Source organism: Humulus lupulus, chromosome 6 (assembly GCF_963169125.1).
Source record: "Humulus lupulus chromosome 6, drHumLupu1.1, whole genome shotgun sequence".
Lineage (NCBI taxonomy): Eukaryota > Viridiplantae > Streptophyta > Magnoliopsida > Rosales > Cannabaceae > Humulus > Humulus lupulus.
In genome coordinates this window covers 137,673,032-137,745,120 of record NC_084798.1, presented here as the reverse complement: position 1 = coordinate 137,745,120, position 72,089 = coordinate 137,673,032, and the positions used below count along the sequence as shown (strand labels likewise).

Here is a 72,089-nt window from a genome sequence, read left to right as displayed (position 1 = left end):
TTGCTGGATGAACGACCACAACCTCTGAAGCCACTCTCCTGACAAAGTACTTATGTACCACTTGGTCTCCTGGACCACCATGTACCCAGGGCCATTAGAGCCTACTATAAAATGAACTCTAACCCCACCTGAAGGAGGGTTGGAAAATTCATTGTAAGTAGAGGCTATTGAGAAATATACCAAGGCTTGCTATATCATTTATCTTTGTTTACTTTTCCTTAAAGTTTATTCACAGTTCTTATATAAACATCACCTGACTTACCTTTGAGTTTTCCGATCTAATTTCGTTGACGAGATTTCACCGTCAACTGCGGGTATTTATTCTTGATGGTCAATTTGTTCAACTCTCTGTAGACAATACACATCGTTAAGGATCCATTGTTCTTCTTGACGAACAACCCTGGAGCACACCACGACGAAAAACTCAGTCTAATAAATCCCAAATCCAGTAACTAGCTCCATTCTAGAGCCATTCTATAAGGTGTCCTAGATACTAGCTCCGCCCCCTTCGCCAACTCTATGAAGAAATTGATCTCTCGGTGTTGTGGCAACCCTGGAAAATCTTTTGGAAGCACATCAGGAAACTCACATACTTATCTAGTCTCATTTGGTCTACCTAAAACAATCCTAGAGGTATCCAAAATGTTCACTAGGAATCCTATGCAACTTTCTTGCATTAGATCTCTAGCCTTCAGTGCTGAGATCATAGGTACACGTGGTCCACTCACTATCCCCACAAATACAAAGGGTACCTCCCCTTCCGGTTCAAAGGTCATCATCCTGCGTTTGAAGTTAATCATCACCCTGTACTTTGATAACCAATCCATCCCAAGGATCATATCAAAGTCATGAATCGCTAACTAAATCAAATCCACAGATAACTCTTTACTGGATATCTCTAATGGTAATGATGTAACCCATCTCCTAGGGACTACCAGTTCCCCAGTCGGCAACAAAGTCCTGAATCCCCTAGCATACGAATCACTAGGTCTATGCAACTGATCTATCACCCTAGCACATACAAATGAATGAGTAGCCCCTAAGTCAATCAATGCAGTAAAAGAAAAATTAGCACTAGAAAACGGATTTGTCACGACCGAGGTACTATCCTCAGCCTCAGTCTGGGTCAAGGTAAATACTCAGATGACTAATGCTCCCACAAGTAAAGCAGGCCTTGATCTTGCACTCTCCCTGATGTCGTCGTTTGCACCGAGGATACATTGGGAAACTTCTCAAGCTGTCTCCCCCGCCCTGACGGCCACTGAAAGCACCATGTGCCCTCCTATCTGAGCCAGGACGAACAAAAGAATCTTGGGCCTTTCTCTTCTACTCACTGGGGCCACTACCCTGGCTAGATCCACATCGTCCTTCGAGCATCACGCCAAGCGGTGCCCTCTCTCTATATCAGCTCTATGGCTACCTCAGCAGTAAGGGCCTTCTCCACTACTTGTGTGCATAGGTGGTAGTTCCCGGATCCAAAGTTATCTTAACATCACTAACGATCATAACATTCAATCCACGCACAAACCGATCCTTCCGTGCCATGTCAGTAGGTACCAAGTCCAGCGCGCACTTTGCTAACTGGTCAAATGTCAACGCATATTTTGTGACTGTTATCTGATTCTGAGTCAGGTTAGTAAACTCATCAACCTCTGCATCTCGGACTGTAACACTGTAGTATTTCTGGGTTAAGATGTTCCTGAATTATTCCCAAGTCATAACCGCCACATTCCTCCTCTGTGACACAACATCCCACCAAATCTGGGCATCCTTTCTCAACATGTAGCTGGCCCAGGCTACTCTCTCATTCCCTTCCACCCGCAGTGGGTCTGGGGCACCCTCAAAGGTGGGAGGATGTTTCTTCCTGAACCTTTCATACAAAGATTCCCACCTATCTTCCGTAGCAGGTTGGGCTGGCACTAGTGCCACGGCCTGTGGAAGTTGTAACCTAATGCCCTAAGGAGGGGCCTGTTGCCTCAACTTTCGAAGCTCTTCCTCAGTTCGATGAAGTCTAGCTTCCATTTCAGCGAACATATGTTTCTAGTTTGGTGGGGCAGGTGGAGGGTCCTGACCCTAGCTGTCATCCTCGCCCCAATTTTCGTGGAGTCTTAATGATCATCGAGGCATTACTGAAATATTCCGAAAATACTGTTTAGAGGTTATAATACAACTCAAAAATATAATTATGGTCGACCTAGGCGACAAAGCAGTTCATTACAGTACATTTCCCAAAATAACCCTGCCCGTGGCAGCCAGTTAGGGTGAACATTTACCCGTCGCTCCACACTCTTTGTACTCATGGTTGGTCTACTTTTCCTTTGCCTTACATGAATTATAGAGGACCCGTGAGCTGAAGCCCAATCAGAAAACTCAACATATAGCATATCACATATCAATCCAACAATATACAGCAAAACAGTTGATAGACTAAAGATGTAACGACCCACGCTGACGTAGGTGCTTTAAAAGGCCCTGGGTTCGCGGTCTTCACTGAGCGGGTGGATACAACTTTATTGGAGGGTCTTGCCTTAACGGCCTACACTCAGTGTGCTCAAAGCTGATCCTGGCCCCTTTCCCTTCTCGGACTTTTCCATTTCTGGCCTTCGTCATTCATTCATAAACATACATAACATTCACAGACATTTACACGTATATTAAACATAAAAAATAGGGTCGTGCCCCAAAATACAAACAATAGGGCCATGCCCGGCTCTACAGGTACAACAGTTTTCTTACCTGTATCCCGAACTGTCTAAGTACCGCAATCCTAAGTATAGTTATCTAACTTGTGCCTCATTGAAAACCTAGTCACAATGAATTCATAACAACCATCCATCAATCCTTATTCCAATTAATAACTTCAGAATATTAATCTAGCCTCTGGGACCTTGAATCCTACCAAACCGAGTAGTATTATCCTTCCCGAGCCTTAACATTTGAGTTCCCAAGCTTAAAACCTCAATTTCCCCTTTCTTTCCATTTTGGGTTGCGGCATACCCTCTAGGGTAGCGTTGCGCCTATAGGTCAGAGAGCAGAACTCTGTCTATTGAAGGATACGGGCCACGACGCACCATGCTTGCACCGTGGCGCCTGGGCAACTCAGAGGCCTCTCTAGCCTCTTCGAACACATGGGTCGCGACGCCTCAAGTACAGGGTAGCGACCTAAGCCCCAAAACCCAGAAATTCCACCATAATTCTACGTTTTTTCCCAAGCCCAAACAACTAATTCACTCCCCAAACATCAATTAAACCCAGAATTGAGCCTAGATTTCCTATCCATACAACCTACAAACAATTCCTTATCCTCATCAAACACTCAATATCAAACCAAAACCCAACTCCCATGCAACTTCCAAACTCTCAGCATAATTAAACAAGAAAAAAACTCAAATTTAAACCCTTATGTCATAGATATCTTTAACCTTGAGCTAATCCTCAAGCTTAGCATGTCCAATCCTCCAATTCCTTAGCCTAGAGTCCCCAAGAATTCCTCAAATTCCAAGAGCCCAAGAGAGATAGAGGGAGTCATGAGAGAGAGAGAGCAAGATAGCTATGAACTCTATTTTTCTCTAAGTGGTTCTATAGTCTCAGCTACCCAATGTTTAAGTCTATCCCGTTGCCAAAAGTCCAAAATCCCTACAAGACGATCTTAAATCCTCTAGTGTCACCAAGGGCAATTCCGTAAATTCCCACATCCTACTAAACCCTCGAGTGTTCTTATAAATCCCAATTTAATCCCGACATTCCCAATTAATTGCTAAATTACTACCTGTTACCCGGTAATTCTCGAACACATACTATACTCACAAAATACCCCTAGGCTCCTCCATAGTCGAGTATTCTACTCCGTTGTGGCTATTTAACTATTCCTCACACATGATAAATATATCACCACACACTCATGGTATAAATCACAATACTCACATATATCACATTTATGCCCTCAACAGACCAAAATTACAAACATGCCCCTAATAACAAAATGGCGCCCACATGCATATTTAATTCACCTAAACATGCATTTTTAATAACATAATCATTTAATTCACATATTAACATAATTAAATCAGTTATCGCCCTCCCGACGCGCTAATCAAAGCCCTAAGCCCTATTAGCAAATTTGGGACGCTACACCAGGGACATACAAACTACCCCACCTAGGTGGGGAGTTAGTGCCCCACGCCTGGAATGCTGAGCACGTTCGCCAGTATTACCAATAATATAGGCAATGTATTTTCTATGTTTTATAATCATTTTGTAGCCTCCTGGCATAATTAATGGAAATCGTGTGTGCATAAGACGATAGATGAACTTCAGAGAAACTGCATGTATTTTAAATATCAATTTAATAATTTAACGTCCCGATCACTTGGGGGGCATAGTTGGGCCTCCTCACTGGAAAGCCATTGGCAAACTGTGGCCTATGAAGCTAAGCTTATCATCAGTGAAGCAAGACTAGTGTCAAGGCTGGCTTAACCAGGCTAAGAAACCAAGTAACCTATGGGCAGAGAACTTGAGATGTGTCTTGAGGACCAATAATCAGTTCCCAACTTCCACTAGATGAACGGATCCCCCAGTCATCCGAATCATCCTGGACATGCCCATGTTGTCTGCAAAAGAAAGAACTTGTTAGTAGTCGAATGGAAGGAAAGATAGAAAAATAATAAAGCATAAAATGAGGAACGTGTGCAATTGTGCAGAATCTCCTCAGGAGCCCCACCACTATAAGGTTCCCCTTAAAGAAGAACAGAGTGAGCAAACTCTCAGATTAGTCAACCCATCTCCTGCACAGTGTTGGTCTCATACTAGCAAAATGACTACGCATGCATGGATGTTTGTCTTTGGGTGGCGAAGGAAAACATTGATCAAATATTTGTAATCTTGGAATTCTTCCTCCTTCAATTGACACTCTGAGACTGGCCTACACTCGAGTATAGATGGGGAAACCCATGTGTGGTCGGGACTAACTCCCTCCCCTACATGCTTAACATGATAAAGGGTTACGAGGGATTTACCTTGAGCTATGGAAGATGACTCTATCCCTGCCTCGAGTTCTGCATGAATCTCCTCGTCCTCTTGGTCCTTAGTCATGGCCTGGATGGCGAGCATTATCTCCGCGCATCCTCAGGTTGTACTATAAAGAGTGCTTTCCCTTTTAAGTGTTTTGTATGAATATTGGCATCCTCCAATGATTTCTTTGGATTCGGTGAAGCTGTACAGGCTCACAGAGCTTATGCGCTGACCCTTCTGAACAAGCTCGTACTGGTGCAAACGAGCTTCCGTGAAAAGGAAGGCAAGGCTCATCTTCTCGTCTGGGACGACTTGCATCTCTTGGAACCTCGCGTGGTAGGCGTCCACATGAGGACTATGATGGAAATGACATGCAAAAGAACTCAACTCCTAAGGACCAGCAGAATGGGAGGACAACTTATCAAATATATTTCGAGGAGAAACTTACAAACCCTAACAAACTCCAGGAGTAGGGTGGGATTTGTTTGCGTGGGGAAGCAACTTGTCTAGAATAAGTAGTACTTGTAGTACCACGTGTGGCTCTCGTTTCTGTTTGGTTCCTTATAGGAAAAACTCGGGTACGTATACTTCAATCAAAGTATAATACCTATCGTGATTATCCCTCTTTGGGCAAGCTCAGAAGCTATAGACATAAGGGATCTCTGCCAGAGAAGGGGCGGGCCAGTTTTGCCTCATGTAAATAACACACAACCATGGTAACGTCGGATATCCATTCGGGGATAGTTGAAGGGGAGCTATGCGACAAACTTCAAGAAGTGGGCATTATACTAGTGGAGGGGTAATATGGCTTCCTTCTAGAGGTGTGAAGCACTCCAAGGTCGTGGATGCTCTCGTGCACCGTCTCGTTCTCCCATGACAGGCGTACCAGCATGTCTCTTATATCCATTCTGAAGTGGGAGATGATGTTTTTAAGAGCTCCCTGGTGCCTCAACTTGCTCGGGAGCTCCTTCGCCTCGAAGCCGTCAACGGAAAACTTTCTATCCTCATGCAGGGGACCCATGTTGGCCTCTTCCTCTGAGATGCTACCTCAGATTGGGCCCTGCGCCGCCAGAGGGTTGTCTTCCCTCACTACGAGGGCCTTGCTGTACTCCGCAGCCTTTTTCTTTCTCTTCGCGGGGAGTCATCCTGCTTCTCGAGCAATTTCCAAGGTTTCATGGTTGAAGTAGTAGGATCCTTGTGGATTGAGGTGATGAAGCTCTTCGGACATCTGAAACAAAACCTAGCAGTTAGCGCCTTGACTAGAAGGAAAAGAGAGATCCTAAAACTACTGCTCAGAGAATGGAGGAGAAAGAATGCTAAAGGATCTGGGTGTCCTCGAAACAAAAAAATTGGTGTCAAAGAACACCACCGGAGTTCATGAAGCTTGCCGAAATTTGGGCATTTCAAAATTCTAGTCTAATGCCTAGAAGCACGAAAAAACCCATAAAGCGTGGAACATAATATTTTTATCATTTTAAACGTCAAAGTGGGCGTAAAACAACTAGGTCAAAATAAAAAGCCTCGATATGGAGAGCCTATTGTTTTTGTGCCGTGTGTGAACCCGAAAGTGCTTCTTGTTTGTGAACCAGAAGAACAAGGATTCTGTCCAACCGTCTAAGTGTTCAAAGACACAAATGCCAGTGAGGGTTTTAGGTTGTGGGAGTAGTGAGCTTTGGGATGAGTTTGAGAGCTCTAATATTTTTCATATTTCGAATGACCAAAGTGAGTATGTAAAGAACGGTTCTTAGGTTTTATATGAAAATCTTGGGGTGGAAGCAAATCCATCGTGACCATTGATCACCTACTAGGTAGGCACTCGAGCGTGATCTAGCAGTCACGATTATCAAGGCACAAATCGTGATTATTAGCATGGGACAAGGTGGCCTTGGATATAGGGAAAAAGGATGTTTTCGGTACGAATTGGATGTCTTGGGAGTGGAACAGACTCTTCATTAATTACATTGATTGATGGGCCCAGCAATGGGGATTCAACACTTGGTTTTGCATTTCACCTGGATGCTAAAATGAGTACAAATGATCCAACCCATTAGTATGTAGTATATCATCCAACAACCTAGAAATTAATCATATTTAATTATAAAAGGTGTAACAACCCTCAGAACATACAAGACCAAAAAGATGCGGAAATCTAAACTTTTACTTTAAATCATTGTACCAAAAATCCATGTAAAAGGAAACTTTTAAAAAGGATGTGCGTGTACACTTCCATAGTGTTATGGAAAAAAAAATGTCATAAAAGAAATAACAAGCTCCCAACATTTTCATTTCAAAATGGTCTTCCATCAAAAACCTCCCCAGGTCATGCCACATGTACATATCCGCAAGCAGACTACGGCGCTCACTGTTCCACTTTGCTTTTGCACTTACCTACAACATGAAATAACTAGATAAGCAAAAACGCTTAGTAAGAATAACCTTGCACACAAGTATACTAAAATCGAATATCATGTTGACCTAAGGTAGATATCGCTACCGATAATTAGGGTATTGGATAAGTTCCAACCCTATCATTCAATTCTCAATAATAGCCTGAACAAAAAATCAAGCACATTGGTTGCGCCCAACAACCAATTTTCATACATATAAAAAAAACCTACATTTAGAAAATCTCAAACATTCAAGATATATAACCATATCCGAAATAAATACTCTAGTTGTTTCTAATGACCAAGTTCACACATATCTCAATAGCCTACACTCAGAAAATTCCCAGAACATTCAAGATATATAACCATATCCGAAATAAATACTCTGGTTATTTCTAACAACCAAGTTCACACATATCACAATATCCTGCTCTCAGAAAATTCTCTGAACATTCAAGATATATAACACATATCATAACTAACCAATAGATTAACAACAAGGGATACGAGCCTCAACCCTGTTCCAGCATTTATCTCCTAGCTCCAACACTGACTATATTACCATTGTCCTGGCTCCAACCCGGACTATATTTTTACCCTGTCTTGTCTCAAACTCGGACTATATTACGCTAGGTTTCTAGCTCAAACTTGAACCTACTTACCTTTTAGCGGCAGAATGCAAAAGCATTGCAAGAGTAGGCATTAAGAATACCCTGTTCCTAATGACCCAAACAAAACTAGTGTAATCTACTAAAACAAGCACAAACTAGTATATTCTTGTTGTACCTTACATGGAGTCCTTAGTTCCCAGTTGGATATTTAACACCACTATTCATTTTCCCTTTCTCGATTACTATAATTAATGCAGTGTCCTCAAATTAAACTATGGCATACTCTTATAGCAAATATTCTACGATAGCTACATGCGATAAAGTTCTCTTAGACACTCTATATTATAGCCTCTTATACACCTTACAATGTATAAGGCCGGATTTTGTTTCAATCTTTACAATATCATGAGAAAATCAGCCTTACCTCAACACACTCTTCGTGCTATGCATTTTGATATTCTTTAACTAAACTTTATAGTTTTTGATCATTTATCCAAATAACACTTTTTGACCATTTACAAATAATATCTTCCAACGTTACCCCTTTATCTTAAAGGTTCTATAAAACCAAATCTCCCATTTTTACAATTTTTATCCATAACCTAGGATTACTTTTTATGTTATTTTTTAAAAGAAGGGCAATTGGACCCTTAACTTATAAAATGGTAGTGGTGGTGCTAGTAATCGTGGAACAACCACTTGTTAACCATGTGGTGCTAGTGGTGGTGGTGGTTGTGATACATTAGAGGCTGCTCTTCAAACAGAAGAAGCAGATTCATGTGATGACTCACTGATATTGCTCTGTGTCGATCTAAATTGCTCCATCCATTGATTTAACTACTCCTCAGTTTGACGGTTCCTCTCATCAAATTGTCGAAGTTCCTTTTCTAGCCAATTAATGTGATTATCTTCTGAAGTGGAGACTTTGAGCTGAGTTTTTCTTTTAGGCTTTGGTGTCTTAAAAATTTTAGTAGGGGTGACACGTTTACGCATCCCCCTAACAAGTCCAGAATGTTCAAGGGTGCCCAAAGCCAAAGTTATGACATCTTTGGATCCCTCCACCTCAAAAGTTCCCTCTGCTACCTTTTGTTTGTAGTCAACCTATATACAAAATCAAATTAGTTAATAATTAATATGAACTTCCATTTAAAAATGTTAATTAGTAAAGAAGTAAAATTATACTCACAATCTTCTCCATAATTAATGCTACATCCTTAGTTAACTCTTCTTTTTTGTCCTTTCAGATCCTTATCCACATATCAGCTCTATCAAATTTTGTTAGATCGTGGCCTAATTTTGCTTAAAGTTGCTGCTCTAACTATTTGTAACCACCCTATTCTATGCGGTGATTGTATTTGTTTTGTGCCTACACACCTTGTTTCTTTTTTCTTAGCTCAACACACTTAGGAGATAATATCTTAGCAACGATTGCTTCCCAACCATCTTATTTGATCTAGTTTCTCCATGCATCTAGTGGATGGGCAAGAAGTTCAAGAGTTTTTTTCCTTATACTTTTCAACTTTATTTTTTGTTAGCTAACTCTTCCAATCTCTCCATCGGTCCCCAGCTTCATTGAAAACTTTTGCTTTAGATGTGGCATGTACATCGAATGACTCCTATATAAATAAACAAAATAATTAATCAATTAATAAACTTTATATGTTCACTCATACACAAGTTAATAAAATTTAAAAATTTACATTAATTTCCTTCCAAATTAGCTCTTTAGTTTCATTTGGGACCAACCAATAGTTATCGATATTCTATGGAACGTGGCAATGTTCCAACACTCCAATACGACTTGCCATCTTTGTTGCCCCCTTTCTAATGGATATCCCCAATCGATTATACCCAACCACTAATTTTCTACCTTCACTTATAGCCTTTATGACATTAGCACATACTGTTTTACCCCTATATATCTTCGAAATTTCAACTTCTTGTGGGATTTCACCCACCTCATCATTGTCATCGCCAAATGGGTTAACATCATTATCATATAAAGGGGGATCCATATTTGTGTACCTACATTTGATGAAAAATAAAAGTTAGCTCATGAAGTATTGCACTAGTCTCCCACCAAAAGTTAACAAAAAAAATACAAATTGCCTTGTTCTTAAAGTGTTTTCATGTAAAAACCACTTAATTTTTCAAGTAAAATTTAATTTTCAAACCATAAACCTTCAACATCCTCACGTAGACCAATGTTTTCATTCTCAATGGTAACATCAGGAAGTGGTGGATTAAGCACAAAAATTTCTTGTTCGAGTAAAACATCCATGTTGTGAGATTCTTTAAGGTGATAGTCTTTTGGTTGGCTTGTTAACACCACCGACCAGCAAGCTTCTAAAGGATCACTTACATAGAAAACTTTCTTGGCTTGGGACGCCATTATAATTCGGTCAGATTTGTGCCCTATTCAATTCAAGTCAACCATTGTAAATTTGAAGTTCTCTTGTTTAACCCTATTATCACTCTTCACCCAATCACATTAAAAAAGAGGAATTCAGACATTTATATAATCTAATCCCCGAATTTCTTTGATAACTCCATAGAATGCCATATCACATTCTATGGGAATTTTATCTTTGGAACTAGATATTTCAAAAGTTTTGGCGACAATACTAACACCATAATTTTGTGTCTTTCTACTATTATCACGATCCATTGTGTTGAATTGAGTATCATATATACAATAAGATTGATATTTAATGATATCCATTTTAATGATTCTGATACTGTATCAGGTGTTTTACTCAATTCAACTAGGACCTACAAACATAAATTAAAAAAAAATCTGATATATAAAATATAAAAATATCATTCTAACTTAAAACTAGGATCACGAAACACAAATCATAATTTTGTACCTAATTTTCTAACCAGGTGCTAAAATTTTGATAATGTTCATTCTGTAGCCATTTTTGATTCTTTGACTTAGTTGGATAGGAACTTTTGTTCCAATTGAAATGCTCCCTTGAAAAGAGTGTGATCCAAACTTTACTATTGTTTTCAAAGTTAAGTACTTATATCGTTAAATTGTTAAAAAAAATTAGAATTACATGTACTTACTAAATGTAGGGTTGAACATTGTTAATATTTTGTAAGACTAAGCGATGAGCTTCATCTTAATCAACTTGATTTATTTCTAAAACAACACCACCTCTTCCACCTTAACTAATTTCAATCTCAATTCGACATGCACATGCCCCAACACTTGAAACACCTAACAAGTAATCTGAACAAAACTCCATTGCTTCTTTAACAATATAAGATTGAATAATACAACCCTCAGGCCTGCTTCTATTTCTGACATTTCAAAATGGTACATCCATCTTAAATACATTGGTCCACACATTCTCACTTCTCTCGCAAAATGAACTGTTAGGTGAACCATAATATGAAAAAAAAAAAAGTGCAAAAATTGCTCCAACAAGTTTAAAGTGTATTTGATATCTGATTCAAGGTTGTCTAACTTAGAAACATCTACCACTTTAGAACAAAGAGATTTAAAAAACAAGAAAAATCTTGTGATTGCATTCCAAACCTTTTTGGGTAAGAAAGAATGAATAGAAATTGGTAGAATATATGTTAAAAGTGTATGATGATAGTGTGAATTAAACCCAATTAAATTCAAGTTCTTCATATCTACCAATGTTGAAATATTGGAGGAATAACCTTCCGGAACTTTCACTTTGCTCATTTCTCTTTTCTATTCAACGTATAACAAGCTGGTGGTAAATATGTTTGTTTCTCACCAACCTTTGGTGCTAAATTGGTACGCACACCCATATCTTTTAAAGCTAGTCGAGCTTTAATTCCACCCTTACTCCATCCACAAATATTCAACAATGTACTATTAAGGCTATTAGACACATTTTTCTCAATATGCATGACATCCAAGTTATGACGTACGACCAAATGCTCCCAGTATTGAAGCTCAAAGAATATATATTTCTTCTTCCAAAAAACCTTAGGATCAATGAGAAGCTCCTCACCATTTCCATGTCCTCTCTTTCTTTTAATTCTCTTTTTCTTCTTTCCTAGTTTGAATTATACTTTATTGAACTTTTCGATCAATTGTCTTCCAAATAATTGTGGTGGAGCCATTGCGAACTCTTATGAACCATTGAATAGTTTTCCCACGTTCCGAAGACATGACCACAGGGTAAGAACTTTTCGTGTCCCATGTAACAAATTTTTCAAGAGTGCTTTAAATATTGAGAACATGTGTTCTCTTCACAAATAGGATGTAACGCCCTGGATAACCAAGACTGTTACACTATGTGTTTACAATAGTGCAAGACTTGCTAACCAAGTCACTTAAATAACAATGTGAATCTAAAGACATAAAAGGTTAGTTTTAAAATATTTTGGTTATAAATGAATAATTGTCTTTAAAATAAATGTTTGGTTAAAGAATTCCAAATGTTATAAATAATCAAGGCCACTCTAATGGAAAAATACACATTTTAGGTTTTACGTCCCTATACAATCCCTCGACCGTGGCGGCCGAGCAGCTGACAATGTACACCTGGCCCCCAGAGCTCTCCAACCCATGGTCGATTGATCTTACCCTTGTCTTCACCTGCACCACGTAGCACCCGTGAGCCGAGGTCCAGCAAGAAAACTATAACATCATAGCCCAATCAAATCGATAACCAAATAGTTCACAAAGCATAACCAAATGATTTACAAGACATTAATCAATTATCCAGCAAGCCATAACATTCACTTAATCAAGAATAACAGTCGATAAACCAATGACCTAACATCCAGATATACAGCATATCATATAGATCAAGTTAACAACAAACACACATCATGCAATAACTAGGGTTGACCCCATTAGGCCACTCCTTCTATTTAATCCAATGTCTTTGGCTCACTTAGGCCAAGCCCAGTGTTCAACCCACTGATTCAGGTCCGCTTAGACCGAGCTCAGTTATTATTAAGTTTTCCTCGGCTACCATTGGCCGAGCTGTGTCCTGTGTGCCAATATTGATTTCGGCACTCTTATGTCATTTATTTCATGTTCACATGGCGTAATACCATCGTACAATAATGCATAGAAGTATAGGGAACCCTTAGTTCGATCATAGTTACACAATCGGGTGCAGTTTTCTTACCTTTAATTCCGAGTGCTTTGATTAAGAAAGACGACCTAGCGTACACCTAGTCACAACCATGATAAAGGATTCCATCAATGAAAGTGAATAAAGGTTTCCGGACAAAGTTATAGCCTTCGAAACATAGAATTGCACCAAACACGGTAGTGGAATCGATCCCAAGCACCCTAGGTTAGGTCCCCGCACCTAAAACCTCCTCAAAGCCAAAACTGCCCTTAAGAGCCGCAACCCTAAGCACTCTATGCCGAGGCCTACCTCCATCCAGAGGCCCAGCCACAGCAAATAGCAGACAAGGGTTGCAGCCCATCACTCCCCATGCCGTGACCCGCCCTTCATCTTCAGCTCCCACCTGTTCTAGAGGGTCGTGGAACACCAAGAACAGAGTCGGCCTGACCCCTTCGAACCCAGAAAACTCACCATTTCTAGCAATCAAAACTCAATCCAATCAACCCAAATCCATCCCAATGACATAAATTAATTATCACAAACACTCTAACATATTCCCAGCAGCAAAACCAAACAAAACCCTAACTTAGAAACTCGTTAAAATCTCACTTCAATCCTTGAAACCCAGAAGCTCATAAACCTCTTAGAACAAAAATAAATTCCCAGAATTCAGATGCTAAACTATAATTAAAAGGTTACCTATACTGATGAACAAGTCCACCAAGTAGCTGCTGAGCTAATTCCCAAGTCCTTTGCCTCAATTCAATCTTCAATATCTAGAACCCAAAAACACTTAGAACCCATCCAAAGCTACAAAATTTAGACAGATAAATCATAACTCAATGCTTACCTAAATTCCTATTTGAACCTCCAAATTGCTAATGAAATACTCCCCAAAATTCCAGCTCAAATCCTTGAGTTTCTAGCCCAAATTCCCTTGGTTTCCACAAGTTAGCTTGAGAGACTTCTTGAGAGAAAAGAGAGAGAGTAACTGGAGAGGGAGAGTCAGTTCAAGCAGAATTCTAAACATTTCCTACCTTTTGTCTTATCTAACTTAAGACTCTTAAGTTAATCCCAAGGCTCGGAGTACCAAAAACGTCCCTGAGGGCAAAATGGTAAATTCCCCAATATTCCCTCCTAAACTCTCTAACTTCAATTATATCTCCAATTATTTATTTTCATAACTCAATAACCCAAATAAATGTCTGTTACCCAAAATACCCCTTGACTCGCCTCGAGTCGGGTATCGAGTCCTGTTGTGATTTTCCCGCTTATTTGCTCCCTAGGATCGCCTCGTGTCTTATGCTGCAAATATATATCCACATAATAATGTGGTCTCAACAGTTTATCACAAATAATTACATTTATGCCATCAACGGGCCAAAATCACAATTATGCCCTTCCATGCAAAACAGGGCCCACATGCTTATCTAATACTCGTAAACATGCATTTCACGTATCCATATCACATAATCATACATTTTTCCAGTAATTCACATAACTACCAATTATGCCCTCGCGACACACTAATCAAGGCCCTTAAGCCTTATTAGTAATTTTAGTTCATTACAACTATCCCCTCCTTAGAACAATTTTGTCCTTAAAATTTACTCGAACACATCAGATAATAAACCTCGTACCTCTGACTATAACTCCATGGTCTAATGCCTTTACCTTTTACCCTTTAATAACACCCTTACGAGAGTAACAATCTTGTTCCACAAGATCTTTGTCTAATAACTATAATTTCGTTTACCCTTTCCTTGCATATTAAATCTGCTCAAACCCCATGGTCCGCTTACTTCCTCAACAGTAATTTTATTGTCTTATGACTGATGCCAGAAATACTCATAAGTCATCACCCCTGTAAGGGTGAGATCAGCTTATACGCTCCCGGCCGAAATCTTGGTACAACCTCAAAATTCCTCTCGAATCGGGAGTCAGAACTCCCCTTTCTTTTCTAGAATATTAGACTCTTCCTTGCCTGCACTACTTGGAGAGATACAAATCTCCCATTCTGGAACTTTGTATTCCAAAATTTACAACTTACGAACTCTTATGACCTTTCAGATGGAAAATTCTCTCGCCTTAAATATTCCAACAATCTCATTGGTTTTTCCCCGAACCAATATTGAACCGTGGTACCCACTGCCTTTAATTTCTTTACTTAGCACATTACTTCTTGCTTTCTATCTTACAATATCTTATACCATGCCACCTTAGTTGTAATCCAACATTCTTCACTGTGATTATTTCATCAAAGAATTATACTTTCCTTAATATCTCAAACATTTGCACATTGAATGCATAATCCCTTAGAATAACCGTTAAGTCTTCTGAATGCCATATCATCTGTAACCAACCAATAATTTGAGGTTCCAACCTTTTTCCCTTCGTTCTCTAATTTATTTCCAAAGCTTTGAAAACGAAAGGATTCCAACTCATCATTATCAATGCTCTGCCCCCATTACTAGTTCACATACATTAACTCAATTTGTTGAGTTATAACCTTCCATGTCCAATCACCTTCCTAATCATCTAATGTGATCCATTCCTATGACCCACCACTATACCATTTTACCTTCCAATATCCGAACATATTAAATTTTGTCACCCATTTAATCCTCCTGGTTACAATATACTTTAGGAGGTGGAATGATATCCATCTAGAACTCTCATCACCACGCCAAATTTCCATTGGACCACTCATCCGATCTATGCACCTTAACTCATATTACACTAATAGGGTTCTTCCCTGTCACCACAAGATCATCACTCTGGATTCCATTGTTTGAGGGATATGTATCCATTCATCACCACTCATAGATGCTATACCAATCTCAATCGTTACCTTGTCCGTCCCACTGTAATCTGTGACGTTCTTTTTAACTGACACACATCTCCCAAGTAAGAGGTATGCCTCCAATTAAATCTCCTCCTTGTATAGTCAAAGATTTGTAACATCAACCATCCATTACATTTCACTAAATCTTGGTCTCAGGGTTATCTTTCTCACAAATGATGAAATGCTCAAATTCCTTACACTATACATTCACCGTTAACTTAACGTTCCATGTATATCGGCCATGTTCCCATTCTTTCACCTCTCGCGAGGCTCAAACCATCCTCTCGTCAGTCTATGCCTAGGGGCGCCTCAACCTGTGATGTACCACTCACAGTTTAATGTCTTATAAAAAATTAGGTCCTTCATGTTACCCCTCTGTATTCATCCATTACATGCCAATTTCTATATCACAAAGTGCTAATCAATCCTCACTCTATCTTTTGAACATCTGATCCGAAATTATCCATTCTGTCCAACTTCAAGTGTTTCTATCATTCTAATCTCTAGTGTAGCTGCCCTTGAAGATACTTACATAGTAGATGACATATTTACCAGTCTCGTTGTGCTCCCTATCCTTCAGATGCTCTTCAGTAGCTTCTCTGTGGCTTTAGATCAAATCTCTTCATACTTGACCCCATCTCTTCTTGTAGCATTACCTTGGATTCCCCTAGCGATATCGAAACTGACCCTTTCAGGAGCCTTACCTGTGACCCTGCTTCTTTAGTATTAACATCACCGACATAGTAGTTGTTCGCATTCTGCTTCTAACTGGAGAGTAGTCCAACATATCACCAATGAACCTGAAGGTGACTTGTTCACACTGTTCCTATACTTTCTCCTTATAGAGCTTATCTCTGTTGTTGAAGCTTAAATCAATTAAAAATCTTTGTTAATAATTCATCACACACTACTTGGTGCAAGTAGTAATTCCTGAAATGTCTCTTTCCTTGATCCTTAGCTGGTAATAACCAGATCGAAGATCAATTCCTAAAGACATTGTCCAGTCTTGCAACTGGGAATTTAAACTATTCACCCTTAACAGAAGATATCAATGATTCCCACGATACGATGCTCCGTCTGATCCATCCCGAAGTCAAAAACTTCTTCAACTGGACCAGTAATTCTTTCTGACCAACTAGTACCATCCTTCATAATGTCCTTGATACCAAACCTATCCGTAGCTCTGTCTTGAAACGTACCCAATCACTCCTTGCATACCCATCTGAATTCCTACTGATCAGCTCAGGTTCCACTCAGTCCAATTAAAATACTCCAAGTGATATCCCCTACAATCCATGGTTGTCTCTTAAAAATTCACTCTCACTTGGCTCATGTCAAGGCTCCCATACGACAAGCTCTATTACTTTCACTATGAACCTCTTTATTACTTATGTTCCAATTCCTCTTTCAAAATTTTCTAATTCCTCCTCAACAAGCACTATCCTTGAGGCATATACTCCATGTCTAAACCTTTCTTGGGAAATACTCAACACCGAACTCTTCCAGCTTGTTATGTAACCAAAAAATGTGAACTATCCAGTCAACTGGTCATCTCCGCAGAACTAGCCTCGGTTGTGAATGTAGCAAGGCATTCCATTCTTCCATTCTCTAATCATGGGCAATCCATCCTAACATATCGAATCATTCCATGTAGAAGTCGTGCCCTCACCTAGTGTTTTTCTAGGTGGCGTCCCCTACCTCTGGTGCTTATTAAATAACCTCACTAGATCCCATCACTGTCATGAAGGATATCTTGTAAACCAGACCCCTTCCTGTCAAAACCAGAAGCCAAAGAACTATCTGGGGTTCCTCTACTTCGGTTTTCGAGAATCTGTCCTTACTAAATTCCACCAATGGGTCTACTATCATTTGCATCTCTTGCCCTACGACATTCACACTCCATACCTCATTCCATATATCTCAAGTAACATGGCCCTCCCTACTGCATAAATATAGATAAAGATCTCATACACTAGAGCGGCCCTGATTCTCTGGACCATCCCAGAGTTTAATCCTTAGATGGGTCATCATTTCCGGCTACATCCGCCTGTATCAACTTCCAAAATGAATTATCAAACTCGCAAAACTCATTGACATCACTTGTCGTTACCTTACCATTTTGAGCCAAGCTTATAAACTTATTAGTCTCCGAAGTTCAAACTACGTCTTTATGACCTCTTTTATCAAATCGCCATCTGAGTTCTTCCCAACCCATCATGCCAACATCTCGGTCTGAGTACCATTTCTAGGCATCCTTCTGCCACAAATACTTAGCGCAACCCCTCAGTCACGACCTCTCATCCTCACATAACCAAGGATGGAATTAGCTTTGCCCATTCACTGACTAATTCTTAGGCTAATTCGAACTTTTCTCAAAACAAGAGGATAACGCCTTTTAAGCCTTCCATATAGTACTCTTATCTGTCTGTATCCTCATATTAAACCAACACTTACAACCCCCACTGTCAAGATATACCCAGCAGCTATTTCCCCATAAAAGTTTGCTATTAACCTATCCAGTCTCTGCTATTAGACCCCACAGCTTACTCATATACTACCTAGCATCTGCTGCGACCTTCAGGGGAGATGGAGGTTTCCAACCCCAACTATCATCTGCAACCCCCCTCTATAACAACACCAAGTCCACTTAATCCGCCTTTACTGACTAAACCCCTCAACTCTTATGTTCATACTCCGAACCATTCCACGACCAGCTCCAAACAACCACAATAATCATGCACACATAAAGCATAATAAACACTAATCTACAATACTATTCATTTAGCTACCAAATTTTATTGCTACCATGTACGTTCACATTTTACCATGCTTTCCACATACCAATAAACAGATATAACATATAAGTTTGATTTAGACAGTTCACCACATACAATCAGTATGTAAACTATAATCCAAATATTCATTCACATGCAATTTCAATGCTGATCAGCACGCCTCAATCTCATAACACAATAGTCAAGGGCCAGGCCCTATCAGTATCTCATGCTCCCTATAATCATATAACTTAATACATTCATATTTCATTCAAGAACTTAAGCATATAATCTCATATATTAAATTACAAAATCCCGAGTCGAGCTTGTTTTTAGCGGGGAGTGTACATGTCAAGCCAATCTTCAGGAACCCTTAAACATAGACCGCTCTGATACCAAGTTATAACACCCTTGATAACCAAGACCATTACACTGTGTGTTTAAAATAGTGCGAGACTTGTTAACTAAGTCACTTAAATAAAAATGTTAATCTAAAGACATAAATAGGTTAGGTTTAAAAGATTTTGGTTATAAATGAATAATTTTCATTAAATTAAATGATTGGTACATGGGATCCCAAATCAGTGTTTAAATGACATATTTACAAGATATCCAAATGCTATAAATAATCAAGGCCACTCTAATGGAAAAATGCACCTCGCCCCCAGAGCTCTCCAACCCATGGTCGATTAATTTTACCCTTGCCTTCACCTGCACCTTGTAGCACCCGTGAGCCGAGGCCCAGCAAGAAAACTATAACATCATTGCAAGATCAATATCGATAACCAAATAGTTCGCAAAGCATAACCAAATGATTTACAAGACATTAATCAATTATGCAGCAAGCCATAACATTCACTTAATTAAGAATAAAAGTCGATAAACCAATGACCTAACATCCAGATATACATCATATCATATACATCAAGTTAACAACATACACACGTCATGCAATAACTAGGGGTTGACGCCCTTAGGCCACATCCTCTATTTAATCCATTGTCTTTGGCTCACTTAGGCCAAGTCCAGTGTTCAACCCACTTTCTCCAGTCCGCTTAAACCGAGCTCAGTGAATATTAAGCTGTCCTCGGCTACCACTGGCTTAGCCGTGTCTTGTGCGCCAATATTGATTCTAGCACTCTTAGGCCATTTATTTCATGTTCACATGGTGTAATACCATCGTACAATAATGCATACAAGTATAGGGAACCCTTAGTCCCAACATAGTTACACTACCGGGTGCAGTTTTCTTACCTTTAATTCGAGTGCTTTGATTCAGAAAGACGACCCTCGAGCACGAACCTGCCCTGAGCCCTAGTGTACACCTAGTCACAACCATGATAAAGGATTACATCAATAATAAGTGAATAACGGTTTCTGGACCAAGTTCTAGCCTTCGAAAAATCGAATTCCACCAAACACGGAGGTGGAATCGATCCCAAGCACCCTAGGTTCGGTCCCCGCACCTAAAACCTCCTCAAAGCCAAAAACTCCCTTAAGAATCGTGACCCTAAGCCCTCTATGCCATGGCCAGCCTCCTTCTAGAGGCCCAGCCTCACCAAACAGCAGACACGGGCCGCGACCCGCCCTTCATCTTCAGCTCCCACCTGTTCTAAAGGGCCGCAACACACCAAGAACAGAGTCGCGGCCAGACCCCTTCAAACCAAGAAAACTCACCATTTCTTGCAATCAAACCTCACTCAAATCAACCCAAGTCCATCCCAATGACATAAATTAATTATCACAAACACTCTAACATATTCCCAGCAACAAAACCAAACAAAAACCTAACTTAGAAACTCATCAAAATCCCACTTCAATCCTTGATTCCCAAAAGCTCATAAACCTCTTAGAACAGACAAAATTCCATGAATTCAGATGCTAAACTATAATTAAAAGCTTACCTTTACTAAAGAACAAGTCAACCAAGTAGCTGCTGAGCTAATTCCCAAGTCCTTAGCCTCAATTCAATCTTCAATATCAAGAACCCAAAAACACTTAGAACCCAGCCAAAGCTATAGAATTTAGACAGCTAAACCATAACTCAATGCTTACCTAAATTCCTGTTTGAACCTCCAAATTGCTACAGAAATACTCCCCAAAATTCCCTTGGTTTCCACGAGTTAGCTTGAGAGAATTCTTGAGAGAAAAGAGAGAGAGTAACTAGAGAGGGAGAGTCAGTTCAGGCAGAATTCTAAACATTTCCTACCTTTTGTCTTATCTAAGTTAAGTATCTTAAGTTAATCCCAAGGCTTGGGGTACCAAAAACGTCCTCGAGGGCAAAATGGTATATTCCCCAATATTCCCTCCTAAACTCTCTAACTCAATTATATCTCCAATTATTTATTTTCATAACTCAATAACCCAAATAAATGTCTATTACCCAATATACCCCTTGACTCAACCCGAGTCGGGTATCGGGTCCCGTTGTGACTTTCCCGCTAACTTGCTCCCTAGGATCGCCTCGTGCTGTATGCTGCAAATATATATCAACATAATAATGTGGTCTCAATAGTTTATCACAAATAATTAAATTTATGCCCTCAACAGGCCAAAATCACAATGTTGACCCTTGATTTGGCCAACGACACAGAGTCAAATGTACGACAATAGATAAAACGACAATTAAGAAAGATAATCCAATGGAAAAGAAGAAAACACCAAGGATTTATAGTGGTTCGGCCCCAAAGAATGGTAATGACCTACGTCCACTTAGTGCTATTATTAAGATCGAATCTCAAAGCAATGATCAAAGAACTAGGGTTCTTGAGTATCACAAACCTTGGAAGAAATACAATGAAACGATGGATAATTGCACTATAGCTCTCTCTCTCTCTTTATCTTAGCAAAAAGACTCAGCCATCAAAAGTCCCTTCCTTGAGCCATTTCATGTATATTTATAGGCTCAAGGAGGATTACATGGGACAATGGGCCATATCTTTCCTTAATAACTGCGTATCAAGATAATAATGAGGAAATATTCAATGAAATAATTAAAAGATTACAATTTTAGAAGGAAACAAATCAAATTATACGACAAGCCTGGTCGTATCTAAAAGTTAAGCTCTAACGAAGCGATGTGCCTCTGGTCGATTGTCGAACAGCACTTCCGCCATATGTCAGCCACGTGTGAAAAATCTCTGCCATGTCATCAGCATCCATTTTTTGGGTAAAAATTTGCCCCCAAGTTTATTTATTGCGACCAGTAATAATTAAACTTAGGAAACTGACCCATCAGATACCCCACGAAATCTGTCAGAGCCACCCGTGCTTTCTTGAAAAAAGTGATCAATCATGTCCAATCAAGTCTTTTCGGTCTCCCAATAACTTGTCTGACGGCTATTACACTTCCCCATGCTTTAATAAAGGTAATTCATGATTACTTCTTCCACCGTGTCGCAACCAGTATAAGTAATACGCCAAATCAACATATTTACTTTGTACTTTTCACTTGCCATCTCCTTTCCAAGAACCGCGAAGAACTTCTATCTTCAAAGGCCAGAAATCCCAGAAACTCACATCTGATCATTCAAAAGTTTTCGTGTTTAGACTACATGTTCAGACTCCTCTTTTCATCCAAGTAAGTTTTGCTAACCCATTTGACGTTTGGGACGCCATGCAAAACTGTTTTTTGTGCATATATTTATCTCTGAACCTTTGCATGTTCTTGACTAAACTGTTATGGGGATTTTGTGTATATCGATAGATGCTTGATAGGATAGTGAAGTAATGATTCGTTGGAGTTAGGAGCCAGTTTGGTAGTCGAGATTGTAGATTCAAGGCGTAAAATTGAAGTAAAAATTTGATTTTTAGGCTAGTTGAAAAACTAGGTTTTTCCCGCCCCTTCGGAGTCGAAAAAGTTTTTTTCCTGAAAAACTTTTTACTTCCACTTTTCAATCTGTTTTTCAAACTACTTGTATAAAACATAGTGTTTTTTTCTAGAATGCTGCTGGCCGTATAAAAGCTTAACTTTTATACGTGAGCAACGTTATTCTAACTCAACAGAGATTTTTAGGCTTTACCTTCTCATCTCCCCCTTTCTCTGTTCGCAACTTTTCATGCAAGATCCATGGGGAGGTGAGAGGCCTATTGACGACGACTTGGTTGCCCAATTGCTTGAAGATGAGGATCAACTATCGCTGTTGATACCAAAAATTCCTTTTTTTCAAACCCTACCCAATAGACCTCAGTTAAATCGTCAAGCCATGGGTAGAGTAAAATCCACTGCCCTGAAAAAGAAACCTTCCAACCCTTCAAATATCCCTGGTCCTCAGGCTGGAATTCCCTAAACCAGTGGTTGGGAAAGAAATATCCCTGACCCTAACATTCAAACTCATGCTCAGCCTCAAAACACCGTTCAACAATATGTTGAATGGTACGTCACCCTTGTCAGCCGGATAACAATCAAGATGATATCTAATTATATTAAAAAATATGGATTTCCTGGGGTGACGCTAGTCCAACCCACTCAAGACCAACGGGCAAACTTACCTGGAGGCGCTTTCAGGGCCTGGTCGAGGTACCACATCGAAGAAGGAGCGACCCCTGCCTCTTCATCCTTTTTTCCAGGGGGTGGCCAATTACCTCGGGGTCGCCCCTTTTCAAATAACTCCCAATGGATATAGAATGCTTTCTACACTCTATATCCTCTATAACCATAAGAAATTGCCCACCCCCATGCCATATGAGGTCAACTATCTGTTCGACCTAAAATCTAACCCCAATTAGGAAAACACGGGTGTGGACGCCAAAAATCCACCAAATAAAAACTCTTTAGTCCTGGGTTGGAACATAGGGACAAAGGTCACTTATTCATGCTATTGGGCTCGAGCCTGTAGGCCTTGTTGAATACAAGAGATCATCTCATGAGAAACAACACATTATGAGCCACAAGGCTTGGCCCTGCTAAGCTAAGGGGCCACATTGAATACTGCAAGAGGATAGGTGCACAAGGCCCTCACATAGTGAGGTCCGACGTGCCCGCGCAAGGCTGACATGCTCACGGGTAAAGATGCACTCATACGCATAAATGCTGCCAAAGACGCCCGGGACATACACCCGTGGATGCTCAATATTCCATGCTTATAAAAGACCCAAAGAACGCACTTAGACCCCCATACGCCTACACTCTCATTGGGTCCTCGGGCCATCAGGCATGCACCTCCTAGCAAGGCCATCAGGCATGGGCCACCAATGAGGCCCTCATGCGCGTGCCCGCAGCGAGGCCCTCCTACGCGCGCGCCCCCTAGCGATGCCCTCCATGGCCCCAAGGTGGCCTCGCCACTTAGGCTCAACGTGGCCTCGCCTATGGCCCCAAGGTGGCCTCACCCATGGCCCCAAGGTGGCCTCGCCACTTAGGCTCAAAGTGGCCTCGCCCATGGCCCCAAGGTGGCCTCGCCACTTAGGCTCAAAGTGGCTCGCATATGGCCCCAAGGTGGCCTCGCCACTTAGGCCCAGAGTGGCCTCGCCCATGGCCCCTAGGTGGCCTCGCCACTTAGGCTCAAAATGGCCTCGCCCATGGCCCCAAGGTGGCCTCGCAACTTAGGCTCAAAGTGGCCTCGCCTATGGCCCCAAGGTGGCCTCGCCACTTAGGCCCAAAGTGGCCTCGCCCATGGCCCCAAGGTGGCCTCGCCACTTAGGCTCAAAGTGGCCTCGCCTATGGCCCCAAGGTGGCCTCGCCACTTAGGTCGAAGGTGGCCTCGCCCATGGCCCCAAGGTGGCCTCGCCACTTAGGCTCAAAGTGGCCTCGCCCATGGCCCCAAGGTGGCCTCACCACTTAGGCTCAAAGTGGCCTCGCCCATGGCCCCAAGGTGGCCTCGCCACTTAGGCTCAAAGTTGCCTCGCCCATGGCCCCAAGGTGGCCTCGCCACTTAGGCCCAAGGTGGCCTCGCCCATGGCCCCAAGGTGGCCTCGCCACTTAGGCCCAACGTGGCCTCGCCCATGGCCCCAAGGTGGCCTCACCAAATAGGCCCCATGGTGGCGGCCTCGCACATAGCCTCATTGGGGTCACATCCGCAACACATTTGGCCCCGGGAACAGCCAAGAGAGTTGCGCCATCAATAGGCCTTCCGAGGGGGCCTCGCAAAGGATTGAGAGCTACGTCACCTAGTGGCCACATGAGTAGAGCCATGCACCAAGGGTCCCATTCCTTACACCTTGAGACCCCTATGCTTAGAGGCTCTAATACGAGTCGAATGGGACATACTTGTACGACCTAGTACTGAGTACGGACACCAGTACCAGTGGGGCTGCTGGGGTAAGAGTTATCGCCCGTACGTCTACGGCCAAGGGTCAGAGTCGACACCACTACCACCTGCGCCACTACGCCTGCCGCCACTCATCAGACATGGGTACAGACAAGTAATGGAGACATCCTCCTGACACCTGCTCCTGTACTGATGTACGACCACAACCTCTAAAGCCACTCCCCTGACATAGTACTTATGTACCATTTGGTCCCCTGGACCACCATGTATCTAAGGCCATTAGAGCCTACTATAAAATGGACTGGAACACCACCTGAAACGGGGTTGGAAAATTCATTGTATGCAGAGGCTATTAAGAAATATACATTTTTCACTCCATTGTTCATCTGTGTTCATCCTTTCATAAGTTAATTCTAAGTTCTTATCTAAACATCGCCGCATTTACCTTTAAGTTTTCTCACCTAATTTCGTTGACGAGATTTCACCGTCAACAACGGGGTTTTTCCACTTCTGTCACCAGGAAACAGGTGGCACTTTCCTGACTAACACCTCTTATATCTTGAACGTGGGGAAGTACTATTTGGAGTACTTCCTGACGACTGACATGGTCGCAAACAACTTGGCCTTCACACAAGGAGGTAAAGTCTTTATACCACTGGTCGTTTATTTTTTCTCAATTTTTGTTGCATTTCCCTTAGAAATTTAGTGCGTTTCAGGCCCATGGTTGCGACCATACCCTACTCCAGACATGGAGATCCAATTGGCTCTCCTGGCCAGCATGACCGACATAGTGAAAAGTGTCGAATAGCTAGTTATAGAGGCCAATCTGAGACTGGTTGGCCTTTTGGCCCCTCATCAGGATGTGAGGGAGTCAACAGCGGGGAGTGCCACTGGTGGAGAGGTTCCCAAGTAGCACCCAGACATGTCATAACCCTCTCCAAGGACGGAAACTGAAGTGACAATCAGGGAACCCTCCAGCACCCCGTGGGCTGCAGCTCCCCTCGCCCCAATGGGAAAGGGAGAAAAGAAAGCCACCGAACCTCTCATGCACCTCGACGAATCTTCGGATGAGAACGGTACTGATCTCTCGCTCCTAGATAGTTTGCCAATGCCCTGTCACTTATTTGACGAGGATGGAAATTTTAAGTACGCTCCCAATTTAGATTCAAACCTCTTCATGCTAGAGAGTGAGTGTAACACTAGTAGAGTATATAATATAGCGACCAGTAATGATAGCTCAGGTATTTCGCTTACAATTTTCTTTGTTTCTTTTCTTGACATAACATACTCAATCGTTTATACCATCTCATTGTTCGTGTATTTTCTTTTCTTACATACATGGAATCTGAGAATGTGTTCGACATATACAGTGCCCCCGAGGCTCCTGAAGCTCCCTCGAGCAAGAAGAAAACGAGCAAGCGGCATCCCGGGGAAAGCAGTAAAGCGCCTCAGGCCAAGAAATCTCGTACTGTTGTCCCTCCAGCAGACAGACCTTCAAAAAATGTAACACCTCCTTCGCCTCTCGAGCAGCAAACTCCCCCTGCTCCTGTCCAGTCGACACCGGCCCCAACCTACCAGACTCATCAAGCTGCTCCTACTGCCACAGGGGACGACATATTGAGTCACGCCTTAAGATCGGTCAAAGATAGGGTGGCCAAAATTTTGAAGCATGAACATTGCTGAGGGGCGATGGCTTCGACGGAGACGATGGACATCGACCAGATCTTAACCCGCGCATTAAATGAGTTTACTAGTGTGAGTTATCTTTCTCTATGGAGACAGCCCTTTTATACTCTACAATTAGTTTAACTTTTGCTCTAATCGCAGCCAATGCTGACCCTTACTACTGGCTGGCTTTGCTCAGGTGCTATCATCGAGGAGTCCAGGACTTTGGAGCAACGACATGTTGAAGAACTCAAAGTTGCCATAGCAAAATATGCTGAACAGCTCGAGGCAGCGCTTGAGGAGAAGAACAAACTGGCTGAGGAGTAAAGGGACAGGTAGACTGCTCTGGATAAGGCCATCGAACAAAGAGACAACTTCAAGGAGTCTAACCGCGCCAACTACTGCGAGGCTAAAAAGCTCGAGTAGGACTTGATTGCGAGCACATAGGAGACTGCAACATTGGAGGGTCGGATCGAGAAGCTTGAAAAAGCTAACACCAATAATTTGGAAAGGTACAAGAATGCCACGGTTATGTGTTTCTATGACTTTTGGAAACGCAACCAAGAGGCTGACTTCAGCTATCTTCCCGAGCGTGCAAGGCATGATGAGATAGCCCACTGCGCTGGTCGATTGGCGGAAGAAGAGAGAGCAAGGGTACCTGCCTCGCCCGAAATCTCCTTGGCCACTGTCGTGGATAAGGCGGACAATGAAGCTACAACTGTCGTCGACCAGGGCACCGCTCAAGATCCCCCAGCCTCATAGTCTGCTATTTTTCTTTCTCTTAAATTTTTCAAGTACACGGCCTACGGGTCATGATGTAAAGACACTTATTTTCTAGTTGAATATTTATTGCTGCACGGGCAGCTTTTGCTTTTAATTGAACAATTACATCCGAGTAGTAACTGCTCGTGGTCTAAAAAGGATACATTCTGATATTATAATATTTGCATCTTATTATAACATCTGTTCGCATGACCGAACTTAGCATAGTACTTTGGTTTGATTTATCAAAATTCAAAATTTTGAAAAATACTATAAGTACCCAAGCATGCTTTCAGTTATTTTGTTCATGTGTTTACATACCTGTCGATATGCTTTGCTTACTAGATTCCTTATGTGCCACCCAAGTGATCGAGGAGCTTTGAGTCCTTGGTCACTTGCCTTGACCAAAACCTGTTCGAACAATACTGCTCGGAGCAAAATAATTAAAATTGTAATACAGCAAAACAACACACGTAATGAGCAAATACTTGTATAAAATACAATAACTAGCAAGAATGTCTGGCTGCGCAAAGTGACACGGAGCCAAATGTACGACAAAAGATAAAACGACAATTAAGAAAGATAATCCAATGGAAAAGAAGAAAACACCAAGGATTTATAGTGGTTCGGCCCCAAAGAATGGTAATGACCTACGTCCACTTAGTGTTATTATTAAGATCGAATCTCAAAGCAGTGATCAAAGGACTAGGGTTCTTGAGTTTCACAAACCTTGGAAGAAATACAATGAAACGATGGATAATTGCACTATAGCTCTCTCTCTCTCTCTCTCTATCTTAGCAAAAAGACTCAGCCATCAAAAGTCCCTTCCATGAGCCATTTCATGTATATTTATAGGCTCTAGGAGGTTTACATGGGCCAACGGGCCATATCTTTCCTTAATAACCGCATATCAAGATAATAATGAGGAAATATTCAATGCAATAATTATAAGATTAAAATTTTAGAAGGAAACAAATCAAATTATACGACCAGCCTGGTTGTATCTAAAAGTTAAGCTCTGATGAAGCGATGTGCCTCTTGTCGATAGTCGAACATCACTTCAGCCACGTGTGAGAAATCTCTGCCACGTCATCAGCAGATGTTTTTTGGGTAAACACACAATTATGCCCTTACAAGCTAAACAGGGCCTGCATGCTTATCAAATACTCATAAACATGCATTTCACGTATCCATATAATCATAGGATCATGCATATCACATAATCATACATTTTACAATTTATTCACATAACTACCAATTATGCCCTCCCGGCACATTAATCAAGGCCCTTAAGCCTTATTAGTGATCTTTGGTCGTTACATAGGACATGCCTTATACCCTTGCACGCTAAACCCAGATAGATTTTCTAAGGTGGGAAAACCATTAACGGTCCCTAACAACGCAACTCTAGGTTTGAACTCTTCTTTCCTATATGCATCATAAGCATCAAGATCTACATACCATAGAGTGCTTAAATCATTAATAAGAGGAGCTAGATATACAAAAATCTCATTTATGGGTTGTTTAGGACCTGATATCGATAATATCAACATAGTAAACTTCATCTTCATACACAACCATGGTGGTAGATTGTATATGGCACGCATAACAGGTCAACAACTATATTTACTACTTAGGGAAGTATGTGGATTAATTCCATCAGCAGAAAGGCCTAGACGAATATTTCTAGGTTCGTTAACTCACACCATTTCCAATCGGTTCTCTTCCAAGCAGGCGAGTAAGTTGGATGTTTAATTTACCATCGTGTATTCTATCATAAGCATGCCATGTTAAGATTTTAGCATGATCAACACTTCGATAATGTTAAATCAAACGAGGTATAGGCGATAAGTACAATAAAACATTTGCAGGAACTCCTACCCTAACCTCATCAAAATTCTTTTACTTCTACCATCTTAACTCAGCATAAGTCGAACATGCATTTGCTTCAACAATATTTTTTGATACAGGATGCAATCGTTAGGACAAGCATGATTTTTTTCGTAATGCATGCCTAACGAACGCAATGTCTTCTTTGCCTCATAAAACGACAATGGATTTTCATTATTTTTGGATAATAACTCTCCTAGAAAATAAAGTATATCCGTAAAGATCTTATCACTCAACCCATGTTTAGCTTTTATTGTATACAACCTAAGTAGTGATGACAATTTAGTGAAATTATTACAACCAAGGTAAATGGGTTTCTCAGCATTCACTAAGATGATTTGAAATTTCATTGGATCAAAATTTGTTTAAAATTGTGCATCAGCTATCAATTTTGCAATGTCATCGCTCTCACCATCATTCACATAATCACAATTATTCTTCTTAGATGGAGATTCTCTACTAAATGTAATTTTTTTCTCCATGGAGAAACCACATCTTACAACTTTGATATTTTCCATATTTAAATAAGTGACCCTTTATCTCAGTAATTTTCATTCTTTGATTATTACCACAATTAATACAAGGGAAACAAATTTTACTAGGATCTTGAGCATTTCATACACAAAACACCAAAAAATTCTCAATTTTGTCCTTATATTTCACTGATAATCTAATCGCTGACATCCAATCTTTATCGATTGCCATTATCTTGTTTAAAAATGTAAACAAAAAAGAACAAGCAAAAACTATTTTTAGAATTATGTTCAATTAAATAATCTGCAAAAAATTTGACAGAGTTTCCTGTGTTAATACAACATATCCAATTTATAAAATGAACTAAATTCATAGGAATTAAACAAAAAAAATATTATAATACATAATTATCATGGATACATTTAAAACAGACAACACTTCCCTTATATTTGTAACCTAATCATCTGCCAATAATGTTGACCCTCGATTTAGTCAACAACACGGAGTCGCGAAAAATGATAAGAATTATAAAATTGATTGAAATAAACGACACGAGGATTTTATAGTGGTTCAACCCTAGAGATTAGTAATAACCTTCGTCCACTTAGTGTTTTTTATTGATGTAAAACCCCAAAACTTGCGATCAGAGAACAAGGGTGCACTGAGTTTCATAAGTTTTAAAGCTAGATACAAATACTACGTATAAATGCACTATTTCTCTCTAAATTCAAAATATTGCACGTGACATAAATGAAGCCTATGAGTCTTATTTATAGGTTCATGGATGTACATATGGCTCGTCCTTAAAATGCATTACAAGCATAACAAAATAATAACATAAATAATGATATTTACATTTAAAATAGTTAGATATCTCAGAAATATCTAACTTATAACCCTTTTTTAGCGTTTGTCTCAGTTCCACGAGTACCTCTAGTCGTATGCCTATGCACCCCTTCTTTTCCTACTGCTTAGCATATTCCTTACGCCTATCGAGCAACTTTAATTTCCTCTTAACACTCTGGTCCTCAGCTAACTAGACTTTCATTAATCATAACTACATGCCACTCATCTGCCTCTTAAACATGCCACATCATCATGGAAATATTTTGGGAAACATTTGCCCCCATGTTTATTTTAATGCGATCAACATTTAATAAACTTACTAAATCAGCTATCCTTCTGACCCGTCACATCATACTGTACTTATTTTCTCGAAAAGATAAGTAATCATGACCCTGTCATTTCCCCAGGCACAATTTGCCAGTTATTTCTATTTCCCATGCCAAAACACTCAAGTTTCATCATTAAGTGTCAGATACCCTTGATCGATATAAATTCCCTATTCTTTCTTCATTCCTCTTTTACACAACCATTCTCTCTCTTCAAGAACACTGAGAAGAAACCTCCAAAAACTTTAGACATTTTAGTGTTGTTATAAGGCATCTTCAAGCATATCTGAGCAAATTCATCATGATTTATTCAACAATCCTTACTCCAAGTAAGTTTTCGAACCCATCCTCCTAACTTTGAATTATTTTTCCTGCATTTTAGTTGTGATTTGTCTGTTTTTGTATCTATGTTTTGAATGCTCTTGAGGGTAATTGGTTTTGGGTAAAAGGCACTGGATTTTATGGGATAAAATAGGGATTTTAGGCAATTTATGGAACATAATGATGTTTAGGAAGGTTATTTAGGCATATTGTCAAAGATTGGGCGAAAAGTCGAAGTAAAAATTTGATTTTTGGTATTTCGAAAAAAACTGGTTTTTTTTCGCTCGTTTACGACGTCGAAAAGTTTTTCTCAAAAAACTTTTGACATTCACTTATTAATCCATTTTTCCAACCTACTGGCAGGTTTTTCGTGTTTTTATTCAAGATGCTGCTGGTCGGATAAAAACTTAACTTTGGTCGTAGATTCTCACTTCCCCTTTGTTCTTCTCAGATATTGAAGAATGATCCCTGGGGAGGTGAGAGACCAATAGACATCGATCTCCTTGCTCTAAAATTTGAGGATGAAGATCAGCATATTCCTACGACCAACCATCCTAGAGAAAAAGAAAACCAAACATGGGTTGTGTTAAACATACTACTAGAGAAAAAGAAAAACCATGGACTCACCTATGAGTCAGCCGACAACAAGCACAAAGGGTCCTTCAAGCGACCCTCAACCCCTAAAGGTTACACCACCAGAGATCCAACCTAAGGCTTGACCACACGAGGGTTTACAAGCATATGTACCCTGGTACATTGCCCCTTCAAGCGTCATATCGACCATGATGGTGGCAATGTATTCCAAGAAGTACGGGCCTCCTGGGATTACTCTATATAAGGCTACACCCGACAAGAGGGTAAACGTGTCCGGAGGCACCTTTAGTGTCTGGTCGAGGTATCACATAGAAGCGTGGAAAAACTCGCAGAAATGCGTGGTCCCCTACCTGGAACTTCACGTCCCTATGGTTGGGATCAGCGTAGTTTTTCTGCGTGGTCCCCTACCTGGAACTCGCAGAAATGCGTGGTCCCCTACTCTGTGAAGCGAACATTCGATCTTGGATCTTCTCAATAGCTTCATTAGTCTTCTGAACCATCTTCGATCCTAGATACTTCCTCTCCCCTATACCATCCCAATGAATGGGCGATATACACTTCCTTCCATATAACATCATTGATTGATAACTATTGTTGTATGAAAACTCAATCAACGTGAGGAACTTAGTCGAAAACCCCTCAAAGTCTAGCACACATGCTCTAAGCATGTCCTCCAATGTCTGAATTGTCCTCTCAGACTATTATTCTGTCTGTGGATGAAAGGTTGTACTGAACTTCAACTGAGTTCTCATAGCCTTCTACAAACAACCCCAAAACTTGGAGGTAAATATGGGATCCCAGTTCGATACTATAGATTTAGGAACCCCATGGAGCCGTACAATCTCCCTCACATACAACTCCACTTACTGATCCATACTATAGGTCATCCTCACTAGTAGAAAGTGAGCCGACTTGGTGCACCTGTCCACTATTGCCAACACCGAGTCATGTTGCCCCACCGTCCTTGGAAAACGTCCTATAAAATCTATTGTAATATCTTCCCACTTCTACTCGGGAATATCCAAAGGCTGTAACAACCATGATGGATGCTGGCTTTCAGTTATTACCTGCTGACAGGTTAAACACTTGGCTACGTACTCAACCACGTCCTTCTTTATTCAAGGCCACCAATACAAAGTCTGTAGATCCTGGTACATCATCGTGGTGCCTAGATGGAGTGAGTATGGTGTAGAATGGGATTCGTCAAGAATCTCTCGTCTCATACCCATATCAATAGGAACACAATTTCGTCCCTAATATCTAAGTAAACCCGTCTCTAAAATGGAATAATCCTTAGCCACTCCAGCTAGGAAATTTCCTCTAACCTCCTGCAACTGAGCATCACCCATCTGACCCTCTCTTATCCTCTTCAAGAGGATAGACTGTAAGGTAATATTGGCAAACTGACCCACAACCAATTCTATCCTCGCTCTAGTCATTTCCTCTACTAATTCCTTCGATATCCGCTTCGAGCTAAAAAATTGTCCCGGGACCCTCCAGCTCAAAGCATCTGCCACTACATTAGCTTTTCCAGGGTGTTAAAGGATGTCACAGTCATAATCCTTCACCAATTCTAGCCAACATCTCTGTCTCATATTTAGGTCTCTCTGGATGAAGAAATACTTTAAACTCTTATGATCGGTGCATATCTCGCACTTCTATCCGTACAAATAATGTCGCCATACTTTCAGGGCGAATACCACCCCTGCTAGCTCCAAATCATGGGTAGGGTACCGCTGCTCATAATCCTTCAGCTATCACGACGCATAAACAATAACCTTCTCATTCTGCACAACACAAATCGTAGTCCTAGTCTTGACGCAGAAATACACTACAAACTTGTCCCCTTCCGAAGGAAGACTCAACACCGGAGAAGTAATCAATCGTCGCTTCAACTCCTGGAAACTACCCTCACATTTTTCTGACCATGTGAACTTCAGATTCTTCCGTGTCAACTCATTCAATGGTATGGAAATCTTTGAAAACCCTTCCACGAATCGTCTGTAATATCTGACTAGTCCAAGGAAACTCCTAACCATCGAGGCATTCCTTGGCATCGGCTAATCCCTAACTGCTTCTACCTTGGCCGGATCCACCTTAATCCCATCTCCACTGAAATTATGTCCAAGGAATGTTAACAATGGTAACTAGAACTCACACTTCTTAAATTTAGCATAAAACCGATGCTCCCTCAATCTCTACAATACCCGTTGAAGATGTTGTTCATGCTTTGCCTCTAAGCAAGAGTATACTAGGATGTCGTCGATATAGACAATAACAAATTGATCTAAGAAATCCTTGAACACCCTGTTCATCAGATCCATAAATGATGTTGGGTCATTGGTCAATCCAAACGACATGACCAAGAACTCATAATGCTTGTACCTCATACGGAAGGCCGTCTAGTCCTTGCATAACGATAAATCCTCAGGAAACACATCCAAAAACTCGCATAACGGTCTAGTCTTTCCTGGCCACACCGGCATCACTCTAGTGGCATCCACCACACTGGCTATATAACCTATACAACCTCCTTGTAATAGGCCCCTAGCCCTCAAAGCCGATATCATAGGAATGCAGGGTCTGTGCGTACTACCCACAAAAACAAAGGGGTCATCACCCTCTTGCTCAAAATTCACTATCTTTTTCCGACAGTCTATGGTTGCCCCATGTCTGACTAGCCAATCCATCCCCAAAATCTTGTCGAAATCATCCATACCCTACTCAATTAAATCTACTGACAGTTCGCTACTTTCCACCATCATTGGCAGTGCTCTAATCAATCTCCCAGAAACTATCAGCTCCCCTGTAGGCAGTATAGTCCCAAACCTTCTAGCATAATACTCACTAGGCCTACACAGTCTATCAATCACTTTACTAGAAACAAATGAATGTGTAACACCAGAGTCAATCAGTACAGTATATGAAGAACTAGCACTAGAAAGTTGACTTGTCACTACCGAGGGACTAACCTTAGCCTTTGCCTATGTCAAGGCGAACACTTGAACGGGAGTCAAGCTGTCCGCCTTCCCTGGTTTCTCTTTCTTCAAAGTCCGGCAGTCTTTCTGGAGGTGTCCAACCACCCCGTACAAGTAACAGACCTTTGCCGAAATTTTCCCAGAAGGAACTTCAGGGGTCTTCCTCTTCTAATCGCTGAGGCCTCCGCCCATACCAGACCCTGTAATGGAGGCACTACCCTACAAACATCTCATCTCATAGCATTCTCCCTCCAAATCTTGTTCTATGCCTCCTTAGAAGTGAGGGCCTTTTCAACCACTTGGGCATAAGTTTTCTCCCCAGGTACTTATGTGATCCTCACATCTCGGGCTATCATAACATTAAGCCCTCTAACAAAATTGTCTTGCCTAGCTACATCTGTAGGCACTAGATCAGGTGCAGACTTCGCTTGCCTGTCAAATTTTAGGGCATACTAAGTAACTGTCATGCTACCCATCCCAACTATAGTATTTCTTGTTGAATAAGTCTCCAAACCCATCCCAACTCATGGTAGAAACATCCTGAATCTATGATGCTATCTCCCACCAAATGTGGGCATCATCTCAAAGTATATAGGTGGCACAGGCCACCCTGTCATTACCTTCCACCCTTATGAAATCTAGGATGGAGGTAATCGAACTCATCCACCGTTTAGCCTTAAGTGGATCTGGTCCTCCCTCAAAGGTTGGAGGATGTTGTTTCTTAAATCTTTCATAAAACGACTCCCATTTGTTCCCAATCATAGGCGACTGTACTACTGGTGCACAACCGGTGGCAAGTTAGGTGCAGCACTCCCAGGCGGAGCCTGCTGCCTTAGAAGACGAATCTCTTCTTCCTGACTCTGAAGTCTAGCTTACATATCAGCAAGCAACTGCCGTAAGTTCTCAGGAACTGGCAGAGGGTTCTGGCCCTGGTCAGCATCTCTAGCCTCAACCCCAATGTCAGCTAGTCTAATTGATCACCTTGGAGGCATAACTCTCAAAGTTTACCTACAATCAATGACTCATCTGGTTAGGAAATGATAAAAGATTTATAATCATCCCACAATCCAACGCTGAAAACCAACATCACACAGTCATAATGCAAACAGGCATTTAAACAATTATTCACATACAATAGCAATGTTGATAATCAGGCCTTATCATATTCACATAGCACTCAAGGGCCAGGCCCTGTCAGTATATCTTATGCTCCCTAATAAATGTGCAGATAAAGCATTTATATTACATTTAAGCACTATAACATATAATCACATATATCGTTACCAAAACCTGAGTGGAGCTTGTCTTCAGCAGTGAGTGCACATGCCCAGTCGGTCTTCAGGAACCTTTTAACCTAGATTGCTCTTATACAAAGTTGTAGCGCCCTGGATAACCAAGACCTTTACACTATGTTTTGAAAATAGTGCAAGACTTGCTAATCAAGTCGTTTGAACATAAACGTGTTTCTAGAGTCAGCTGACAGGTTAGGGTTAAAAGGTTTTGATTGTAAAATGGTTGATTTTCATTAAAACAAGATTTCGATACATGGGATCCAAAAAATAATGTTTACAAGGCGGTTACAACCCTCAAAAGTAAATAAACCTAGAGCCAGCCTAAATGGAAAAATACAAGTTTTGGCTCTAGTCCCTGTAAATCCCTCAGCCGTGGCGGTCGAGCAGCTGCTCTAGCTTTCCCTTGGCTTTACATGCACCATGTAGCACCCGTGAGCCAAGGATCAACAAGAAAACAAAATTCAACAAGCATGGATAAAAAAAGAATGCATAATAAACTTTAGATCAACCAGTTCAATCAACAACAGAGTACAAGTACTAAGCTAGGTAGGAATAACAATTCAATCAAACATATAATTCAAACTCAATACAATTAATTAAGGGTCAGTGCCCTTAGGACGAGTCTGTTAGGTATTTAGCTGATCCGACTCGCTTAGGCCATGTTGCGTTCAATACGATTAATATCAGCCCCGGCTCCATTAGGTCAGACCTTCATATCAAACATAACGATATACAGGTTGTGAAACACTCAATCAAAATCAATACGAGCTAACCTGCCTGTCTAGATATTTCCAATCATAAATACATTTATAACCTTGCATATATTCGCATACAAGGAGATCTCAGTCCCATTTTTGACTTAGGTGCGGTTTTCTTACCTTGAGTCCTGAGCGGAGGATGTGGAGTAATCCCGAGCACGATCCTTAATCCCGAGCCTTAATAGTAACCCTAGTCACGGGCAACAATGGATAACTATTCAAAAATACTCCAATTAAATGCTTTGGAATAAAATACTAGCCTTCAGGACCTCGAATTCTACTAATCTGGATAGTAGAATTCATCTTGAGAACTTAAGTTAAAGTCCTAGGTGGGCCGCGACTTGGCCCTAATGGTAACCATGCAACCCTAAGTCAGAGGCGTCAGCCACTCAAGGTTTGCCCCAAAATGTTGAAGCGAAGGGTTTGACGGATGGTGAAACGACCCAGATAGATGAGCATACGACTTATGAAATGAAAATTTCGTCAAGTTGGGCGGACATAGTGGAGGCAGGAGACTTTCAGACTTCGGCCCAAACCCATTGGCAACAATTCAAAATGGGTAATCTTTCATTTTCTGACTAGAAACTTGAATATGTTGAACCATTGATTAAATATGGTAAGAAGATTGCACTAGTCGATATTGATGAAGTGAAATGCCAATCGGCTAATTGGAGTTCTTCTGTCATATGTATGGTTCTTGGTGCTAATCCTCCAATGGCTGTTTTGGAAGGGTTTATCAAAAGGGTTTTGGGTCATCTAGGGATTTCTCAAATAGTTAGGATGACAATGGGTCTGACTATGGTCAAGTTTAATGATGATGCTACAAGAGACCATGTTTTGGAAACTGGTGTTCTTCATTTTGATAAGAAGCCAGTTATAATTCGGCCATGGACTACTGATGTAAGTGCAATTCGTATGATCCGTTCAGTGCCTCTTTGGATTAGGTTACTTGATTTAGGCCTTCAATATTGGGGTAGTAAATGCCTTAGTGCCCTTGTTAGTACGATAGGCAAACCGATAATGGTGGACAAATTTACATGAGAGCATACTAGAGTTCAATTTGCTAGGATCATGGTGGAGATGGAAATCACAGATAATCCTCCTAGGACAATACAATTTTTGAATGAACATGGTCAGTTAACAGAACAAGGGGTGGACTATGAATGGTTGCCACTTAAATGCAAAACTTGTGCGGGTTTTTGTCATTCTATGGTTGACTGCCGCAAGGAGATGAAATTTCAGGGGATCAAGAAGGATAATCCTTCTAGGAATCCTCCTGTGGTAGGGAGGAACAAGGATGAGAAAGCGTTTCTATAGAAAGAGGAATCGTCTTATGTGCGGATTGAAGTGCGTGATAGAGATAGATGCTTCCGTAAGTTTCCTTTTTTCAGGAAAGCAAAATTCTTTTAGTGTTCCAGGGGGATCGAATGTTAACTAACTGACGTATTGTAATATCAACCAGCGTTCAGCTGATTCTTAAATAAGGGAGTGTTTGAGAACAAAGGCCTCAGTTGACAGATTCTTAGGCTCAATCTCAGGTCTCCAAAGTTGCATTGTGTTTTTTTGCATTTGTGTTGGAGAACGTAAAGAGATTTAGTAGGTGAGAAGTATAACCATAAGTGCAATGGAACTTTCGCTGGGATTGGTTGTCAATGTATGTTATGCTATCTCTGCAGAAGTGACATTATGATGAATTAAAAAAGATCCTCCACTAGGATCAAAAGTAACGGCTACTTACTTTAGATCACTTTCATCCGCATCTCTTTCTTCGCTAAAGCCCTTCTCTTATGCCGGGTCTGGGTTTTTATAGGTCTATTCAGGATATAATTTTTTGCGATCCAATCGAAGGCAGTATACTTTTCTTGCAATTCGGGGTTGAAACCCTCATTATTGATCATCTTGGGAAGGATTGAGTGGAATTTACGGAACCATGGACCATTACCATCGCTCTTGGGGGTCTTCTTACCATCACCGCATAACCACCATCCATCACCAATAACATTCCACATCCCACTTCAAACTTTTCGATTCCTTGGGTAGCCAAGAATAGTAAACGGAGCACACCGCAGAAAGACTCGATCAGATTCGACTTTGCCAGATGGAGACCGGCTTGACCCTAAGGTGGAAAGCTCTTTGGGTGGTGGTTTTTCGATTCTCTCTTTCCTCTCTTGAAGATAACCACTTATTTACGCAATAATGATTGAGTAAATTTTTATGGGTAAGACGCCCGAGCAAGGAAGGGAGGAATATGGATGAGAAAGCAGTCTCTAATATGCCTAGGAATTTTACTGAGGATCCACCAGTTGCTGATGCCCAGAATGCTAGTGATAAGGCTTGGCAATTGCCAGAATCAATCCAACCCTTTTGTGGTTCTCTAAGAACAGATAGAGAGGGAGAAAGGATGTTTAGGTGAAGCTAGTTCTTCTCATGGATAACTATAATATTCTGAGCTGGAACTTAAGGTGGTTGAATGGTCCGAAAAAGCAGACTGTAGTGTTGGATATTTGTAGTAAGAATAAAGTGGGAGTTGGTGCTCTCTTGGAAACTAAAATGAGGGGGAATAAAGTCAAGGAGATGATGGTTAATAAATTTTTGAACTGGGATTATTATTCCAGCCTTGTTATTGAGGGTAGAATTTTGATCATATGGAGGAGGATTTTTGTCAAGGTTACAGTTCTTGATGAGACAAGTCAATATGTTCACTGTAATGTTAAAATGGCTGGTCAGAAATTTCCATTTAGTGCAACATTTGTTTATGGGCGTAATACTATGGAGGAAAGGAGGATTTTATGGCAAAGATTACCTAAGCTTTCAGCTGCTGCTTGGGTAATTTTGGGAGAATTTAATGCAATATTTACAGCCAAGGATAGGAATGGAGGGAAGCCTGTGTCTAAAGCTGAATTATTAGATTCTTCTCAATGGCTTGCTAGGACTCAAATGGATGCGCTTAAACAAACTGGCTCTTTCTTTACTTGGACTAATAACCAAGATGGGCGTGCTCGCATATACTCTAAGATAGATCATGTGTTTGCTAATGACGACTGGCTGGATTAGTTTCCTAATACAACAGCAATTTTCAACTAGGAAATGGTTTCTGATCACTACTCTTGTACAGTTTCTATTCAGGCCATGGAGAACTTTGGAGTTAAGTTGTTTCGTTTTTATATTTCTATGCAGATCATAAAGACTTTAAAGAGGTGGCACTTGATAGCTGGAGGAAGTCGATTCAGGGGACTGTATTAAAGGCCATTTATCTAAAGACAATGCGGCTAAAACACAAACTGAAAAGATTTAATAGGGATCATATAGGAGACATAGGAGTACAATTTCAGAAGGCTAAAGATGATTTTTAGGCTGCCATCTTCCATGCTCAGCAACATCCTAGTGATTTTACTCTCCAAGATACTGTCAAGGTTGCTGCAGATGCTTTTATAATTCAGGAGCAAATGTATGATAGCTTCTTGGCTCAAAGAAGTAAGATTAATTGGTTAGGGAAGGGAGATACGAACACTACTTATTTCCATGCTTGTCTAAAGAAACGCATGGAAGAGAATAGGATAGCCTCTTATGTTACTGATCAAGGTAGGGTGGTGGATAACTTTTTCGAAGTGGTCTCTCATTTTCTGAACCACTTGAGGAGTATTATGGGCAGGCCTAGTTCAGTTACTAAGAAGTTAAATATTCATTATGTAGAGATGGGTTCCAAACTCTCAGTTGACCAGCAGCTTCATCTGTTGAAGCCTTTTTCTCTCAGGGAAATTCGAGATGCCTTATTTAGTATTCTTATAATCAAATCCCTGGGTCCAGATGGGTTTGGTTCTGGTTTTTTCAAGGTGTTGTGGCTGGATATAGGCGATGAAATTTGTAGAGTTGTAGGGCAGTTTTTTGAAACAGGCAATATCCCTGAGGAGCTTCTTAATACCACATTGTCTCTGGTCCCCAAAATTGATAATCCTTCTCGGGCTGTGGATTATAGGCCTATTGCTTGTTGTTCTACTATTTACAAATGTATCTCTAAGCTTCTTTGCTCTCGATTAGCTAAGGTCCTTCCTGACTTAGTTCAATCAAATCAGGGAGCTTTTGTTCAAGGGAGATCAATAGCTCATAACATCTTGATTTTCCAAGATCTTATCAAGAATTATGGGAGATCATCTATCTCGCCTAGGTGTGCTATCCCTGATGATTTGCTTTTATTTTGTAAAGGATCTCTGGCTGCTGTTCAAGTGCTCAAGGGTACTTTAGAGGAATTCAATTCTTTAACTGGGCTTCAAATTAGTGCTAGTAAATCTCATGTATACTTTGGGGGAGTTTCTATTGCTGACAGACAGATATTGGCTACTGAGTTACAGCTTTCTAAAGGGTCTTTTCCCCTTAAATATCTTGGTGTTCCTATGAGACCAAGTAAATGGAAGCATGAAGATTGTGACATCATCATCCAAAAATTCAGAATGTGATTACATACTTGGGCTAGCAGGCACCTATCCTTTGCTGGTAGAATCCAACTCATTCATTATGTTCTATTTGGACTGCGGAACTACTGGATGAGTATGTTTATACTTCCTCAAAGTATTATTAAGGAGATTGTAAAGTTGTGTCGTGGTTTTCTTTGGGGAGTAAATGGTAATAGGAGCATGATACATGTGGCTTCTTGGTCGAAGGTCTGTATGCCGAAAGCTTATGGTGGCCTTGGGTTCAGAAATGGCTCAGTTTGGAACTGAGCCATCTTAGCTAAGTATATCTGGGCTATTACTGAGAAGCATGATGTGCTTTGGGTCAAGTGGATCAATTCAATATACTTGAAAGGTTCAGATTTCTGGTCTTATAGGCTTCCTCCTGATACTAGCTGGTATTGGAGGAAATTATGTAATCTAAGGGGACATTTTAGCTGTGATGAGGTGAAAGCTGCTGGTAATTTAGGAAAGTTTCATCCTTCAAAACTGTATAACAGTTCTCTCTGTCAACAACAGGTTGACTACCATAGAGTTGTTTGGTGCCGGTTGTCTATACCTAAGCACAGATTTTTGCTTTGGCAAACTGTAAACTCTCAGCTGCTAACCTGTGATAATTTGCTCAGGTTATGTTTGGCTCTTGACTCTCTTCTTTGTCCTGTTTGTGGTAACTCTGCTGAGAATCATGCCCATTTATTTTTCGATTGCTATCTTTCCAAGCAGATCTTGGTCATCATTTTTGACTGGTTGGGTTTTCAAGCTTGGTGTTCTGAGTTTACTAGTTGCCTAGTTTGGCTCTCTAGCAGGAAATCTGGAATTATCTTTGCTATCATCAACTCGATTTTGGGAGCTGTTGTTTATATTATTTGGAGGAATCGAAATAGATGTGTTTTTGATAGATATTCTTGGACAGCTGATTGTATTGCTTCTAAGATTAAGACTAAGATTCAATACAGAATTCTCATTGTAAAAAATAGGAAATTGTCTATACAAGAACAAAGATTTATAGATAGGATTACAATGTAATCTGGTTAGGGGCCTTCTTTGCTACCTTTGTGTGTACGTGTTGGAGGGGTTTATCCCCTGTTTTTGGTTTTGTGAGTGTTATTTGTATTGTGTACTGTATGGTTTGGCTGGTTGATTAATGAAGTATATTTTCTTCTTGATAAAAAAAAAATACACTCAAGTGTTTAAGATATTTAAGAGTTGTCTAAACTCTTCTAACCCTCCCCAAAACCGACCCCCTCTCTCACAATCACTCTCATCTTCCTTAAAAAATTCTCTCTCAAGTTTTCTCTCTATTTTCAACCATCAAGAACACTAAGAAAGCTTGGATACTTAAACTTTGGTCAAGGAAGAATTTCCCTAAGGTAAAGTTTCAAAAAACTTGACTTTTGTAAAGTTTTTAACCATAGATATTTCAACAGCTAACTATATATGTTCTTGGGGGAGTTGGTTAAGGTTTTGAAAGAGTTTTGAAGGATTCAAAGTTAGTAGAAACATCGAAACCTAAAGCAAGAACAACAAGAGGTAAAAAGTTTACTTTTTATGGTTGTTATTGTATGGTTTTTATTATTTTTATGCACTATTTTGTATATTTAATGCTTAAAGTTCCTTATTATTGATGTAATAATGCTATGGTAGTTGCTTTATAATTTTGATGATGCTTGTGTGTTGGTTTTTGAAAATAGGGACCAAAATCCCTAAGGGTTTTGTTGAAAACCCTAAAACAAAAATACAAGTTTAGAGCTGTGAATTCCAAGGGGTCAAGCATCCACTGTATATTTATTTTGTAAAATTAAATTATACTGTGATGTTGTTGAGATGGAGTACATAAAATTGAGCTTTTGAAACACTCAACAACATTTACCAATGAGTGAGTTATGCTAATTCAAAGTTTAGGTAAAAAACTGTTTTTTTTCTTCGTATTATTACATTCGGGACCACATTTGGACAGCAACTGTATAGATCAAATGAACCCAGCTTTTAATAAATTTTGGTGGACATATTCTTGGCATAACTTAGTATTCTACTGTAATGTTTGGTGACAAAATAATGAACTGTTTGAGAGTTATTAAGTGCCAAATTTTAGAAAAAATAAGGACTCTAAAATAAGGTCATTTTTATGTCAATGTTTGGAAAATATTTTCACCAATAATGCTCATTTTGACCTAAGATTTTACGAAGACCTAAAAGGCATACCAACCCTACTACAAAATTGACATGGCACGATGGTTTTAAACCGTCGGATGGACTCTCATACGTCAGTTCTAATAGCGTCATCCCATGCAATGTCATGTCATGTAAAGCATGAAACGACGGTTTAAATAAAAGTGTCATCTCTTGTCATACATGAGACGATGGTTCCTATTGTCTCTTGTGGTACATGAGACGACAGTTTTTGTGCAAGTGTCATCCATTGCAGTAAATGAGACGACAGTTCCTACTCAAGCGTCATCCTCCTACAGTACATGAGATGACAATTTATGTGCAAGCATCGTCCCCTGCAATACATAAGACGACAATTTTGTGGAAACCGACGTCCCATGTAGAATATGAGAATTTTTTTCATTTATCTATTTTCAATAACTATCACTACAAGAAAAAATGCTTTTAATAACACCAAAAATGTGTTATCAAAACTTACCATAACACTTTCTGATGTGTTAAGACCGACTATGTTATCGTAGGTCAAGGTACTTTACATAACACTTTATCATTGTTATACAGATGTGTTATTATACTGTCAACGATAACACATTTTTTGTGTTATTTTAATATATAGATAAGTGTTTAATTATGTTATTTATAGTCGATTATATAACACATTTCAATACTTATAAATTTGTGTTATACTACACTTTAGTATAACACTTTTTTTGTGTTATACTACACTTTAGTATAACACATTTTTTCTGTTATATTACACTTTAGTATAACACATTATTTGAGTTATATAATGAAATTTGCATAACACAATTCTTTGCCTAAAAAGTGTTATTGTAATAGATATTATAACACATTTTTCGTATTATTTTAATATTTAGATAAGTTTAAATTCTCATTATATATTCATTTATATAACACTAATTTATTCTATTATATTTTATTTTTTATTTATATAATTAAAATTAGCTTTCTAATATATACTGGCATCATCAAATGAACTTGATTTTCAAATAACAATAAGTAAAAACATTCAACATTATATTAACAATCCACAAATTAGTTTAAAACATTCAACATTGTCATCAACAACAAAATGTTCTTTAAGTATTCAAGTAGTCTTAAATATTCAACGTATTGAAAAATTATTACTTTCAGCACAAATATTCTAAAGCTGCCCAACACAAAGCCTTCAAAATTAAGTATCATTTTATATTTCGCTTGTCACATCTGCAAAATAAACAAAGAAATATTTTATTGTTATTATCTAGCATCACAAATTACTTCAAGAAAAATACTATGGAAATTATTTCCAAGAGAGGACACCACATACAAAATAATGAATTAACAACTACACCAAAGCAAACAAAGAAACCAAACACTAAATTATAAGACATTGGTAACAGTAACTCACTGCTACTGACCTTTATTCATCTCTTCTCATATTTTGCTACTGTTTGAGTTTGCGAGTTGGTGTGCTACTGACTCCCCTGACTTATCGCTCATCAATCTACTCATAACCAATTTGCAAGATAACAGTCACAACAGTCACATTTAAGGATTAATGGGTGACTTACGATTCAGGTTTTCGCACATCATAGAGTCTAACAGAACCATCAACAAAACCAGCAGCAAATTGACTGCCATGAACTTGAGAGGAAAACTACAAAGAGAACATGGAGAAGAAAAATAAACAAGTGAAACAATTTCAAGCACATACTAACACAAAATATATAAAAATATAAAACTAAGAACTCCCATTTAGCAAATCTAGTAATCCTGACATTCCAGCCAATCAGCGAAAATTCACACAACCACAAAAGACCAGAATAAAGACATGCCAAAGAAACCACAAATGTAACTCAATATAAAGGGCAGCACATTAAAAACAGAAAGCAACCTGTTCTAAATTTTAGAGCTCATTTGGACAATTGGAAATCTATCAAATTACTTTTGAATAAAGAAACAAAAAATCACTCCCACCCAAAGCTAAGTGAATACCAACAAAAGATCAATATCAACAACAAAAAACTTGGCAAACCTCATCCCAACTAGCACAGTTCCAGGAGCTGCAAAAATAGCTCATATATATAATAAAAAATAAGAGTTCAGGTTCGGTGTGATATTGATTGAAATAAGAAGCAGCTCCAACTTTTCTTACAGGTAATGTCTAGAAAATATGTATCAAGCAACCCATTGACTCAATGTACTTGAGAATAAAATATAAGAATAGGCTTGATACCAAATCCACCCAACACCAAATGCTATTGCAATAGTTAACCTTCATCTAAATAAATTGTTCATAAAAAATTCTCTTAAATTTGTTTTTTATTTTTAAAAAAAAAGTTATTAGCAAAATTACACACCAAGTTTTTGTTGTTTGACAATCTAATACCTAAAAAAGAAAATTGCAATAAAATTCTTGAGTTTGATAAGGTGTAGCAATTTAAGACCTTATGTGGTATTTATATTCAAAACCCATACCTCAGCTAAAGGAAGTATTATTTATGTTTAGATATATATACAAAATTAGATGAACTGCTAAAAAGAAAAAAATAATAACACAAGGGAATGTCCTTCATAAACTATCAACTCACTACCTTTTCTACAGATTTTAAGTTTAAAATAATAAGCATGTAACAAAATTAATGCAATCATTATAGCTGCACACAAGAACACAACAAAAGTATAACTGACCAATGCTGATATGTTGCAGTCTGGTGATGAAAGAACAGAATTAAAAAGTTGCTCCTTATCCAGATCCCAAATCATGATGCAAGGAATCTCACCAGAAGCATACTAGCAACAAGACATCAAATAAATTAGTTAAATGCCCATTACTGACTATAAACATTATGAGTGTCAGCCCTAAGATTACATTTCATTAAGAATCAAATTACCAGATATCCAGATTGTTGTTGCCAATCTACAACAGCATTCAAGCTTCGAATGCCCGGTTTATAACCCTGAATTGAAGAGAAATCAGTAACAAGTTTCTGCTTATCCTTCGATGCATAGTCTTTCCAAATGCGAATATTTCCATCACCTGGATCATGCATAGACAGAAAGTTAAACTCCAGGGAGCTGAACTGATAACAGCTATGTGCCCAAAAAGTATGAGAAAACTAGGCGGCAGTCTAGTATCTTACACGAAGCTGCAAGAAGTAAGCTGTCATCTAGCTCATTCACAAGGGAGAGCTTAGAAATTCCTTTATCTAGAAAATCATGATTATCAAAGCTGTTGAGAAGTGTAGCCTCGTCATAGTTTCATACCCTAAAAGAAAACCAAAGACGAAATGTTACATGACGTGTAAACTCAAATTAGGGTACCAAGAGAAATGATATTCCTAGTTCCTTCACTCTTGAAAAAAAAATTACTCAACATAAATAAAGATAAAAGAAAATCATGCACCAAAAGGAAGCACAATGTATTCAATAAAATTGACTTGATATAGCCAAAAGATTACTATTCCTCAAAACTAGAGGTCTAAGAATTCAGTGAAATGAATGCAGTCATACATGTAGACCAAATACTAGCTTAAATTCAACAAAAGATACTAAGGTAGAAATACTGCACGATTCACATACTAGAAAAATAAGTCGATAATTGGTTACTAACAGTGTCCCTGCCTCATCAGTGTTAACAAGAACAACACCATAACCCTGAAAGTAAATTCAACTGTTACTAATCTAGAAAGTGCATACCAGAAAAATGTGATAATAGAACAGTTAATATATTCACAAAATCTATCACCGATAAAACAGAATACTTTTACAGAAGAGGCCAATACAACATGCCAACTCATATATACATATATTGGAATAATACTTGAAAGAAAAAAAGTATTGGAGTATACTGTGGAATTAGTAATAGAAGAAATTGAAGAAACAACATGAAAGAAGAACTTCGAAAGATCATCAGAAAATCAACAAAAAATGCAGTACTTTATGTATATTTCATCGACCAATCAATAGAAATTAAAAATAAAATCACAAAGATCAATCCCAGCTTACTTTTGAGAAAAATTGACCCACTTTGGATAATTCCAATCACCTTTCTTCATTTCAATATCACTTCCTCCTGACTTCTTTGGTTCCTCAGCTTTGCACTTCAGGCAGCGGATATTTCTAGCAAAATTGGTGAAACTGCATCTGCAGCACATCAAAAGGGAATCAACCATGAGTTTAGGCAAAAACAAAAGTGAAAAAGGGACCTTAAGAAATAGAAAAATTGAAGAAACTGTGACTGTGGCACATCAAAAGGGCATCCATTCCAAGATTGAATTAAATATATACAAAAACTATAAATAGGATCATACTGTGTGAATTGTAAAACATGGGTAAAAAAAAAAGTTGAAAGAATGTATAAAAGGGGTAGTTTAACTCAGCTACAAATAGAATTAATCAAGGAAACAAAAAGAAATCATGAAACATAAAGAATAAAACTATTTGCAAACAACTAAAACCAAACAATTTTAGAAAGGGGACATACATTAAGAACTTGCACTCTTAACGGTGGACCAATTCAACATCAAATACTAACATACAGCACAAAAGTGAGCCCCAGTTGATTAAAAAAAACAAATCTTTTGTCTAAATCATTATCTTGATTACTCAATCAACTCATTAGTCATGGAACCCAATAGTGATCTAAGACCTCTTTCTGTTTTTCAGGCCCTTGAGTGGGGACATTGGGAAAATATATGGCCACCAGACTATGCCAGCAACTACAACCTTGTTACTAATATACAAACACTTCTGTTACCCCCAAAACACAGGTAAAAATCACATCTTTTTTCAGGGAAAATCAAAGCAAAATGTAATAGCTTTAGCTTATAAAAAAAGCTAAAGTAATAGAGTTTTCTGGACATTACAAGTGGGAATCCCCTTGCAAAGAGCCCAAGACCCACAACAGAAACCAGTGGCATAATTATAATAGGACTAAATACGCCATTTATGAAGAAATTTGTGCTTTTTTGGCTAGACTATACGCAGATGTAGACTAGTAGAAATTTTGCTCTAGTTCGAACCAAGTAAATTATGGTGTGTTGTTTCCTGTTATTTGGTTATTATTTGTTGTACTGTTATTTGTTTGATCAATTTTTTTGGTCTTTAAATTTGTATCTTGATTAAAGCTTCTATTTTGTGGTGTTCTTCCTGATATACTTGGCACAGCAAAAACTATCTATTTTTCAAGTTCCTCTACCAAAATTAGATACTATATGACCAAACCAAAACAACACTAAATATTGATAACCTTATATGAACAAGTCTATGCTCCTTTCTGCCTCAATTCAATATATGACATATCATATTTGACATACCACTGTCTTTTTACAGATTGAAACTTATATGTTTGAAGAAAAAATGAAAAAATAAATAAATAAAAAAACCCACTTTCTATATGTAGTATATGTTAAGTGTTGGTCAAATTCTCAAGGTCAACTTGTCTATTATTGGACATCATAACTGAATTTTGTAAATTCAGTTATGACAGTTGGTGCTCAGGCCTTGGAGGGGATTTCAGTCACTTACATCACATGTATATATATAAGGCTCCTATTCTATCATTTAATCCAATTCAGTTTTTACATACATTGTAATATTGAGAGTGAGTTTTAGAGAGCCTAGAGATATCTTGTACTACTGTTATGACAGAAGCTTCGACTCCATTGTTCAACAGATTGAAACTTAGAATCAATAAAGAGATTGCCAAGCCCTTGGGGCTGGTTTTGGCCGTGGAGTAGAGTGGTGTCTGGCCAACATAATAAAAGAGATAGTATTAAGGAACAGAATGAAACATCTCTGAATAATAAAAAAAAGATAAGTAAAAACTGCAAGCAATATTCATTTAGTTACCATATTAGGATTAATATGTACTCTCAGAAAATTATGTTTTCTATAAGATGGATGCATGTATTTATATGTTTATTCAACTAAGCCTCAATCAACGAAACTTAAACGAGTACTCTACCTGGACAAACCCATATAGGCCAGGAATGGACATAGCATTCGCACCAAGTACTTTTAATCCAAAGTCAACATGTGGCTGCAAAAAACATTAGAGACAATAATGAAAGAAGGAAATACATTTTTTTTTTAAGACAAGACCTAATAGAGTGCCACAAATATAAATAAGTAAACAAATAAATAAGAGTTCCATCAAATTATAGAACTCAAAACTGATTCTGTATATCCAACCTCTCCTCGAATGATTAGTTGTAGTGAGAAATAACTAGACTCATAATAGAAAGAGGCCATATGAATCACAATACTGATATGAAAATTTAACAAGAAGATTTTTATACTTCAAGAATTCAACAACTGAGCCCCAAAATTTAGTCAATGTATCATCAGAGACAGCTTAATAAAAATTTATATATTTATATATATTAAATCAAAACAGATATACATGCTTAATAACTGCAATTTAGCATCAAGATGACATGATTTTATGACAAATATAATTCAGAGACGTAAATATGACATGATTTTATAAATTCGATCAAGCACAGAACCATCTACACTGACAGTAACCATTTCCTGCCCAATGACAATTACATGAAGTTTTGAATAAGATGTACATTATCGAAAATAAGATTGCACAAGGGTCCAACAACTTTAAACCTCAGGCTGTGGACAGTCAGTTCTACTTCTGTGCACCATAGTCAGAATGTCTCGAGAATACCCATTTCCCTGGTACAAATGGAAAAAGAAAAAGCGTCAGAGCACTAAAAATCTTACAGAAAGATTAAATTATCTAGGACAGGCCTATGGCTACTAAAACTGTCAGTTAGTTTTCACTTAATTTAATCGGGTAAAATGGCATCCTTGTTAAATCAAAAACAAAATTCAGAGCTTTAGTCCCTTTGATAGATTTGTAACAGGAATAGTCCATGCATTATAGACTATTTGTTCCCTTTTTAAAAGTTTACCAAATTGGACTAGTACGCATTTTTTTTGTAATAAAACAGATGGAAAACTAACTGTACAACTTTCAAAATTCTGGTACGTATAAAGCAACTTAAGATACACAAAAATAGAACTTCAAAACATATTATTAATAACTATATTCTGACATGAGATGAATCATCAAAGCAGAAGAGTAAACATGAACTAAGTCTCCATGATCAAGAAAGGACTCGTGTAAGAAAAAGCAATATCAATAAGGGAATACACTTGGCAGCTGATATGAATAATTGTGATAAGTTCACATATATGATGATAAGTGTGCTAAATAAGTATAGGCCAACATAATCATTCAAAAGTGTGCTAAAGTAGTTGCTGAATTGGAGACCCTTTATGTATATATTGACATAGTTAAAAAATCAAGCAAAGCTAACATTTCAAGATATCGTTTAACTCACCAATGGAAATAGAGCCTCTACAAATATACCACTACACACTTAAACAGAGTGGAGAAGAGAAGATGTTTACCTCAATTGAAAGAAGAAAAGAGCAAAGAAATGGTTATATGTGTGAATCTATAAAAATGGTGATAATCTATATAGCCAGGACATAAAGTACAAATATAGTCACTCCAGTCTAAAAACTCACACCTCACGGCTGCATTCAACACCTCAAATATCAACCCTAATTGACCAACACCCAATCGTGCAAGGAAGACCCAAATTGAACAAGAGAGATGCTCCTGTTTTTATTCTTTATTTCACATGTATACACACATTATAATAAATCATATTAAAAATAATTAAACATAAGTGTATACAATGCAGAGCAAATTAATAAGGAAATTTACACACATATATATAACACATCCATGTATATAGATCAAGCATAATATTTGAAATAACAAACAGAATATCTTAAAAGAATATACCTTCTTATTCAGTTTCTAGAGATCTTTCTCCTTTTTTGAAAGTTTAAATCAAGCCCTAAATCAACTTTTTCCAACCATAATTGTAATGAAGTGAGACCGAAAAAAAAAACACAAATTAAGAGCACAGCAAAGAGACTAGAGCATAAAAATACCCCATAAATACAAAAATGGATATTAAAAAAAAAAGCTTATAGTAACTGAGAGAGGGACAAAAACCGGAGATACCCTGAGTGAGAGAAAGAGAAAGGTAACCAAGAAAAAAACACAAGAAAAAGATTACACATACCTGGGGATTCCGTGTGAAAGAGAAAGAGGCAGTGAGAGAAAGAGAGAAGCGGTGAGAAATAGGTAACGTTGAGTGAGAGGACGAGAGGGTTTGGGGATTAGGCTAGATAATTAAAGAGACTGTGGATCATACAACACGAATGGATCAATTATAATTTACACACTACTTAGTAACCAAAATGTTAAAGAGTTCATCTTGGTTACTTCAATTGGTAAATTTCTCAGATTTTCTAGATCAAGTATCATAAATGTAGCTCAATTTTGGAAACAAAACTAACATAAACGCTAAAATCAACAACTGAGCTGAGCAAAAGTACCATGAACTCACCTTAATGCATGAAGACTCATCTGAGCCTCCAATCGATGACGACCCTCCCAAGAATTTGACATCCGCTGCTCGAATCCAACATGAATGGTCCGGAGTCCCAACTTGGCGAGGATCGAATCGATCTCATTGCTAGATCCACCAGCCTCCACCACGATCTAAACAACTTCGTACGGCACCAGCATCAGCGAGTGCATCAGACCGGTCATGTGAAGGGCCTGGAACGTCCTAAAATAAATGGGAGTCACCATAATGACGGTTCTAGGGTTCTTGACTCCAAATTGACGCCTCTGTTCCCTCTGAACCGTGTCAATAACCGAGTCACCACAATGAGGTAGGGAGAGCTGGGAGTTTGAGGCTGTGGGGAAATTTATGAGAAATTTGGAGAATTTCCTCTCGGAAAGTTTGGAAATTTTTTTAGAGAGTCTCGGAGGTTCGGGAAAATTCGGGGTTTGGGTAGGGAGATTTCTGCTAGGTTTAGATAGATGTGAGGGAGAAAGAGAGAGTTAAGAGAGAGAATGAGATATGTAGATTTAGAAAATGAGAATAGTGAAATAATACAATATTTGGCACAATTATTTCATTTGCCGCCAAATGTATTTGTGCGCCATTTTTTTTATGTGCTGCCAAATTTTATGGGTTTAGGATAACACTTTTTTAAAAGAGTTATACTTAAATGTTGTGGAAAGGGTTATTTGGTGTAGTGTATATTCCTTCATAATTTCCTATGTAATTACAACATAGTTCAGACAGAATCAACAGGCAGACAAAATCAATAGAACTCAGTATGTTCCAAATCTAAAAATTAAAAAAACAAAATATGTAAGTGCTAACTCACTTGGAATATAGAACTCACTTGGAATAACTATGTAAGTGCTAACTAAATACTACAGTTAGTAAATTTTCTTAATTATGATATCAAAAGTTACTCTAGCTATGACTCATCCGCTCAAGAAACTCTAGCTATGATTTCAAAAGGTAACTCCAACAAGCCTCTTAGACCTTTACTCTATCTATGACCCATCCACTCAAGAAACTCTAGCTATGATTACCCCTTCAGATTCTACACCCCAAACAGGTATATAGGTCGATTCACTATTAGAATTTTCTCAGAAAAATCCACAAAATATGCCTAGAGTTGAGAATACCTTACTTCTAAATGAATTTGATTTCATTTATCTAGCCTAAACCGAATACTATTTCCCATTTACATTCAGACATAAACTAGACGGTATTGTATTCTCAAAGTAAAAAAAGAACTAACTAGAAAATCAAGACTCGAAAAATTCAAACCAGGTGAAGAAATACTTACAAATTATATGCTCGTTCAAGGAAGATATTGATACCTCCATAGGAAAGTTCTTTGAAAGCTTCTGAAAGTTGATGGAGGGTTTTTGAGAGATTCTGGAGAAGAAAAAGGGAATCTTTGGTTTTTGTAAAGGAAATTTTTTGAATGCAAAGGTGGTGAAGTTTTAGAACTGATTATCCTATTTATACGTAAACTGCGAAAAGTAGTCCGGGCCATCCGATTGGGTTAGATCAAGATCCGAAGGCCAAGATTAAATGAACCATATGGTGACAAAAAGGTGATAGGGCAGTTTTCTCAGTCCTCGAAACCTGAACGGATGCCAATTGCAGGAAGCCATGTGTCCAGTACTTGAGTAGTGGGCATGTACGATTTTATATGGCAGAAGTCTAAAAGCCCCTACTGTGCATGTCAGAGAGTGATGACATCGAGAACGAGCAGGAGCTCAGGTGGAAAATGTTGTACCCTAAAATTAGCATGAGTTCAATTACTCAGCTCGGGTCCAGCTGGCAGATGAATGTATGGAAAAATTGCCAAGTAAAATATCTTGCTAACAGTGATGTGAACACCTCGAGTTTGGGGGTTCGACAGCGCAATACATCCAATTTTTGGTTATCTGAGTTTACTACGAGCTAGGGTTCAGATAGTTGTTAAACACGAGCTCGGGTGAGAAATTCAGCTCATGAGAACCCTGGACAGACCGCCTACTTAATGATCCCAAGAGACTTGGAGACTCTTTATGCGCTCATTAATGCCCAAGCTGTATCACATATCTATCATTTATAATCAAAGATAACAGGAGTATGTTTATTCTATTATCAAATCATATCCCAATGTAAATGGGAATAATCTTTACTAGTTATATACCTTATTTATCCACGCGGTTACCGAAACCTGTGCATGGAATTTCCCTATAAATACTAGGAATGTTGGATCGGAAAAAGGGGGCCTATTTTTGTATTACCAAAACTCTGCTGGAATTGAGAGAGAAAAGTAATAATATTGACTCGTGGACTAGGAGGATTTTAACCACTAAACCACGTAAAAGTTGTGCGTCTTTGATAGGGTGTTTACTATTTCATTGCAGTTTATAATCTAGCACTAATCTACATGTTTAGTTTCTTAATACATTGTTGGTGAAAAACTGCATCAAGAGAACTCATTCAGCTCAATACACAACACGAAATAAGAACTAACAAGCCAATCGGCCATCTTAGAGGGACTAGTCTCGGGCTTTGACCAAATCAAGGCGTTCCCTTGACCTGGGTCGCGTAATCTATACTTCTTGGTTCTTTCAACTTTGATTTCAGGAAATTCTTCCTGACATGCCTAATCATTCCACACAAAAAATATGCCTTCACTCAATGTCCTCCAAGATGGCATCTCCCGCATCTGGCACATACTAAATAACTTCACCAGGCCTCACTGCCCCTCTGGCGGCTGTCCTGTAAACTATAACCCCTCCTGTCAAAACTAGGAGTAGTAGAACTATAAGGGGTCCTTCTTTTCTCGTTACTAGGCATCTTCTCCTACCTGATGTCGCAAATGGAAATTCCATTACATGAATTTCTTGCTCTACGACATTCTCAAACCAAAACTCATCTCTTGCATCTTCTATAACAGGGCCTCCCTACCACTCCCATACAATCAAGGATGGAGTTAATCGAGACCATCTACTGATCCGTTCTTGAGCAAACCCAAACATCCCTCGAAAACTGGAGGATAATGCTTCTAAAGTCTTCATACGATAACTCTTATCTGTTTCCATTTTCAGGTTGAACGAACACATGTGTCGTTACTGTCAACATATACAAAGCAGCGCTTCCCTGACGGAACCCACTATCACAACAATCCAATCTCCACATCCTGATCTAGTAGTCGTACTCACATACCAGCAAACATCTGCTGTGAATTCTAGGGGCAGATGGAGGGTTCTAACAGTCACTATCATCTGTAACCCCCATACTAACGATATGAGGTTCTTGAATAAATATGTTCTGAATTAGTCCGCAATCACTGACTTAACCTCTCAGCCCTTATATTCATATCTAGAAATATCCCACGGGTAGGTCTAAACAATCACAATACTTACACACATAACATACATATCAAAACACAAATCTATGCTGCTCATGCATCAATTATCAAATCCCATTACTACCAAATATACTCATACACATCATGCTCTCTATGCTAGCATCCAGACAGGGCACATAGATTCAATATAAACAATTAACCACAGAATCATGTCATTAAGTACCTAACCATGAGTGGAGCTTATCTTTAGCGGCGAGTGCACATGCCCAACCAGTCTTAAGGAACCCTTAAACCTAGACCGCTCTGACACCAAGTTGTAACGCCCTGGATGTAGTGTCCCAAATTTGCTAATAGGGCTTAGGGCCTTGATTAGCGTTCCTGGAGGGCAATAAGTGATTTATTATATTAATGTGTGAATCTGCTTCGTATGTGATTAGAAATGCATGTTTAGGTGAATTAAATATGCATGTGGGCCTCATTTGGTTATTAGGGGCATGTTTGTAATTTTAGCCCGTTGAGGGAATAAATGAAATATTTGTGATTATTGTGATCTTTACCACGTGTGAGTGGTGATATATTTGAGATGCACGATCTGAGATAGTCCTAGGGAGCAGTTTAGCTGGAAAGTCACAACGGGGTCGAATACCCGACTCGGGGCGAGTCGAGGGGTATTTCGAGCATCAGACATTTTACTGGGTTATCGGGTTATGAAAATAAATATTTGAAGATATATTCAAAGTTAGAACGTTAAGGAGGGAATATCGGGGAAATTTACCATTTTGCCATCGGGGACGTTTTTGGTACCCCGACCCTTGGAGGTAACTTAAGTGACCTAGGTTTAGTAAAACAAAACTTAGGAAACCCTCAAAAACTTAGGAACTGACCCTATCTTCCTTTCCTCTCTCTCTCTCTCTCTTTTCTCTAAACCTTACCAAGGGAAACATTGAAGATTAAGCAAGGAATTTGGGCTCTAAACTTGGGGATTAGCTCAATTTCAACTTGTGGAGTCAAGCATAGCATAAGGTAAGCTTTGAATTGTGATTTTAGTCTGTAGATTCTGTAATTAATGGCTAAGTATTTTTTTTTTCTTTCTTAAGTCCTTGAAGTTGAAGATTGAATTTGGGATTTGATTAAGTTTTAAGCTATCTTTTTGTCAGGTTTTGTTGATGGGATTATTCTAGGACTTCTGTGGTGATTAAATTGAGCTGTTAGATTGATTTTGGGGTAAATTGGCTTGGTTTTAGTTGTGAAAATGGAGGACTTTTCTAGGTTCCAAGGGTCGGGCCGCGTCATTGTTCCTGATGAGTCGTGGCCCTCTAAAACGTTTGGGAGGCCAGGAAGAGGGGCGAGTCGTTTTGCCCTATAGGTTGGGCTGCGGCGCGGATAGGCAGAAAAGGGAGGCTGAGCCTCTAGTTGGGGCGGGCCGCGGGGCATAGTGGGTTTTTAGACCTCGAGAAGGTTTTAAGCTCGAAAATCCAAAAGTTAAGGCTCGGGATGGATTTTATCACCCGGATTGATAGAATTCAAGGTCCCGGAGACTAGAATTATAACCCAAAGTTATTTAATGGATTAGAATTTGATGGATGGATGTTGTTGATATGTTGTCACTAGGTTTTTAGTGAGGCTCGGACTAGAGGATTGTGCTCAGGATATCGGTGCTTGGAAAGCTCGGGACACAGGTAAGAAAACGGTTGTACCCGTAGTGCAGGGGCATGGCCCTATGGTTTGTATTCCAGGGCACAACCCTATGTGATTGTCTTGCAGGGTGTAGCCCTATTAATTTTGTTTGTATTTCCTTAAGTATTTGTTAAGTTTATGCTATGTGTTGCATATCTGTAAATGTACGGCAAGGGCCGGGAACGGCGAAGGCCGAGAATGGCAAGGCTGAGTACGGCAAGGGGCCGGGAGCAATGTTAAGCACGTGGAGTGCAAGTTTCCAAGGTTCAACCCCTATTGGATACCTGAGATATCCTCACAGTGTAGACAGCAAACCCATGGCCTGGTAAAGCGCCTGGGACGACATGGTCGTTATGTGTTTGGCCTATTGGCAGTTTTGTTATATGCTGATTGATAGTTGTGCATATGTTTATTGCTGGTGTGGAGTTTTCTTGCTGGTCTTCCGCTCACAAGTTCTCTATGGTGCAGGTGAGGGCAAGGGAATGGTCGATGAACCATGAGTACGAAGAGCATGAAGCGGCCTGTACATGTTCGCCTGCCTGGTTGCCACGGCCAAGGGTATTTTAATTGGGAGATGTTGTGTATTAATCCTAATTTTGTTGTCTAGTTGACTTTAATTATATTTTGAGTTGTAAATATTTCTTAACAATATTTTGGGATCCCAAATTTATAACACTTTATAATTTCAATGAATGATTACGTTTTCAAATTATATGACTTTTTTTACAATTTAGCTACACTTTTAACCTAAAACCTCGATTAGCGAGTTAATTTCATGTTTTAAACTCACTTAGTAATCGCCCTAAGGAGGTAGGGCGTTACACTAGATAACCAAGACCATTACACTGTGTGTTTAAAATAGTGCTTAACCTACTCAGCAAGTCTTTTGAACTTAAATATGTAATTAAATACTAAGTCAAGGTCAAGTAATAAAAGATCTAGTCAACAAAATAATTGTTTTTCTTTAAAATATTAAGTTTATACATGGGATCCGAAAATCAGTTTTCAAACTTGAAAAAGGCAAATAGAATACAAATTTAGCCGTGCTAAGCTGCTAAACAGGGTTTAACACTAGTTCCTCCCAAGCTATCTCGATCGTGGCGATCGAGAAGGCTGCATAAGTATAAACTGCCTCTGAAGCTCTACAACTCATGGCTGGTCCATCAATCTTTTCCCTTACCTTCACCACGTAGCACCTGTGAGCCAAGGCTCGGCAAGAAAACTTAAACCAACATGCATAACTTGGGAGTATTATAAAAGAAGTATATATAAATCATTGGATTTAATTAACAACAGGATATAACTAACCAACCAGTTGTATTATTCAACTCAGTCAAATATGAAAAATGAACTCATCAAACGATAACAATGATTAAGTGTGAACCAAACTTCTGTTTATGGTATAATATCAAGGCCCGACGCCCTTAGGCCGACCCTGACACCTTTAGGTCAGCCTGTAAACATATACAATCACAAGTACACATTGCATAGCACATATGTTCATATTCATAATATATTCATATAAAGGGTTTAAGCCCCATTCACAACTCGAGTGTAGTTTTCTTACCTCAGGTCTCGAGCACCAAGCGTATGACAGCCCCGAGCACGATCCCTAATCCTGAGCCCTTGTGATAGTGGATAGAAAATAAGATCCTAAACCATTTAAAAGCTTTGGAATCAAACACTAGCCTCTGGGACCTCGAATTCTACTAAATCGGGTAGTAAAATCCTTCACGAGCCTTAACATTTGAGTTCCCGAGCTAAAAACCTTAACCTCCCTTATTTTCCATTTAAGGTCGCGGCATGCCCTTTAGAGCTGTGACCCACTACTTGGTCAGAGGGTAAGGCTCTCCTAGCTGGAGGACACGGGCCACGACATGCTCCCCCATGCCGCGACGCTTGGGCAAACCAGAGGCGTCTCCAACCTCTTCAAACAGGCGAGTCGCGACTCGGGCCTCCGAACCTAGAAATCCATACATTTCTTTTGTGGCTTTATTTAAGCCAAACCCATAAATCTTCAACCAATTCAGCCCCTATTCTCATAATTAAATCCAGAGTTCATATCACAGCAGCATAACCACCTAAATTTCTAACGAAAATCCTCCTAGGAACCTAGAATTAAGCCAAGAGCCCTTTGAAACATAATGAGCTTAAGAACATTTACACTAACAATAGAATCCACACAAAAATTAGGTTATGAAGCTTACATCTGGAGTGGTTTTGACCCTGAACTGATCCTCAAATAGTTTTTTCTCAAATTCCCATCTTAAATCCACAAATTACAGCCTCAATCCTAAGGTTTCACTTCAAACCCTTAATGACTTTGAGAGAGAGAGAGGTGAACGTGAGAGAGAGAAGGTTTAGAGGTATTCTGATATGTTCTAGTTATTTCCTAAGGTCTCTAAGCTTATCCCTCACCCAATAGAGCAAAATACCCTTAGTATTATCTCAGCCCTACATTGCCTATAAAGGCAAAAGGGTCATTAGCCCTGATTCCTGTTAATTCCTCGTGTCATCCAACCAATTCTCTATTAATTCTGACATGCCAAACTAATCACCAAATACTTTACTCATTCCTCAATAAAACTCACATATTATAACATTTATGCCCGCTACGGGCCAATATTACAAAAATGCCCTTATTGTAAAAAATGGGTACACATGCTTATCTAATACTCATAAACATGCATATAAATATATTTATATCATCATATATATCATGAATGCCATATAGTCACGCATTTTACTAACTAATCATGCATACATCCAATTATGCCCTCCCGACACTCTAATCAAGGCATTAAACATTATTAGCATTTTTGGGACATTACAACTATGATGTCAATAAATGACATCAATGATGATGTCAATCATCTCATGAGTCATTGGAGCCTCATCACCCACTACTGGAGGCATATCAACTTCACCGTGGTAGGTCCATGATAACTCTAGGATATAGAGTTATTTTTATGATCTTTGAGCTTGTTTTTAAGTTGAAAAAGAGTAATGGAAGTGTGTTTAATGTGATTTTGTTTAATTTTTATCCTTTTTGTTCTAGGTAGTGAGTCCATATTAAGAGTTGGTTATTTGGTGTATTATTTGTAAATATTTTATGTTAATGTCTGTTCTGTGTGGTTAGGAAAGGAAGCTTAAAATTGCCAAAAAGAATTAAAAGGAGCAGAAGGAAATTGGGGACTGAAAGGGGAGCATTGCTGTTTCGATGCTGTAGGCCAACCGCATAGCAATCCTGGGAAGAAGACAGATGACGTGGACAAAAGCCAGCTACACTTAAGTAATTACCTCAGCACCTATGGGGCATCTATTTTAATGAATTAAGTCAGCTAGCTAAGGTGGCAAGAGAGGGACAAAAGTTGGAAATGGGCTGTCTAATTAGGGTAAGGAAAAGGACCCTAAAAAGGGAAGCCAGCCGAAATAGGGGGGGGATATACCATTTTTATCACAACAGAGAAAAGAGAGAAGTACAGGAGAATATACACAGAAAAAGGCAGTACCCAAAGGAGGAAGAGTCACGGCCAAGGAAGGAGGAGGACTTTAGAACCCGATTCTACTTCTTCTCTTTCTTCTATATTTCCTTTTCTGTAGTGTATACTCTTGATTCTATACTTGTGAACTGAATATTTTCTATGGATGAACAATTTCTATTTTGGATTGTAATTTTCAGTTCAGATATGAATTAATTTCCTTATGATTTGGGTGGCTATGAACCCTATATGATGAAGTATTGATTCAATGCTTGAGTTTAGTAATTTTGCCATTGTTCATTTAAGTGTAATTAATGCTCAATGATTGTTGTTTAGTGGCCATAATTAACAATTAACTAGCTAGATCTGATTTTGGAAAGAATTTGTCTAGTTGAATCCACTTAAATGATGCAAGAGAAATGCCATGTTTAGGTAGTTCTTAGTAGTGAAATAGGAATATTTTGCTACCTTGTATAACCTGAGATTTGGTGATTAAATGCGTGTTTTACAACCTGATTTAATATAGGAATGTGTTAAATTAAGTTGTGGAATTATATCAGTGGGTTTTGGAAAAAGCTTACTGGTCTCTTGTGAATTCGGTTAACTCTGTGCCTGATTGCTGAACAATTGCTGAACCATTGCTATAACAACTGGGCAATTTATACAGGGGAAATAGCCATCCAGATCTAATTGTTCACATAGATCTTCTCTGAATTAAATTTTTTTTGAGTTCTTCATTTTATTTTAATTAAAATTACGTATACACATTAAATTTCAGATTCATATTCCAATCATGTTCTTAATTTTGTTATCCTATTTTTAAATTGTTCTTTAGTTGATTTTGCAATTATTTAAGTTAAAATCCCTGTGGAGACGATACTCATTTACTACTATATTACTCGTTGTCGACAGTGTATACTCGCACATTTTAAATGCTATAATTTTTCGCAACAAGTTTTTGACGCCGTTGCCGGCGACTTTAAAATTAAATTCAGTTTTATCAACTATTTGACAATTTATTTTGGTTCTTTTAAACTTTGTTGGTTCAGGTTGTGCAATCTCAGGTACCTACAGTGTATGAACCAGCAAGAGGACAGTGAACTTGCTCCTATTGACCCCGAGATCGAACGTACTTTCAGAAAAAGGAGAAAGGCTCAAAAGGCTAACAGCCGAGGCACTAGGGCTGAGCATGTTGATGAAGAAGGGGATGGCCAGCAGGTTACTAATCCCATTGTTTTGGCGGATGACAGAGCCAGAGCAATACGGGAATACACTGCCCCCATGTTTAATGAGCTAAATCCAGGCATTGTGAGGCCAGAAATACAAGCAGCTCAATTCGAGCTCAAGCCAGTGATGTTTCAAATGCTCCAAACCGTGGGGCAGTTCTGCGGGATGCCAACGGAGGATCCTCATCTCCACCTCCGTTCATTCTTGGAGGTGAGCGATTCCTTTAAGCTTCAAGGAGTGAGTGAAGAAGCATTAAGGTTGAAGCTATTTCCATTCTCGTTAAGAGACCGAGCTAGATCATGGCTCAACACTTTGCCTCCTGATTAAGTCACAAATTGGAATGATCTTGCTGAAAAGTTTCTGCGCAAATATTTCCCTCCCACCAGAAATGCAAAATTTCGAAGTGAAATCATGTAATTCCAGCAGCTTGAAGATGAATCAACCAGTGATGCATGGGAGAGATTTAAGGAGCTTTTTGTGGAAGTGTCCACACCACGGCATCCCGCACTGTATACAGATGGAGACCTTCTATAATGGCCTCAATGCAGCTTCTAGAATGGTATTAGACGCGTCAGCCAATGGAGCTATTTTGTCCAAGTCTTATAATGAAGCTTTCGAAATTCTGGAAAGGATAGCCAGTAATAATTATCAGTGGTCTAATACAAGAGCTCCACAAAGTAGAAAAGTGGCGGGGGTTCTTGAAGTAGATGCATTAACTGCTTTGACAGCCCAAATGGCCTCCATGACTAATACTCTGAAAAATATGAGTTTGGGGAACAACATTCGGCCAACTGCTGCCATTCAAAGTGGAGACATTTCTTGTGTATATTGTGGAGATGGGCACATGTTTGACAATTGCCCTTCTAACCCAACAGCAGTTTGTTATGCGGGAAACCAGAACTTTAACCGAAATAGTGGCCCATACTCAAATTCATATAACCCAGCTTGGAGGCAACATCCGAATCTGTCTTGGGGGGGTCAAGGAGCAAGTTCCAGCAACACACCTGCACCAGTAAAGCAAGCTTATCCACCAGGTTTTTCTCAGCAACCACGGGCTCCACAACCGCAACACCCTCAAGGCTCCCAATCTAATTCTTTGGAGAGTTTAATGAGGGATTATATGGCCAAGAATGATGCAATGATACAGAGTGAGCCTGCATCTCTTCGAAACCTTGAAATGCAGCTGGGGAAATTGGCCAATGAATTAAAAAATAGGCCGCAAGGTTCTTTACATAGTGACACGGAGAATCCAAGGAGGGATGGGAAGGAACATTGCAAGGCTATCAATCTAAGGAATGGAAAAATTCTGGAAAATTCTGAGGAGAAAATAAAGGGCAGTGGGGAGCCCACTTCAATCCAAATCGAAGGAGAATCGAGTAACAAAACTGCCCAGGAAATTACTGAAATAGGCCCAGTTGCTACAGCAAAGGGTCAGCAATCTGTTTCAGTAAATTCTGGACCTAAACCGCCCCTTCCATTTCCTCAGAGATTTCGGAAATAGCAACAGGATGGTCAATTCAGGAAGTTTCTGGATGTGTTGAAACAGCTGCATATTAACATCCCCTTGGTCGAAGCACTGGAGCAAATGCCAAATTATGTTAAGTTCTTAAAGGATATCTTGACGAAGAAAAGGAGATTGGGGGAGTTTGAGACTGTAGCTCTTACAGAGGGTTGCAGTGCTATGTTGAAAAGTAAGATCCCTCCTAAGTTGAAAGACCCTGGCAGTTTTACGATTCCGTGTTCTATTGGAGGTCGGGATGTTGGAAGAGCATTATGTGATTTGGGCGCGAGCATTAACCTCATGCCAATGTCTATCTTTAAGAAGCTGGGTATTGGTGAAGCACGGCCTACGACTGTTACATTGCAGCTTGCTGATAGATCCATGGCTCATCCCGAGGGCAAAATAGAGGATGTTCTAGTACAAGTTGATAAGTTTATTTTTCCTACCGACTTTATCATCCTAGACTATGAAGCGGATAGAGAAGTGCCCATTATATTGGGTCGGCCATTTCTTGCTACGGGGCGTACTCTCATTGATGTGCAGAATGGGGAACTTACTATGCGAGTTAATGACCAGCAAGTCACTTTTAGTGTGTTCAAAGCAATGAAGTTTCCTGATGAAGTTGAAGAGTGTTCAAGAATTGAGGTGATTGACACTCTAGTAGCTGAAAGACTTAACAAAAGTGTGGAAAAAGCTGCAATGGGTACTCATATTTTTGAAGACTTTGAGGATTCTAGTAGTGAGGAAGAGCAGATAATTACTTGGGTGGATTCTTATAAACCAGCAAAAAAATTCAACAAAATTTTTGAGGCTTTGAATCTGCTAGAAAAGCACTTCCAGCCACCAAAACCGTTTGTTGAAGAGCCACCCCAGCTAGAGTTAAAGCCGCTGCCCAGCCACTTGAAGTATGTGTACTTGGGTGAAAATGACACACTTCCTGTAATAATCTCTTCCTGCCTGGAGCCTATTGCTGAAGAGTCATTGCTGAAGTTACTGAAACAGCACAAGAGGGCTATTGGATGGACAATGGCCGATATTCAAGGAATTAGTCCAGCGCTATGTATGCACAAGATATTACTGGAATGTGATTGTACTCACTCTGTAGAGCAGCAAAGGAGATTGAATCCCGTGATGAAGGATGTGGTTAGAAAAGAGGTCATCAAGTGGCTTGATTATGGCATAGTTTACCCGATTTCCGATAGCTCTTGGGTTAGTCCCGTCCAATGTGTTCCTAAGAAGGGAGGTGTCACGGTGGTAACAAATGACAGTAATGAACTTATTCCTACTCGCATAGTTACTAGGTGGCGTGTCTGCATGGATTACAGAAAATTGAATAAAGCCACAAGAATGGACCATTTCCCTTTGCCTTTCATTGACCAAATGTTGGATCGCTTGGCGGGTAAGGAGTTTTTCTGTTTTCTTGACGGTTATTCTAGGTATAATCAGATATCTATAGCACCAGAAGACCAAGAGAAAACTACGTTCACCTGCCCATACGGAACATTTGCTTTTAGGAGGATGCCCTTCGGGTTATGTAACGCACCAGCCACATTTCAGCTGTGCATGATGGCCATTTTCTCGGATATGGCAGAGAATATTTTGGAAATTTTCATGGATGATTTTTCTGTTTATGGGGACTCGTTTGAAAGCTGTTTGGAGAACTTAGAAAAGGTGTTAAAAAGATGTGAAGAAACCCTTTTAGTGCTGAACTGGGAAAAATGTCATTTCATGGTACACGAGGGCATTGTATTGGGTCATAAGGTGTCTAGAAAGGGGATAGAAGTTGACAAAGCCAAGCTGGAAGTTATTGAGAAATTGCCAGCCCCTACCACAGTTAAAGGCATAAGAAGTTTCCTTGGACATGCTGGTTTTTACAGACGCTTTATTAAAGACTTTTCTAAGGTGTCTAAAACCTTGTGTAGCTTGTTGGAGCAAAACAGGCCATTTGAGTTTACTGCTGAGTGTAAAGAGGCATTTTTAAGATTGAAGACAGCTCTTATTACAGCCCCAGTGATTGTAGCACCTGACTGGTCGTTACCCTTTGAACTCATGTGTGACACCAGCGATTTCGCCATTGGAGCTGTTCTTGGGCAGCAGAAAAACAAGATCTTTCACTCTATTTATTATGCAAGCAAAACGCTGGTTGATGCCCAAATTAACTACACTACTACTGAAAAGGAGTTGCTGGCTGTAGTTTTTGCCTTTGAAAAATTCAAATCATATCTTGTGGGGACCAAAGTCATTGTGTATACTGACCATTCTGCAATCAAGTATTTGATAGCCAAGAAGGACTCTAAACCGAGGCTAATACGTTGGGTTTTGTTGCTGCAAGAGTTCGATTTGGAAATCCGAGACAGAAAAGGGAGAGAAAATCAAGTGGCGGACCACTTATCAAGGCTGGAAACTAACACTCACAGCAGCAATTTAGAGGCAGAATTACAAATTCAAGACTCATTTCCTGATGAACAGCTGCTGGTTGTGGAGCAAGAACAGGTACCATGGTATGCGGATGTTGTAAACTTTTTAGTTGGGGGTGTACATCCACCTGACTTCAACAAACAGCAACTGAAAAAGTTTCTTCATGACATCAGATATTATTACTGGGATGAACCGTACCTTTACAAGCAGTGCCCCGACCAGATAATGAGGCGTTGTGTGCCTGAAAATGAAGTGTCCAGCATCTTAGAGCACTGCCATTCAGCCCCATATGGTGGCCATTTCGGTGGACAGTGGACAGCAGCTAAAGTATTCCAATCCGGTTATTATTTGCCATCCATTTTTAAAGACGCTCATGAGTTCGCTAAGAAGTGTGACCGCTGTCAGCGTGTAGGCAACATTTCAGCAAAGAATGAGATGCCGTTGAACTATATTTTGGAGGAGGAACTATTTGACGTCTGGGGAATCGATTTCATGGGACCATTCCCGCAGTCCTTTGGGAACTTATGCATTCTGGTGGCTGTTGACTACGTGTCGAAATGGGTAGAAGCAGTGGCTAGCCCCACAAATGATGCTAAGATAGTGATGAAGTTTCTGCATAAGCATGTGTTTACAAGGTTTGGGACTCCAAGGGCTTTGATCAGTGATGAGGGAACCCACTTTGTAAACAAAATATTGGCGTCCTTGCTAGCCAAATACAGCGTCAAACACAAGATAGCCACAGCCTATCACCCCCAGACTAACGGGCAGGCAGAAATTTCGAATAGAGAGATAAAGGGGATCCTAGAAAAGGTGGTGAACCCAAGCCGCAAGGACTGGTCACAGCGGTTAGATGATGCGCTTTGGACATACAGGACAGCTTTTAAGACTCCTCTAGGCATGTCACCTTATCGCTTAGTCTTCGGGAAGGCGTGTCATCTTCCTGTGGAGTTAGAACATAAGGCATTTTGGGCATTGAAGAAGTTAAATTTGGATCTTGTAGTTGCTGGAGAAGCAAGAAAACTGCAGCTGAATAAACTGGACGAGATGCGGCTATTTGCCTATGAAAATGCCAAGCTGTACAAAGAAAAGACTAAGCGGTGGCATGACCAGAAAATTCAAGAGCGGGTGTTTGAGAAAGGCCAGAAAGTACTGCTGTTTAACTCACGGTTGAAGCTGTTCCCTGGGAAGCTCAAGTCCCGCTGGTCTGGTCCCTTTACAGTGGCTGAAGTCTACCCTTTCGGAGCTGTTTTAGTTCGAGAAGATCAGTCCGGGAGGGAGTTCAAAGTTAATGGGCAGAGGCTGAAACACTACTGGGGTGGGGAGGTCGATAGAGAAAAGACCTCCGTCAGTCTGAAGGATGATTGAAGGAGACAGACTATGGGTTGCCCTGCATTTCTTGTATCACACTTGGGCAACCCATGAGTGAAAGAGACAATTTGTAAATAAATAATGTATGTAACTAAGTTTGGGGTGTATTACCCCTTGGAAAAAAAATATAATAATAATAATAATAAAGAAAAAGGTCAGCCAGGGGTTGGTAAAGCTGGGACTAGGCTGAACAAAGGAGTCTGGGCAGAGGCATTATTTAGCATGGTCGCTGGAGGCAAAATGCTATGCTCTAGCATTGCTATATCAACTGGTAGCATTTCTCTTCTGATCAATTTTGAGGCCTTTTATGAAGAAAAGGACAAGAGCTGAAATAGATGTACCTAACCCCAAGCTTATTAGCTTCTTCCCAATCACCTCCATCTTTCCATTCTCACGATCCTCACCTCAGCCGAATTACCCAGAGCCCACACTTTCAGAAGTCAGCATCGCATCACATTAACGGTGTACTATATATATATAATTATAATAAAAAAATAAAATAAAAAACTATAAAAAGCAGAGAGAGAAATTCAGTATATCAGTTTACTATATATATTATATATTTACTGTCTATATATATTTTCCTTTTACTTTTATTATATATATATTAGTATTTCACTTTTATTACATATATATTAGTATATTACGTTATTATATATATATTTAGTACACCCTCCCCACAATACCCAGAACCCCTCATCGACCCCAACCCCAGAACTCCCTCAGCCGCCACTCACAACCCAGAACCCTCGTCGAGCCCCCAGATCCGCCTCTCCACCTCACCGACCCACGACCCTACTCCACGACTGCCCACCTCGCCAAAAGCAACCAGCTCCCATCGACCCATTCAACCAGACCCCATCGGCCCAGAAAACCCACGGCCCTCGCACAGCCGCAACCCCGCCATCCACGACCCTGCACCGAAACTCTCCAAAGCCCTCCAGACCAAGCGGCATTCCAGGTGATTCCGAGAAAACCCACGGAATTTCACCCACCACTAACTGCACTCCTAGACTCACCATGCCGATAATCAAGAGCTGCGCGTTCAAGGCCAAAAAGAAGGCTTTCTCCGATGTCCCGAAGTTTGACTCCGAGACAGCTGAGATCAAATACCACACTTCCATCTCCCAGCGTGATTTCTATATGGAGCGGGGCCTCATTGTAGAGCATACCAACCTAAATGGTTTGCCCGATTGGGTGGCCAATATGATCCGCGATCGCCACTGGGAATCACTGTGTACACAACCCGAGCCAGCTGTGTCTGAGCTGGACAAGGAGTTTTACGCTAATTTCTTAGCCGATAAGTGGCCTACCGAGTTCATTTTCCGAGGTGTAGAAGTCCCTTTCTCGGCCAAGGTGATCAATAACATCTTCTCGTTGGAGACCGTCAAATGCCAGTTCACTTCACTCAGGGGTCATGTAGATGATGAGTTGCTTCAAGATATCATGCCCGTTTTGGCAAAACCTGAATCTGAGTGGGATCTCGATATCCATGGGAATTTGCGATTCTGCTGAACTGATTTGGAGCATGAGCTGAAGTGTCTCTATAGTTTTGTGCAATCGACCTTATGCCCCACGTCTCATGACTCCACTGTAAACCGAGAACGGGCGTGGATGATGTTCTGCCTCGTGAAAGGGGTGCCCATTGACGTTGGGACTGTCTTGGCGCAAGAAATTTTTGAATGTGCTCACAGAGGAAAAGGAAAATTGTTCCTGCCTTCCACTATCACTGCCATCTGCCGTGATGCTGGCGTCCCTGTCTAGCCTGAAGAGGGACTCATCTTCCCAAAAGGGCTTATTAGCTTTGGCCCGGCCCGCGCCCCTAAGACACATGCTGCATCTTCATCCACCTCTACTGACCCTATCATGGAGAGATTGACCCAGCTTGGGTGAATGCAGCAGCAAATGCATAAGCGGCAGGAGCACATCTGTGAGCGTCTGCAGACCTTGTGGACTTATGAGCAGCATAGGGATGCAGCCATGAAGAATGTGTTGCAAAAGGCTATGCCTAAAACTGGTCTGCAATTCCATGCGTTCCCTGAGCAACTTTTGAGTACCTAGCCTGACGATGTTGGCGACAATGCGGCGTTCCCTGAAGAGGACTCCGAGTAGAGGGGGTTTCCTTTCCCTTTTGTTTTGTTATTTTATGTTTATGTGACTGTTCTTAGTATGTTGTTTGTCTAGGTTGTTTAGTTTTTGTTTTAGCTTTTAATTGTTTTCATGGTGTTGCTGTGTTAGTTGTAGTTGTGCATGAGAGATATTGTGATTTAATCTGGCTTAGTGTCCTGCTCGATGATGAACTTTTCCCTTTCAGCCCATTTGCGTGTTGCCCGGATTTTATATGTTAAATATGCTTTTTTAGGTGCTAGTGGTATCATTCATGCTTTCTTTTAGTCCCTGGTCAATAGCTGTGTACTTCTGTTCTCCCACCATATTTTGAATTTTTCGAATAACTGCTTTCTTGTGAAATTTTAAGCTTCTAGAATTGTTTAGTGCGCCCCTTGAGGCGAAATCCTAGCTAGCTTTGCCCTTTAGAAATGATTTAGGCCATCTTTGGATGTTTGGGCCTTTCAAGCTGTCCCTTTGTATATTAATTTCCCTTAGTCACCCTTAGTTGAGCTAATTTGCCTACTCTTTCTTAATACCTATCATTAATGATACCCCTGCTTAAATTGTTATTTTTCACTTTCATTAACCAAACCTAGCTGCTGAAATTTATCAAGAACAGATTATTTGCAGTAAGTTTGGGGTGAGTGGGGTTAGTTTTTAGCCATGTGGTGAGCTATTCCAACTATCATTTATTAGCCACATTGGGGACAATCGTGGGATTTAAGTTTGGGGTGTGTGGGAATGAGCTCACATAAAAATATTCATATTTCTCTTGCTATATATATATATATATATCTACTGTAAAAAAAAACACACACACAAAAAGAAAAACTAAAAAAAAAAATATAGAAAAAAAAAGAAAGAAAGAGAAAGAGGCAATTTTGAAACTAAGTTTGGGGTGCACAAACCCCATCCAAGAAAATGTTGGAGGCTTCTTTCTATTGTTCTAAGTGAATTTGGAAATAAAAATAGCAAGAGAATTAGAGCTAAATAAAATTATTCAGTGTGGGTTAAAAATACATTTTGGGTGAGAGCTTGAGAAAAAAATAATAATAATAATAATGAGAGAGGTTCTTGATAAGTTGAAATGGTTAGGTTATAAGCCATTGGAAATATTATCTTTTATCCTACCCTAACCAAAGCCTTACATTACAAGCCGAGTAAAGTCCTTTTGATCTAAGGGGTAAAGCTAGACTACATTAGTGGAGAGGAGTGCACTAATTCAACCTATGGGAGCAGATAGTGAAACTTGAGGATCAAGAGTAGTTGTTAGAGGAATTCAAGGTGTTGGTGGGAAGCATTTGTACACACTATTGACTGGGTGACTTTAGGGAGGCATTAGTGATATCTTTAGCACTGAAAATGGGAAATGAGACATATAAAGTCAGGGCATAAGCACTACCAGCACATCATTCCATTCCACTCCACATTTATGAGAGCAAAAATTTCTTCACTAAGCCATATTGGATTATTCAAGACTCTCTCATGTACAAGTCTGTGTCTGTGTTATTATTTGAGTTGTGTGTGTGTTTTCTGTTGTTTTTATTTCTGTTTTCTTCATTACTCGAGGACGAGCAATATGCCAAGTTTGGGGTGTTGATAACTCTAGGATTTAGAGTTATTTTTATGATCTTTGAGCTTGTTTTTAAGTTGAAAAAGAGTAATGGAAGTGTGTTTAATGTGATTTTGTTTAATTTTTATCCTTTTTGTTCTAGGTAGCGAGTCCATATTAAGAGTTGGTTATTTGGTGTATTATTTGTAAATATTTTATGTTAATGTCTGTTCTGTGTTGTTAGGAAAGGAAGCTTAAAATTGCCAAAGGGAATTAAAAGGAGCAGAAGGAAATTGGGGACTGAAAGGGGAGCATTGCTGTTTCGATGCTGTAGGCCAACCGCATAGCAATCCTGGGCAGAAGACAGATGACGTGGACAAAAGCCATCTGCACTTAAGTAATTACCTCAGCACCTATGGGGCATCTATTTTAATGAATTAAGTCAGCTGGCTGAGGTGGCAAGAGAGGGACAAAAGTTGGAAATGGGCTATATAATTAGGGTAAGGAAAAGGACCCTAAAAAGGGAAGCCAGCCGAAATAGAGGGGGATATACCATTTTTATCACAACAGAGAAAAGAGAGAAGTACAGGAGAATATACACAGAAAAAGGTAGTACCCAAAGGAGGAAGAGTCACGGCCAAGGAAGGAGGAGGACTTTAGAACCCGATTCTACTTCTTCTCTTTCTTCTATATTTCCTTTTCTGTAGTGTATACTCTTGATTCTATACTTGTGAACTGAATATTTGCTATGGATGAACAATTTCTGTTTTGGATTGTAATTTTCAGTTCAGATATGAACTAATTTCCTTAAGATTTGGGTGGCTATGAACCCTATATGATGAAGTATTGATTCAATGCTTGAGTTTAGTAATTTTGCCATTGTTCATTTAAGTGTAATTAATGCTCAATGATTGTTGTTTACTGGCCATAATTAACAATTAGCTAGCTAGATCTGATTTTGGAAAGAATTTGTCTAGCTGAATCCACTTAAATGATGCAAGAGAAATGCCATGTTTAGGTAGTTCTTAGTAGTGAAATAGGAATATTTTGCTACCTTGTATAACCTGAGATTTGGTGATTAAATGCGTGTTTTACAACCTGATTTAATATAGGAATGTGTTAAATTAAGTTGTGGAATTATATCAGTGGGTTTTGGAAAAGGCTTACTGGTCTCTTGTGAATTCGGTTAACTCTGTGCCTGATTGCTGAACCATTGCTATAACAACTGGGCAATTTATACAGGGGAAATAGCCATCCAGATCTAATTGTTCACATAGATCTTCTCTGAATTAAATTTTTTTTGAGTTCTTCATTTTATTTTAATTAAAATTACGTATACACATTAAATTTCAGATTCATATTCCAATCATGTTCTTAATTTTGTTATCCTATTTTTAAATTGTTCTTTAGTTGATTTTGCAATTATTTAAGTTAAAATCCCTGTGGAGACGATACTCATTTACTACTATATTACTCGTTGCCGACTGTGTATACTTGCACATTTTAATTGCTATAATTTTTGCAACAGTCCACT

The 72,089-nt window shown here is 39.5% G+C and overlaps 2 protein-coding genes and 1 long non-coding RNA gene across 3 annotated transcripts; 1 reads left to right on the top strand and 2 right to left on the bottom strand.

Annotated features, from left to right (window-relative positions):
* Positions 1-45,001: 45,001 nt before the first annotated feature.
* LOC133785487 (regulatory-associated protein of TOR 1-like) lies at positions 45,002-46,672 on the bottom strand. The gene is made up of 6 exons (XM_062224716.1): positions 46,329-46,672; positions 45,994-46,227; positions 45,795-45,823; positions 45,639-45,709; positions 45,430-45,497; positions 45,002-45,091 (listed from the first exon to the last, which is right to left on the bottom strand). The coding sequence occupies exons 1-6, from the start codon at positions 46,485-46,487 to the stop codon at positions 45,002-45,004; spliced, it is 651 nt and encodes a 216-aa protein (XP_062080700.1). The 5' UTR covers positions 46,488-46,672.
* An 81-nt stretch (positions 46,673-46,753) lies between these two features.
* LOC133784207 (uncharacterized) lies at positions 46,754-49,491 on the bottom strand. Its single transcript, XR_009871199.1, has 3 exons — positions 49,403-49,491; positions 47,443-47,556; positions 46,754-46,789 (listed from the first exon to the last, which is right to left on the bottom strand). It is a non-coding gene; the product is annotated as an uncharacterized LOC133784207 (long non-coding RNA).
* A 12,633-nt stretch (positions 49,492-62,124) lies between these two features.
* On the top strand, positions 62,125-63,108 carry LOC133785486 (uncharacterized). Its single transcript, XM_062224715.1, has one exon. The coding sequence runs from the start codon at positions 62,125-62,127 to the stop codon at positions 63,106-63,108; it is 984 nt and encodes a 327-aa protein (XP_062080699.1).
* The last annotated feature ends 8,981 nt before the right edge of the window (positions 63,109-72,089 follow it).

Excerpts from the sequence above, each read along its gene's own strand:
- LOC133785487 (XM_062224716.1), bottom strand. The coding sequence starts at position 46,487 with ATGCATGATCCAGGTGATGGAAATATTCGCATTTGGAAAGACTATGCA. Across the intron at positions 45,824-45,993 it reads TTTATGAAGGACATTCCCTT|GTATTAGATTGTCAAACAAC; the intron begins GTGTTATTATTT and ends TTTCTTTTTTAG. Across the intron at positions 45,710-45,794 it reads TGTCAAACAACAAAAACTTG|GTTAACTATTGCAATAGCAT; the intron begins GTGTGTAATTTT and ends ATTTAGATGAAG.
- LOC133785486 (XM_062224715.1), top strand. The coding sequence starts at position 62,125 with ATGGAGACCTTCTATAATGGCCTCAATGCAGCTTCTAGAATGGTATTA.